The sequence below is a fragment of the Bidens hawaiensis genome, unplaced genomic scaffold (genome assembly GCF_021521415.1).
Source record: "Bidens hawaiensis isolate Kalapana, Puna unplaced genomic scaffold, B.hawaiensis_p1.1 tig00031772_1, whole genome shotgun sequence".
NCBI classification, from domain to species: Eukaryota; Viridiplantae; Streptophyta; class Magnoliopsida; order Asterales; family Asteraceae; genus Bidens; species Bidens hawaiensis.
The window spans coordinates 166,639-238,727 of NW_027495367.1; the positions used below are offsets into that span (position 1 = coordinate 166,639).

The following is a 72,089-nucleotide window of genomic DNA, read 5'->3' on the forward strand; positions in this document are numbered from 1 at the left end:
AACAATTTGAAACACGAATGTGCTCATTAGTGCAGTTAAATCTAACGAATGTGTTGTCATTCGTTAATCCAAAAGCTTATTTTTGATTATTTTAATACTAACGTGTTAGTTGTTTTTAACATTATTGCTGAGGAAAACGTTCCTAATCCTGTTCCTGAACAACAATCCGAAGTTGAAGCACAAGTAGAAGTTCAAGAGGCCGAACCCGAAGAAGCACCAGTTCTTTTACCGTGGGATAAGAAGCACAACATTTGTGCATCTTTACAAGACAACTTCTTCGGATCTCCTATGTTCGGTGACATTATTAGCTTCCTGAGATGGTCTAGGATTTACAAGGCGATATTTACTGACACGTTGATATACGAGAGCATCATAAGGGCATTTTGGGATACCGCTCGACATGCTGAGGGGGAGAACCAGATCGAGGCCATGATATAGGATAAGCGTGTTGTTGTTGATGTTGGGGTTATTAGAGATGTGTTGGGTTTTCGGGATACGATTGATGATTGTTGTGAGTTTGACCGTGGGTGATTAGAGGATTGTTTAGACGGATTAAGTATAAGGGGGATTTGGACCGTTCTATGTATAACAAGGCGAACTTGTGCGAGCAGTACAAGTACTTGTTACATGTTCTTATTCATTGTTTAGGAGGTCGTAAGGGTAGATACGATGAGTATCGGGTGATGCTATAGTCTGCCTTTGCTGCTTTAGTAACAAACCATATAACTTCTCAGAAATGGTTTTCTATCATCTAAAGGAGAATCGTGCAAGCCAGCACAGATTCATGATGTAACCTCATTTCCTCCAGCTGATTATTAATGATCTACAGCCAGAATTATTTAAAGATTCGATGAACCGTGAAGACTTGATGGTTCTTGAACATATGAACCTGGATACGATGAGATGTATCGACATATTATGTATTTAATTTCTTCAAATTTATTTATAGAACTATGTTTGAGTTCGATTATTTATTAATTTTTTTTATCTATTTTCTTTTGCGTTTATTCTTAAGCACACAACACAAATGCATACATCATTTTAGTACATAGTTGGATTGTTGAATTGGTTTACTATTGTTATCTCAATCCATGGTCTATGACCGGTTATCCAAAAACGTAATCGTTAGAGAAAACTAGAACCATGAACATGATTATGTACATGGTTATCTAATAGAAAGCGTATTCCTACATTTGTCTATCTATGACCGATTATCTTTGAATGGATTCGTTTACTTAAATCCGGGCTATGTTTATAGCTATCTAATATAAGTCACATATACATGTTGAGTTTATATTACACGAATTGTTTTGGTTTGTTAGGTTCTTTTTCCGCTCAATGTTTCATCGAATCATCTTGTTATTCTAGATCTCAGTGCATCATCAATTTAAGTCCAATGTTTTACTTTGTTATACTCATCTAGAAGTTTCAACTATCTACTTTGTTATTTCGTCACCAAAGTATCGTTTATTTACTTTGTTGTTTTTAAACCCGACACTTTATCAACTTACTTGGTTATCTTTTGTTAGCTCAACTCAACCCTGTTATTCTCGATCCCAATACTTCATTTATTTATTGTGATGTTCATGACGTTAACGTTTTCACTCTTCATTCTCATTATTTTGTGTTACTTCAGAATTTCATTTATATAATTTAAGCTCAATAACATCGTTTATTTCGTTTTTGCTTCAATAGTTTTGTTTATATTGTTTTACCAATAACATCGCTTATGCGGATTTAACTTCAATGTTTTGTTTAGTTTGTTTTAAACCTAATTAACATCGTGTATGTTTTTTAAACTTCAAAAGTGATATGCTAAAAGTAGTTATAAAATTATTAATTGAAATAATATTAATCTAGACATTAAATAATAATACTAGACTCCGGACTCTTTAAATTACATTAACTTGCTAATTAGATTAAACTACAGACACGACTATTTATTTGTTTATTTTAGGGTGTTTTCATTAAAATACTAAATTTAAACTATTATTAAAAGCTAATTAATAAAATAAGTAATTTAAACGAAAGACAATTTGGTTGATTTTAATCAGATGATAAAGGGAAACTACCTAGGCTAGAATCCCCTAAGTTTCAGTTGTCAATTAATCGGGAAAATATTTAGTTATGAAACTGGGATCGTAAAATAGACGCTTAAAAGAAAACCGAACTAGACCCCTGACCCTTCTCAAGAAGACACCTATGGGTTTCTAATGAGTTTTAACACACACCAGTTTTAGAAATCAAGTTTCCTTACGCTCACCTAATTAGTTATGAACAAGTTACTTTATACGAAATCCTACCATACAGAGCGGAAATCAAAGACGGTCTACTATGTTTAATTGACTCGATAGACAAAGTTAATCAATCAAACCTAGACGGACTCCTTATGAAGAACTAAATCTAGCAAAATCCTGATCAACAAAGACCTATCAATGACCTATCACCTTACAGCTATTTAGGTTAGCAACACACTTAGATTTATTTGATTTGTAAGGCCCCGTGCCCGGTAGCCTTACATTCGGTGTTGGATTTACTCATAAACGTAGTTTGTTACAGCGGAAGTCTATACAAATTGCAGCAGAAATTTAAAACTTTTACTTAACAACTTTCTTATCTATCTAATCTTTAATATGGATAGCCTTGTATGCGCCTCAAGCTTGCCACGTCATCAATAATACCTGCATGCATACTAAAAGTCAGCTACACGCTGAGTGAGTTCTAACGTTTCTTTCTTTTCATTAAATTTCGAATTATAATTAAATCACATTCTTTATTCATACGCAATATAACACTCGTCTATAAATAGTCATGTACGTACTTGCTCGTAATCGAGCCTTCTATTCTTACTCGTAATCGAACCCTATCACATTAAAGGGATTTGCCATCCTAACTTGTTACGCGTGCATGAGGCCCGAAGGCTCTACGCACGAACATGCAATCATTCATTCACATCAGTATACATATTATTATTCTACGCGGGTATTTGATAGGATTTGTCCCCTACCTTCTTTCTGTTCTATCCACTGACTTTTACCCATACAAATAGCATCCATAGCTAGACCATACATTCACACAACGTATATCTATGCATTTAAAATTATCATGCCATGCAATAGTACTACATATACACACATAATTAATAGCTACTGTATTTAGTATCCATAACTGGACCACCTATTTAGTGTATTCATAACTGGACCAGCCATTCATTGTATCCATAACTGGACCACCTATTCCTTGTATCCATAACTGGACCAGCTATTCGTTGTATCCATAACTGGACCACCTAATCATTGTATCCATAATTGGACCACCTTACCATAGTATCCATAACTGGACCATATTATACATATTATTCTAATCAATCAATTCGTTGTATCTATAACTAGACCACATTACTATCACAACACGTGCCCGAACACAATATAGGTTTTTAGTCATTTATTGTATTCATGCCTGTGCTTTCCAGTTTATAGAACTCTGTTGTTTCCTTAATTAGAGCATCTGTCTATCGCGTACATGTCTGCATATCGCTCACGAGTACTCACGATGTGGACAGGTATAAGGTATTACTACCCCCATGATGTCCCCATCATGACTTACTCACGTTCATAATACATTCTTAATATTTGTAGTTAAATAAATTTACTACTAATATACACGTTTACTTTCCATTTTAAACATATTTCGTTCGTCTTTATCTTCTTTCTTGAGTATGCATACAGCCCCAAAACGTTTAAGGAAAAAGGGGGCTAGAACTCACCTGTAGTCGATTCCTTTCCGATTTAATAGAAACGCCATCCTTCAACTGCGCCCAACTAACTTATAAATTGATTAGTTAGATCTTGAATATTTGGATGGATGAAATTGGGTTTGGAATGTTTGGTACAGGAGGTTTGTGTGTGTGTGTGGGTGTGTGACAATGATTGAAAGAATGGTGGTAAAATGATGAGGATAAGGATAAGATTAGGGTTTTAGGGATTTAAATAGGCAAAGCCCAAAGGCTTTTAGGCCCAAATCACTTTCATGTCCATTAATCTTGTTTCCTAATCCTTTTCTATAATTGTTATTTAATTAGTAATAATGACACAACGCGACACACGACTAAAACGAACTTATATTACTTATAATTGAAACGAGGACGTTACATGATTAAATAATATTATTCCTATGATCTTATTCTAAATCAATCATAAAATAGTCAAAAACACAAAGTAGATGACCTAATAGGAACCTATCATGTGATAAAAAATAATCAAGACAACTATGGAATCATAAAACTCAATTAAGCAATCCTAAGCACGCATATGCATCAATTAAACATAATCAAACCTTTTACTTAATTCATAAAACCATAATATAAACTAAATCCCAAATCAAAATCAAACGTCAACAAAGGTTCATCACGTGCCTAGACAGTCTATATGTTTAGCCTGTCATTATAAAATAAAACAAAACAAACTTAAAGGAAATCATGGTGAAAAATAATGTAAACGGAAGAAAATAGGTGATAAAACCTATAGTCTTCGTTCTTGATCGAGGAGCACTTCACCGGTTGATTCCTTGCTTTCAAACCCGCCAAAATATGCAATCCTAAGCTCCGATAAACTCCAAATTCGGCTCTGGTTCGCAGGGTATGCTTAAGGTTAAGTTTAGGGGTGTTTATATAAACTTTCAAGGCCCAAAACCCTAAATTTCGTGGAAAGTTCTGGAATATGAGCCCATAACACTGCGCGGCCAGAGTCCCTGGCCGCGCGGCGAGGCGTGCTAGGGGTGGGATTTGGTTAGGTCCGTTCCAGTTCAATCCTAGTCCAGTGATGGTTAGGTAAAAGTTAGGTATTATTATATATTAATTACTTAATTTTAGATAAATAAATGAATGAACATTGGTACTTCAAGCATCCTTACACGTTTCAGGACATTAGACGATATGGAGGCTTATAGGGTTGATTTACTAGCTTGAAATGGAGGCTTAGAAGTGCGGGAATCATAGTGCATGCATCACGAGGCAGAATAAAGAAAAGAAAATAAGTTAGTCTGCCACTTTTGTCCTTCACGTGACGTGAAGGACTAGAGGCTATTCTTCGCACGACTCGAACTTGCCTGACTATTTTGTGCTCACGTTACACGAAGGACAGGCCCATTTACCGTTCGCGCGACGCAAACCGCCTTAATTCGAAGAAAATTAGGGCTAATTACTATCTAAACCCATCTAAGCACCCATTCGTCATATCATTACTTCCAAAGGCAGAAGAGATGCCCGAGATAGATTTCCAACCATCCCGAAGCTTCTGGTTTGTCTTGTGATCACATGCTCCTCAAGTTACGTTATTTTAATGATATTTCGATGCTAGGCTAAACTGTTGTGTTCATTCTATGCTATGGTTTTGTGTATTTAGCTTAAAAACAGATTCATTGTGCTTAAAGATTAATAGTTTGATTAAGTTTTATGATTTGGTCTTCCTTAATTATTGCTTGTTTGTTTAAACAATCTATGTTCGTGATTATTGATTAGTACATCGTTTGTTTGGTTATGTTCATCAACATTTAGGGTTAGGCTCTTGTGTCATTGAACTAAGAATCATCAACAATTCTTACTTAATTGGTTTTCATAAACATAAAAAATTGTGTAGATCGAGTTCAATTGTGCAACAATCCGGTTAAATTTATCGTTTGTCATCACAATCAAACTAATAGGTCTAGTAATTACTGCGCAATCAAGTGAAGTGAATCTGGGATTAAGTTGAATATCACATTATCTGAACCTAGAGTAAATACCTTTTTATTAATATTGTTTACAAATCTTTTAAGTAATTGTTTTAATAATCAATCTTTTCAAAACCGCTTGGCATCGTCTGTCCGCTTAGGTTAATTAATTAGTTAAAAATAATAAACTACACTTTCCTTGACATTTGTCAATTTCGGGTTATTTTATACTTGTATTCTTAATGTAAACCCGACCCGTTTTGTATCCCGAACCTTTCGATATTATCAAAATGATGAATTGTATGTTAAATATTTGTTTTATAGTTGTTGGATAAAAAAAAACACTCTTTTCGGTTCTTAAAATTCCCCGAAAACGCTCAAAACGAACTCCAGGACTAAAACTACAAAAATGGAGACTTGAAGGACCCATTTGAAGTTTGTGCTTCTTGGGTCTATAACCAACCCATTTTCATGAAACACCCTTTATGAAAGACCCATTCAACTTACTCTATATATACACACTCTTCATTTGTGCTTGCTCATTTCTTCATTTCTCTCTCAAATTCTTGAATTCTAAGGTTGTTCTTCATAAGCTAATCTTTCATTTTAACTAACTTCTCAACACTTAAAGCTTGATGTTAGAACATATATATAATATACACTCCTTGTTTACCTTTGGTCTTTCATTTCTCCGGTCTCGGCCGGTTGAAATGTCGGGCTAGTAAGGCAAGGTTACATGGAGGACTTTGTAGTCCTTGTTTATATATTTAACAAATCTAACCATATAACTTGTTATACTTGCTTAACTTCTACATATTTTAGTTTATTGTTCATATTTGTCAAGTTCCATGGTATTGGGTATGTGGTGACTAGCCTCAGTTTCATCCCGAGTTGAGAACCGAACCAAAAACCGAACTTTTGTTTAAAAGCATTATTGTTAACTTTTTGAATGTAAAACTTGAGTATTATTATTTATAAGTTATTTTACAAGTTCCATGGTAATTGGGTATGTGGTAACCATCCTCGGTCTTATTCCGAGTCAAGGACCGAACCAAAAACCGAACTTTTGTTTAAAAGCTTTATTGTTAACTTTTTGAATGTAAAACTTGAGTATTATTATTTATAAGTTATTTTACAAGTTCCATGGTAATTGGGTATGTGGTAACCATCCTCGGTCTTATTCCGAGTCAAGGACCGAACCAAAAACCGAACTTTTGTTTAAAAGCTTTATTGTTAACTTTTTGAATGTAAAACTTGAGTATTATTATTTATAAGTTATTTTACAAGTTCCATGGTAATTGGGTATGTGGTAACCATCCTCGGTCTTATTCCGAGTCAAGGACCGAACCAAAAACCGAACTAAACCGAGTTCACTCGCTTAAGACACACAAGTGTGTTTTTAGCCACCAAAACTCATATTTTTTTTCAAGATTATATTTTAAATCAATTTTAGTTAGTTTCTAAACATACTTGGCATGTCGGTAACCAACTTGATCTTATAACAAGTTCGAACCGATAAGGTCGTATACTCGCTTAACGAACGTTAAGGTTCTTCACAATAGAACTACATACTTGGTTAAGTCTATTTTGATTTTATTGAGTTATCTCATAACATTTATTATTTTGGGAAGTTAACTGTGAGCTTGGTCAATTATCAAGTCTCGAACCGACAAACCCAAACACTCGTTTATACCTCGTTTTGGGTATTCTTATAACCAAGGGTTTTGCAATATCGCATTTTAACCCACATTATTACTTAACATAGGTTGAGTAAAAATAGAAAAAAAACTAATGAATAGAATACCGAGACCCGGTTTCGAGTAAACTTATTTTACAAAACTCGTTTCTTTAATTTCTCAAATATTTACATTTTAAATCCTAAACTTTATTTATTTACTTTATTTGTCGTGTATTTTATTTTAAACCCTTTCAAGACTACCTACTAGCACAAGACCCGTTTAATATAGGTCTTGCTCGTTAAACCGATCTCTCCGATTATTCACGACACTATCTTTCAAGTTACTTGTTAAAGTGAGTACTTTTTCATCCCCCGTTTTCCATCTTTCATTTTGGGGGTGGCATTGCATACTTACTCAAATTCAAATGATTTATACTTGAGTCTTAAACCACAACACGTATTGTATATGTTTACTTAGATAAATGCTCGATTTGGTGTTATATGCTTTGCATGATTATGTGCAAATTCTTGAATGCTAAGGCGGGTAGCCTCATCAAAGTATGATCATACGTTAATTCCGAGTATATATGGTATCCCCATATAGAAAGGTGTCGTCAATGTATTCTTATTGACGATTTCATTATTGTCGTTAATGTATTCTTATTGACGGTTTTATTATCTAAATTGTTGCTATTATTTATTGTTTTCATATACTAGTTGTGGATTTCATACTATATACTTATTGTCCAAAACTATGAAAATTGCTCACCAACCTTCGTGTTGACAAACTCTATTTTATGCAATGTTACAGGTTTGATGTCAGCTTGATTGGATTACTTGAAGAAACTTATTATCTTGGCTTTAGGATATTAGAAAATAAAAGAACAAGTTATTTGTTTATCTATCTATTTGGCATTTTGTATGAACAATTGTTGTGTTATTTATGATGATATGGATTTAAATGAGTTGTTTAAATATTCTAACTTTATAGTGTCATTGTGCAATGAGCAATCATGTCGCGCCTCGACGTTTCCGCCTTCATTGGTCGGGGTGTGACAATTATATCAAAAAGTTTCATTTATTTATTTTTACCTAATATTTTTGCGTTATCCTTGACCTCAAGGGTTCACTTATATATTTTTGTAAGTTTTGATCCTTATAGTTCATTCTTCTTAATTTCCAAACTTTCATATAAGATTTTGTTTTATTTATTAAAACCAAACAATGGGACGGATTATGTGGACCATCCGACGATAAAGGTAATTATGGGCCGACAGGTAATTATCAAAGTCCTCGCATGGAAATCATAGTAAGTACGGTTGCATGCAATAACTCGGAACCTAGAATGATTTGGGTAAACGAGACAAATGTAGTATGATAAGGGCATGGTTGATACGCCGCTGGTATATCCTATATATAAGTGTCCTTATCATATTTCCTATTTGTGAAGTTTTTCGAGACATTCAAGGACCAGTGTTATTATTTTATTTATACAGAGAAAATTTGTTAAAGCTTTTAACTTCTCTTTATAATAGTTGTTTTCTTTTCTAAATTTACTTAATTTTTAACTTCAGGACGAAATTTTTCAAAGTTGTGAATCCTGTAACATTAGTTAATTTTCAAACCCGAAACCCGACCCATTTAAAATGTTCGATGTAATTCAGGCATTCAATTATTATTAAAGACGGTTAATTTATTTAATATTTATGATATTATGTTGTTTATGATTATTATGATGTTTTATTAATATGGTTATCTCAAACATTAAATTGAGTCAAGATCAATTTAATTCATTTATGTTTTGATTAAATTTCAACTATTAATTTTTCACTAATTATGATTAATTGCATATTTTAAATAAATTTCAACTATATTTATTTATTTTGATCAATTCCATGACTTTTGCCATGAGATTCACCTTTTGACTTGGTTTTGAAATTCTTTAATTCACCCAGACTATATTCAAATGCATAACATCTTTGCCTTTTATCAATTTTTGGTCAAACCTTTTAATTTCATCATTACTTTTCCTTAAGACTTGGCTAAAGACTAGCGTGACCAATTAATCCGGTCAAACATTGTTATTAACGACTCTTGCACTATAAATTCATACTATACCTTTGCAAATCCTTTACCACAACCCAATTAACTCTTACTCATGCTCTAGCTCACTTTTGGTGTTCAAGTCCATGGTTTGATTATTAAAAGTCAAATTGTGCAAGTCTTGCTCTTTCGTTAATCAATCATCGGGTAATATTTGTTTTTATTTTTGAAACACAAATTGGTCATAATCTTCTTGTCAAACCCAATGTACATTCGTTATGATGTATCATCCTTTGTTAATCAGCTTGTCTAGTGTTCGGTTATAAAAACTTTATGTTAAAAAAAAACTAACTTTTGCAAACTAATAAGCAAGACTAAATTTTTCTATCTCATCTCAACTTACCATTTCAAGCATGTTAGACACAAACCCGACTCAAATTGAGTTTGTGTCCGACCAAAAATGAACATCTCGTTCAAACCGTTTTCCTGAATAATGTTTGGTTCGAAAACGAACCAAACCCATTTAAATTAACTAATAATTATTATAAACTACTCTTTTCCTAAGGTTAAAATAAATCAACGTAAAACCAAAGAACTAACTTTTTTTTTTCTTTCAACTAAAATAAAATAAAAAAATATATTTTTTACAAACTTTTCGTCTAAGAATTATAAACTGAACATGTCGGCCACCTTTTTCTTATTTTCTTCAACCTCATTTTGATCCTAGTTATTTATTTATCTAAGGTCACTCGTTGAACCGAACCTTTTCGGTTAACTCACTCAAAGCCATCTTCACTTATTTACTCATTCGTGCTTATTTAACATGTGAGTTTTCATAACCCCTTTTTACTTTTACATGTTTTGGGGTGTAGCACGTCACAAACTTCTATTTGTTATTTCATGTTTCATGTTGTAAACTAAAATTCGCACACGTGTCTTGTATGTATTTGTTTCGTATCATATTGCTTGTAAATTATGTGATTATGTACTAGTTGTTTATTGTTTTTGTTGGTGGAAGAGATGCATACACATACTCAAACGCAAAGTGAGAGGGTCCGACGGGACGTACTTGCGCCGCCTATTCTTCCACATTTGTTGGAACGTTTGACGGTATCATTATCATTATCTGTACTCCAAGTAGCTCGACGAACGAGGGTTCCTTAGTAGATTTGACTTATGTCAAGCGAACGGGAATATCATCTATTTAGTTTCTTTTATTCTATGATTGAGACGTTACATCTTGACTTGTGAATTTTACACTTTTCAAATTATATACTTATACAAAACTTTATGAATACTCAACAACATTATTGACAAAATATATTATTTTAAAGTTGTTGCAGGTTGAAGTTTAATTTGAGAATTGAAGACTAGATAGTTGGACCATTAGGTTATTAGAAACATCTTATAATGTAATTCATAGTTATTGTATTGTTATTTGATTAGTGCCAAATTGTGTACTTTTGATTTAATGAAATGAAGTAATTATATTTATCACATTAATAGTGTCATGAGCTTGTGAGTAATATGCACGTACCGCCCCTACATATTACGCCGAAGGTCGGGATGTTACAACGCCTCACAAAACCAACCCAAATACTCAAATTTTCACCCTAGCCTTTTGGGCTACTTTGTAGTATTAATCACTCATCTTCAAGTATAAAGGTCATAATGTAATTAGTTGAAAGTATGTTTAAGTTATACTTAAACAAGTCTATAAAGTCTAAGGGTTAGAGTGCCAGTATGTTAAATTTGTAACTGTAAAAGCACGTGTCTGTATCTAGGGGTGTGCAAATTTAGGTCCGGCCCGAAAAAAACCTGAAGAACCGGCATGAAAAAACCCAAACCCAGACCGACCGTAATTACAAGCTTATACATTCAGTCTTTAATATTTGGTCCAATCAATCTTGGGTCGGGTTCGGGTCGGTCCGGTGAAGAGCACCTAAAACCCGAAGATAGATTGTAGTAACCAAAAAAACAGGATATGTGAGTCATAACCCTAAAAAAAACGCATGCGACTTACTTGAACGTAAATAAAATTCCAATTCAGCCTTCTACCGTTCTGCTACGATCAACCGAGCAAGTGATAATGAACGTAACTTGAGTCAGATATTTCATCAAACAGTTGGAGTGCGCTTACGAAAAAATATTGTAGAAACATATAGTTTATTGAGTTGATTCCTTAATTAACAAGTTTAAACAACAATCACACCTTAATAACAAATTCATGCATCTGTGATGATGAATTTTATCAGTTTAAGTAAAAGGAATAAGAATTTTATAAATTCATTGTACCTGGAATAATGGTGAAGAACAACAAAAAACGCACCGAATAAGTTGAAGATTTGATGTAGAATTGTATAAGCAGATCATGTTTGTGTGTGAATTAGTTATCATCTGGAACACACAATTGCATTAGATTGGATGAAATTATTGCCTTTGAACTCACACCAAGATCGGAAAAAAATGAGCTTGAATTGCAACTAAAATCGGGTTCGGTCATGAGCATAAGACCGGAAAACCGAATCGGTGAAAGCCTGAAACCGACCCACCAGATAAGGTCCGGTCTTCGGTCACAATAATTTGTAACTATCGGTTATCGGGTCGGGTTTCCAACTTTGCACACCCCTATCTATATCTTGTTATTCTTGAAAGGTTGCAACCATAGAATCACCCGTTTTGGTGATCTATAAATAGGTGCTACATCAGAACGGTTATTTCATTCAATTTAAGTTATAGTTTGAATCAAAGTGTGTTCATATAATCTTGTTCATCTATTATCTTTTATCAATTCAATATCAAAGATCAAGTCTGGGCCAACATACTTTAAATCACAGTTAGTATATCACTTTCATTAAGCGAAGAGGTATCTTCATTTGGCTGTTAGGGTTCAATTTGTTCAATCCTAACAGAAGCATATTAACAGTTTGTATATATGTAATCATTCGATATTTACAGTATGTTTCTTGTTCTTGGCATTGCATTGTTTGCTGTCAGATTCAAGATTTTTATGCCTGCTGAATAGAAAAACTCTACATTTGCCTCCAATAATTTGTTTCAGTTTGACCCGAAACCATGAAACTAAATTGATCAAATACATTTCCGTGAAAAGAGTTGGCAGTATCCAAACATTAAAATACTAAGCTAGCATAATGAGAATGTTAACATAAAACTCAAGATTTGCAAACAAACCTAAATCAAAATAACCTGTTTCTGAGAGTATGTGCTGCCCTACACGGCATCATCATCATTATCATTATCATTATCATTATCATTATCATCATCAGGACCCCACCATGTAATGGGACCCAAACCACCTTCCGACACAAGTGATCCCTGCAAGAGTAAAATGATTTAACTTCTTTCAAAATTTAAAATAATTAATAGTTTTAATTTTTTCCCTCAAAGTTATGTCCATCAATACAAAGTTAAAAGAATCTTATACAACTTACAATTATCTCCATAGGTGCAAATGGTTTCAAATCTTTTTGCACTTTTGGGATTTCAGGAAACTTAACATTTTGAACCCGGAACCTAATCTGCACACAAATATAAAAATTCAACACATAACTTCGTTGTAATTAATAAAAAAGATAAATGTGAGCCTAATTAAAACTACTAACCTCATCTCGCCCGTCTATTAAATATTTCACATTAGTATGCATAGGTACCCAAAACCATTTGACTTGACCCCTGGACAGGTCAAACAAAATTAGCACACGCGTCAATCAGGGTTCAGGGTTACGTTTTACTCGAACGGATCAAACATGCAAAATAAATGTTAAAAGAAAACAGGTCATACTAGTAGAAAGTCAACCCAGCCTGTTGAAATGTATAACCCCTCCTAAAATAGTTGTTCAAGAAACAAAATTATTATTTAAATAATAAGACTATTGGAACCATTTTTGACACCGATATTGGTTGTCAAAGCTCGCGCAGAAACCGTTTTGGGCCAACCCAACTTGACAAGTACCAACATGTTTTAACATGTTACTCAATCCGTTTAGCCAGCCTACGCTTGTAAACGAACTGAACAAACCCCAATGGACCATGTTCGTGTTCGTATGTTAAACCATAGTTATCAAATGCGCTAGAGACACTCAAGACGCATAGGCCTCACCTGGGGCCTAGGCGCAAGGCACAAAAAAGCGAGGGCCTAAGGAAAAAAAAAGCGCACTTCAAAAAAAATTAAAAATATATTATGTGTATGAAAAACAATACTAATCTTCAAATAGAATAAACAAAAGCTATTGTATAACATTTAATATAATCTAATTAGTACCAAAAGTTCTAAAATAGTCAAGATTCAAATGTAAGTTGACCTCTCCTAGACCTTAGTTTCAATAGCACTCCTTGTGTTTGTTTTGCTCGGCTTTTATCTTCTCATGTTCTTGGCATAGACAATGCCGTAGCACTCACCTAGGAATTAGGAAAGCATATATTGAGCCTCGCCTGAAAAATGGGCCTAGGCGCAAGAAGTGAGGGCTTTTAATAACTACGCGTTAAACTTTAACAGAACAAGCGATCGAGCGCTAACAACGAAATGGGCATTGTTTTCTTTTTCTTGTCCGTTTATTTAGTTTGTTAATAATATAAACAAACGATTCACTAACGACCATAACTGAAGTGAGCATAGATGAACAAACACAATCGAGCAAACACCAATTAAAACTAAACATGGACAATTATTTTCGAAGCCTGAAAAACTAATAAAACTAAACTAAATTGAAGTGGATCTCAAGAATTAATTAAATATATAAACAAGCGTAAACTAACGAACATAAATGTATGATACGTGTGCTCATGTTCGTGCATTAACTAAATGAAGAAAATTTTTGTTCATGTCCGTTCATTTATTAATAAACAAGCTGCACGAACTTGCTACGAACAATTCACAAACGGTTCACTGAATATTCGGTTCATTTACAAGCCTACGCCAGCCCATTATGCCGCCTCTGGAATTAGAAAGAAAAAAGGGTTTAATTTTATCTCAAAAATTGCCACTGAAAACTCACTTGGTTTCTGAGTCGGGCTCAGAAATGGAAGGATCCGGCATAAGCAATTCCGGTATGTATATATCTTCAAAGAATCCAAGTGATACTGCAAATTAATTTAATCAATACAGTACATGTGTTAACAATTAACGTTAAAACAATAAACCATGAACCTTACTCAAAATCAGTTATATAAACAAACTTACACCGTAAACCATCAGCATTAGACTCTTTAAGTCTCGCAGATATAATTTCTCCTACGAAGGGCTTAAATATTATCAGCCTGAATTTCACCTGCCAAATTAGATCAAAATGATGTCATCGATAAACAAACTTAAACCCAAAAATAATAATAAAAATAATAATAATAAGAATAATAACATACTGTGTAAGTTGGAGCACCCTCATTGGCAAATATAAAACCACCATCAATAGATTGTATATCATATACAGATATGCATAGCCCCAAATTTGCAATTACCTGTATTATGAAGATATTTATATCATAATTAAGTTTGATGATACGAACACGCATATAATACCGAATTAAAAAACAAACCTTATCGACGAAGAGCCGCTCGAGCTCGCCTTTAATGGCTTTATCTAAAGAAATGGTTAAAAGATGAGGTTGCAGTCTAAATGTATGCTCCAATTTGGTTAATTGAAACATATTAACTTATTACACCTGAATAAATAAAAACAAACCCTAAATTAAACTAATTAACCAGTTTCAATTTCAATTAATTTAAGTATAAGCCATAACTAACCTATTTATATAATTAATAATCATCTTTCAGTGTGCAAATTTAAATGTAATGATATTATTGTTATTATTATTCAAAACAAAATAACTTACAAAGTGATGGTACTCGTTGAATTTGTCTGGAATCTGGATTAGGGTTTATGTGAATTGGGACTGTCATAGAAGTAAAATATATAATAATAAATATTATAATAGTGGTCAATTAGTCAAAATAGCTTCATTGGGCTGCATTGAATTTGGGCTTGAACTGACATAAGCTTTTAACAGTGGGCTTGGAAATTGGGCCTAGTTTAATTTGGTTTTTTGGGTTTGGACATGATATTAGTGGTCGGTAAATCGGGTTTTTTTAGGAACCGGTTCCGGGTATGATCAATAAAATTCAAGATTCGGGTCCGGGAATGTCGGGTTTTTGACCGGTTTTTCCCGAATTTATCGAGGTTTGGCCAGGCCAAGTCTGGTGTAGAGGTGGAACCGGTTCCGCCTGGTCCGGATCCAGGCACAACTTTTTAGAGGAACCGAAACTGGTCCATAACCGTGCGTCAGATACGACCGGGTTGGATCCAAAACCGGGTTTTTTCCCATCTCTAGATATTAGGTAAAGAAATTCAAGATTTTGAAAATTCCATAACCAATTCCGAATTTCGTGTTAGGTTACTTTTTCGGGTTACAATTTTGATTTTTGATTTGGTTTCAAACTAAGGGTGTGTTTGGGATTGCTTATTTAAGAGAAAAAGGACTTTTAACAAAAAGGACTTATTAACATATTAATATTTTAAAAGAAGTTTTGAAAAAAATGTTTGGATTAGCTTATGTGTTGGGAAAAGCCAAAATGACTAAAAACGACACTCTTTTTTAAAAGAAGTGTAATGTGTTTGAGGGTTAGAAGGGTGTAATAGGTAAATCAAACCCATTAAGTTAATAAGTTATAAATTCCTAACTTTTCAAACCCTTTTATTTTGCATTCTTCATAAGTTAAAATCCATAAGGCCTTATAGTTTGCCAAACACCTTATACACCTTATTAACTTTTTAAAAAGCTTATAAGTTATAAGTTGATGAAAATAAGGAATCCCAAACACACCCTAAGTGATGAACAATCTTAACGCAACACGCTATAGACGTCACCCCTTCTTAAATATAAATGTGAAAAGACGTAGATGTGAATATGTTTTTTTACTTGTACATGTAAACATCGAATTGATATGAATCGAGATAACATCAAACAGGACTAACTGAGGCCACCAAAAGGCATCTAGCAAATAAACAGAGAATGTTGAATTCTTACTACTAAGGTAGAGTCAAGTTATCGTTACAATAAATCAAAGCACACTTAATATACATCGTTTAGATAACATTTTATTTTTTTGACATGAAGGTGGGCACTGAGGTAGTCCTTGTTCTTACAGTGTGTGTTACCTTTTCTTATGTTTACTAATCGATCGTCTTAAGTTATGGTTTAGCATGCAACGACTTGAAAGCGTTGTGAATATCATTTTTAGTTTACTTTATATCATTGATTGTTATTTTTACCTTTGTCATCCACATTATATGTTTCCGCTCTCTTTTACATACTCAGATAGTGGCGGATCAATAAATTTTTTCCAAGGGTTTACTATTTATAGTTGCTCCAATTTCATAGGGTCGGACATAAAATATTTCTAGCCGATTCAACAGTTCGGGTAATGTAACATTCATCACATAATAAAAATACGACACCTATAAATCAAATTTAAGTTTCAACAATCGCACTAACAAAATCGTTAACTTTATTAAAAAAACAAATTTAATGATCATAAATTTATATGCTTCTTATATACATAGCAGCCTATTTGCATTAAAAAGACAAAGTGAAAAACGAAAAACAGAAAACAAAAAACAAAACAATATCTATGATATTCAAAGAACAAAGTGCTTGAATTAGGGGCGTGCATCAAAACAAAATAACCAAAACCGAAAAAATTGAAAACCAAACTGAAATAAAAACCGACAATTTGGTTTTAGGTTTTCGCAAAACCGATGGTTTCGGTTATGTGTACAATGAAAAACAAACAAACCGAAAAAATAAAAAGGCATAATAAGTTTAATAACCCGTTTCTAAACTCTATTACTTTGTTGTTGTCTATTGTTCTTCTTGTTAACAATAGGTGTTATCTATTATTTATTTTGTGTTACCTGTTAAACCAAAGAATAATCACTAGAGTTCGTTTTACTATGTTAAAGTCATAGTTTTCAAATGCGCTAGGCGCATTCAAGGCATAGGTCTCGCTTGGGGCCTAGGCGCAAGGCGCAAACAAAAACGAGGGTCTGAAAAAAAAACCGCACTTGAATAAAAATTAAAAATATATTATGTATATGAAAAATAATACTATTCTTCAAAATAAATAAACAAAAGTTATTATATAACATTTTATACCATCTAATTAGTATTGAAAGTTCTAAAATAGTCAAGTTCAATTGCAATTCCAAAACTTAAATAACAAAATGTATCAATGTCATGCCTTTAGCACTCCTTGCGTTTCTTTTGCTCGGGCTTTTATTTTCTCATGTTGCTGTATTAGACAAAGCCGAAGCGCTCGCCTAAGAACTAAAAGTGCATTTATTGAGCCTCGCCTGAAAAATGGGCCTGGGGCAAAAAATGAGCGTGTTTAATACATATGGTTAAACTGTTAAAGTAGGCTATGCAGTTAATGTGATAGAAAATTGAATATCGGTCAAGGGTCGATATTTGAGATATAGGTTATTGTGGTGGGATTTTGATAATTTTAATAACATGGAGAATTTATATATATAGCAATTTAACACTAACAATTCGTATACTATCATTAACAAAATAACCTTTTGCAACTTGTAAAACACTAACAATTGACAATTAAGACTTAAAACACTAATAGCAGCAAAAAGAAGAAAGACAAATGAAAGAACTAAGTAGAAAGGTATTGATATTGGGGAAATCGGTGATATATCAGTCAATATCGTCGATATTATTGGTACCGATATCCTGACCGATGCTTTGACCGATTTTTCACATTGGGACCGATAACCGATATGTCACCGATATAGCACTGATATTGACTACGTAGAAAGTAGGTATTATGTGTGTTGCATTATTTATACCCATCTATACCTTATAGGGAAAATACATGTATATAGGCTTGTAAACGAACCGAACGTCCTGTGAACTATTCATGAACCGTTCAGTGGGAAGTTCGTTTATGTTTGTTTATTTAATAAACGTAAATAAACGAACGAACACGAACAAAAATTTGTGTTCGTTTAATTAAATAAACGAACACGAACACATGCTCCATTTGTTCATTTATGTTTATGAACGTTCGTTTATTTATGATCATTTATGTTTGTTTATTTATGTTCGTTAATGTGTTAATAGAAAATAATTAAATATTATCATGATAAGTTATCTATTTAAATGTTTATATATGTTAATTTGTGTTCATTTATATTCGCTATGTTTGTTTGTGTTTCATTTACATTGTTCATATATGTTCATTTATATTCATTTATCTTTGTTCAATTCTGTTTGTTTAGATTTTAAACAACCGAACATAAACGAGCACAAGTGTTCATTTTTTTAAATAAACGAACATAAACTTAAATGTTTTCTTTTGTTTAGAGCTCATTTCCATCTCATTTTATTTTGCCACAACTCAAATCTACAAAACATTGTTATTATTCTCTCATTTTGATTATTTTTACTTTAACTTCATAAACTCAACCATCCAAGTTCAAGACCTTTTCTTTTGTTATCTTTATTCTTCTTCCGAGTATGTTAAGTTATCTTTTTCCTCACGTGTTCGAGTCGTTTAGAACTTGATTCTATATTAAAATTAATTTCACAATAGTGTGAGTTTATAAAAAACGAACTTGAATCGCTTATGCACTTATTCGGTTTGGTTTAGTTTTTTTTCGAACATCTAAAAACTGATCCTTTTCATCTTATCAACTTAATAATAATATTTTTAACAAGTTGGAAACGAACACAACATAAAAGTTGAGTTCGGGTCTGACCGAAAAACCCGCTTACACTCGTTTTGGGCCTGTTTGGGATTTTTCTTGAAACGAGCCCAACTTAGTAACATAATTAAGAAATATTATAGCACAACTTTTTTATAGATAACTAAAATTAGCCTACTTATAAACTTTGTAGTGCATGATTTGTTGTCAGCAGCTGATCGAATAGGCTAGAAGTAGTTTAGTCATTGGATTACAATGTAATATGGCTCATTCGCTAAGGATATTCAGCGAATGAGGTCCATTCATTATATAATAGACTCATTCGTTAGCCTATGAGCATATACTCTAACAATGTAGCGTATGTGGCTCATTTGTTAAGTTAGTGAGCTCATTCGTTACTACCTTGGTTTAAAAAAGCGGGCCTGAGGCGAGCCGAGGCAACCTATGGCAAGGGCATCTTTGTTTTAGGATAGTCAAGGCGAATAATGTTTAAGTGATGAGCCTGAGGCGGGAGTTTTAGGCAAAAAAAACGACCTAAGCGAAGTTGAGGCACTCGCCTTTTGTACACTAGTGGTTTTTAAGCTTCTAAATGTTGTACAGTATGCTTTTTAGGTTGTATGTATAGGTAGTTTATATATTAAGTCATAACTAATGGTTAAATATAGCTACATTATGGGTCGGGATGCTAAAAATCCATGATATATACATATAAAAAATTATATAAGTATGTTCGCCTCGTGTACAAAAAGCTCTTGCTTTTGCGCCTGGCGCTTCACGCTTCTGTTTTAAACCCCGTCGCTTTTCTTCACCTCTTGCTTTTTAAAACGAAGGTTATTACAATGTAAAGAATGAAAGCTCATTCGTTAAAGTAATGTTCATTCGCTGAGAATGTTTAGCGAATGGAGGACATTCTCTATGGGAAGCCTCATTCGATAGGTATATCTAACGAATGAGAGGCCTCATTTGTTAGATGTGTTTAACGATTGAGAGATGCATATATATAGGCCTTCCATGGCTAATGTAAGTAGAGATCCGAGTTTATTTATTCTTAATGTAACGTTACCATGTCGGATTCTCTCTAGGCCTAATGTATTCAGTATGTAATGTATTCAGTATAATGTATCAATAAAGTATTGATCAACCTTTAACGTATATCGTCTCATTTACGAATTGACGTATCCTGTTGTGACCAGATCTCGGGCTCGTGTAACGTATTTATAACTGGTATCATAGTAGACGGTTGCTCGTGATATGTCAATTCATGTTCTTCGAGTTAAGTTACCTTCAAAACGAAATTAACAAGGAATCCATGGATAATTATTGAAATTGGTTGATGATTTGTGTTCTTGGATGAAAACCGAACCTTCAGTGACAATCTGGTGGTTTAATTTAGTAATTTGAGTGCGTTTTGATGATTTCTGCCATTGATATTCATGTTAATGTTTGATCAATTTGTGGACGAATCAATGGATGTCAACTAAAATTGATAATGGATTCATCACCGTAATGTAATTTCGAACCTTCATGATGCTTCCGGATTGTTAATTTGAAGGTTTGAAGGTTAATTTATGAATTCGCCATGGATAGAGCTTGAATTTGCAGTTTCCAGCGAAGAAAACTGTTTTTCCAACGATGTAACAGTATTTTCCAATGATTTACGCTTTTTCGGGTGCTACAGTAACTGCTCCCAATGTCTCATTCGTTAAATTACTGATTTTCATTAATGAGTTTAACGAATGTGAACTCTTAACGAATGAGACCTCATTCGTTTACTGTTCTAACGAATGAGGGCGTTTAACGTATGAGACCCTATTCGCTCAATGGGTAGCGAATGAGGGTGAATTCTAACGAGTGTTGACTTTATTCGTGAATTGGTTTAACAAATAAGGATATTGTTAGCGTATGAGTTCCATTCGTTCAATTGTAACGAATGAGGACACAAATTTTTGGAAAATTTTCTTAATCAAAATTTTTCTAGGATATTTCGAATATGTGGGACATTCTTCTTGAAAATTTTACAATATTTTTTCCGGCCGACATTTCATGCGTATCTACTGACCGAGGGGGAGAACCTGATTAATTTAAAGAGAATTTTGTTGGAAATGTTTGATATTTGTTTCAAGACCTTGCCGAATTTGTCAAGAAAAGGGGGAGATAAAAATTTCAAGGATTGTATACTATTATCTACCTACGTTTGCAAGCGTTTCTTGAAAAAGTACTACAATTCGGGGAGGGGGGGTAATACATGTTTTGAAGCTACGTTTGACTGGGTTCAAGACTGCAATTGTTTTTCTATTGTTGATTGATTTGTTCGAGATGAAACCTAACTATATGGGATACGAGTTTTGTTCATTTACCTCTTTCTGAAGGACTTTGATCCAGGCAATGTTGGCTACGAGTAGTCGGCGGATTACTTCTGTTCAAGGGGAAAATTCTCGAATCGGTTGATCTTGTTGAAGAATGCAATACAAGTCTTGTCATCGGATTTAAGAATCAGATTGTTCAGGGTTGACTAATGGAGGTTGGATCTTTGTATCATATGCCCAAAACAGTAGTGCATCTAAGCGAATGGGATGTAGAAGAGCTTAGAAAGTTGATATTTTTGGAGGAACGTTATCAAGAGAGGAAAAACCGAAGAGAACGATTCTGAATAATAGGGTTGTTCATGAAGATGTGTGACGAGGTCAAATGTAAAGATATTTTTGCTTTACTAGGTGCTGATATGTAACATCCGTATTTTGAGAATAATAAATAACAGAAAGTTTTGTTATAAATTGTGTGTCGTTAGTTTGATTGTGTGTTAGTGATTAGATTATGTTGGGTTGGGCTTGGGAAAGGTTATGGGTCCTAGGGCCCATGGAACCTCTATATAAACCCCAAACTCCACTCCCTTTCTTTTCTTTCACAACACACACACTCAAGAACACACACACACATTTTCTCTCTAACACACGGATCCAAATCCGAGCTAAGGAAGAGTCTCGTGTGTAAACACCATCAAACAACAATAATCACCGCTAGATCTTCGGGTTGTCCAGATCCGAACCCAACCGAGACTAAGAGGTGAGTTTTGGCCAACAAGGTTACGTTTTATGGTTGGTCTCGGCATGCAAACTGGTAGAACTATAGATCGGGATGTAAAGATATAAGAAAAATATAAACTTGGTAAGTTATAACCTTACGAGTGCGTTATAGGACAAAGAGGTGATGTTCGAACCTCATAAAACACGGGTATACAAAGTTGGTACAACCCAAATCCCACAAAAAAAGTATAATCGGGTCCTAAGGAAGAGGCACGGAGTAAAATGGCTTTAAAATGGTAAAAATGAAGAAAAGGAAGTTTTGTTCACACATCCATGCGAATTTCTAGAAATTCGCATCACGCAAGCCATGCGAATCCAAGAATTCACATCGCACTTCCATGCGAAGTGAAACTTCTATGCGAAGCGAAATTCCCATGCGAATTGTTTTAAGTTGTTGCTAAAACGTGACCCGATCCATTTTCTGATGCATTTTTGATAAAGGACTTATTAACGAAAATAAAAATTTTCCAAGCTGACCTGGTAGCTCGACCCCAGCCAGGGGCTCTGCCCCTTAGACCCTGATAGGGGCTGCCGCCCCTAGACCCCGCTACCAGGGGCGCTGCCCCCGAACCCCCGTTAGTTGAGGGTTTCTTTAACTTAAATGTAAGAGGTAGTAGTAACAGATAATTGATACTCGTAACTTGTTACACAGTTAGCCGAGCTCAGTTAAAGAAGGGAATTACGATAAACTCAGAGAGGAATCGTCTTCAGGTGAGTTCTAGCCCCATTTCTCTTGAAATGTTTTCGGGGCTGTGTGCATACTTGTAAGACTAGTAATACATATGTGTGTATGATTAATGTGAATAATTGATGCTAGAATGAAAGAAAGTTGTAAGAACTTGTATGGGCCTAGTTTGTTAACTTAACATGATTGAAAGAGTCAAGTAAGAATGTAATGCAAGAGTTAGGGTAGCAGGCCCTTATAATATCTGGGCAAGAATAGAGTGGCCGACTCTATGATATCGGTGCAAAAGGTCGGCGGCAGACCCTTATAATATCTGTACAAGAGGTTGGGTGGCAGACCTTTATAATATCTGTGCAAGAATGTAAGAATAGTTGTATGCTATGTAAGAATAATGTGAGAATGGTGCCAAATAACATTTGTACGTAAATAATGGATGTGTAAGAATAATTCTAGAACTTACTCAGCGTAGCTGACTTTTAGTATGCACGCAGGTAAATAGATTGAAGGAGCTGGCTTGAGGATGGCGTGTGGCAGGGACTGGAAGACTGGCATCTTGGTAAGAAATGTTTTGAATTATTATGTTATGTTTTAAGACAAGTTAACTTTTGTTAAGACAAGATTCGATGTTTTGTAGTGTAATGCATGAAGTTTTAATTATTCCACGAAAGTTTTAATTAACTCTGATTTTAGAACTGTGTTTATGAGTAAATCCAACACCAAAGTAGAGTTACCAGGAACGGGGCCTTACATGATAAATAGCTGATGACTTGTTGCTGATTGTTGAAAGATTGAACCTTATCATATACTAGTTGGATGATCGGGATGATCACCTGGAGTTGCTTTCTTGAAGGGGAGATCTGATATGATAAGTAACGAGTTGTTGGTTTGCTTACAAGACTTAGAGTTTTGTCTGTCTGTACAAGCCCGAGAATCATCAGTCAAGGGGGAGTTAAAGTATGGCGACTGATGATTTGCATTTAAAGTATTCAACGTTAACGTATTCAATGTTAACATATTCAACGTTAATGTATTCAATGTTAACATATTCGAAGTTAACGTATTCAACGTTAAAGTATTCAATGTTAACGTATTCGAAGTTAATGTATTCAACGTTAAAGTATTCAATGTTAACGTATTCGACGTTAAAGTATTCGTCGTTAAACTATTCGATGTTAAAGTATTCGACAGCTACGGAAAAAGGGGGAGTTTAGTCATTGGATTACAATGTAATATGGCTCATCTCAAAGGATGTTGACTATACTATGATGTGGTGGAATACTACGGTGTAAATCCGGGGACAAGATGCAATCAACCGATGACTTGGGCAGAACTCAAAACTCTAATGTTGGATCATTTTTGTCCAAGGAATGAAATTCAAAAACTAGAACACGAACTCTGGAGTCTAGAGATGAAGGGAGCGGACCACTTGGAGTATACAAATTTTAACGAACTGGTTTGCCAGGTGCCATGTTTGATAACTCTAGAAGCTAAGCATATCGAATGCTATATTTGGGGTTTAGCACTAGAAGTAAGGAGTCTAGTTAATTTGGTTGGTCATATAACTTTTAAAAATGTTGTGTCTCAATTCAGCATGGTAACGTTTGATTTGGTGAGAAGTGGTGTGCTGAGAATGCCCGGGGAACCGTCTAGTATAAAACGAACTGAAATCAGACTAAACGTGCACACCCGATGACACAAACTTACGCCATGACCAATTCCGAGGTGAAACAAGATAGGTATAAAGAATCCTGGCCGAAATGTGACAAGTGTAATTATCATCATGTGGGTGAATGTAGATCGCCGGTGTGCCAGAAATGTGGAAGGATTGGGCATTATGCCCCTAATTTCTGAGCCGGTATGGAAATCGTAAACCGACCATCTCAAACAACCCAACCTCGTTATTCACAACCACTTAAACCTCAACCAACCCGCCAGCAGACCCCACCTGCAATGAATCGTCGTGCTTCCGTTGAATGTGGCAGCACAGAGCATTTAAGAAGAAACTACCCCAAGCTGAATCAAGGAGCAGTTATAAGACAAAATCAAGCATTAATTTCCAGTGCGCCTAGAGGACGTGCCTTCGTAATTGGGTCAAGAGAAGCACGACAAGACCCGAACGTAGTAACAGGTACATTCGTAGTCTCTGGTCAGTACGCTTCAGTATTATTTGATACGGGTGCCGATAGAAGTTTTGTTTCCACTACCTTTTTATCCCTGGAAAATATGTCATTTAGTGAACTAATAAATCCCTATGCTATAGAACTCGCTAACGGTATATCTATAACTTTTAACCAGTGGTGTATCTAGAAACTAATTTCAGGGGTAGCGTAAAAAAATTTTTAAACGTACATTAAGGAAAATTTTTTTTTACCAGTTTCGCGTTTATGGGGCCTGATTATCTTTCGCGCGTAGCGGAGGTTAGTAACGCGTTTTGCTTGTACGGGTGTCTGGTTACGCATTTGGCGCGTCCCGGGCTCGGCTTCGTGTTACAAGCGAACCGGCCCAGTTAACCCATTTGCAATGGCGGATCAAAACAAGTAGGTTTATAATGGGCGCATCAAAATAACCAAAACTTGTTTGCTTAATGATATTGAAAATTATTCAAACTTATTAACTTACTAATACAATGATTTTATTGATATCTTTCGATCAGATCAAACACATATTGTTAATGTGTAGTTTTAAAGTTTAATCAATAAAAATAAACACAATATTTAATTAAATAAGAAAATAAAAGAGTCGCACATGTTTGAACTTGAAGTTGGAATATTTAAACTTCGTTTTCTTTTCTTTGACGTTTAAAAAGGTTGATAATAAGAGGCTGTTTACTCATCTTCAAAGTTCCATAAACAAAATTTGAACCAAAAACCTAATATCAATTCCAATTTACACATAAAACTAAAGGCTAAATCCCTAATTAATTCTAATTTAAATATGACACTAAATACCTAATTAATCCCAATTAAAACATAAACCCTAAATCCCAAATTAACTCCAATTTAAACATAACCCTAAATCCCTAAATACAAGAAATCTTACCGGAAAGTAAAGACCGGAGGTGGAGTGGTCGAGTGAGGCCAGGAGTTGGCTGGTGGTGGATGGAGGTGGAGGTGGCAGCAGCCGTGGTGAACTAGTGGTGTGTGGTGAGCAGAGTTGATGTGCTAAAAGTAGTTATAAATTTATTAACTAAAATTACGCTAATATAGACACTAAGTAATAATTATAGACTCTTAACTTAACTAAAACTACTAACCGGCAAGTGAACCGGTCGACTTTAGTACAATTAAGTAAGTCCGGATATCGAACCCACGAGACTCTTTAAATTACGTAAACTAGCTAAATTAGACTCAACTACATACACGACTATTTATTTATATTATTGGGGGGTTTTACTAAAAACTAATATTTAATTAATATTAAATCAATCACTAAGACTTAAAGACGATTTAAATCTAGACTTAATTCAAATGATGACAAGCAACCACCTAGGCTAGAATCCCTAATGTATCAATTATCAAATAGTTGGAAAATGCTAAGTTATGGAACTAGGATATTAAAATAGTCACTTAAAGAAAACCCGAACAGGACCCCTGACCCTTATAAAAAAGACACCTATGGATCTCTATTAAGCTCTTAAAAACATCAGCTTAATTAGACTCGCTTACGGTCGCTAATTATTTTTTGACAAGTACCTCTAAAAGAAATCATACCTTACAGCGCGGAAATCAAAGGTAGTTTAAAGTATTCACTCGACTACATAAACAAGGCTGAAAAACAAACCTAGACGGACTCCTTACGAAGAACTAAATCTAGCAATCTTAAACAACCAAGACCTATCACATAATTTATCACCTTACAGTTATTTAGATTGGCAGCACACTTAAGTCTATTTGATTAATTAATATTGTTCCTATAGTTTTGTTGCAAATCAACCATAAACTAGTCAAAAACACATAGTAGATGACCTAACAGAATTCTATCATATGACAGACAATCACCAAGGAAACTGTGAAACAATAAAACTCGTCAAACAATCCTAGCACACATATGCATCGAATAAATAACAATAAACCTTTTACTTAATCATAAACCATAACAAAAACAAAGTCCAAACTAAAATCCAACGTCAACAAAAGTTCATCATAAACCTAGGTGGCTTAGGGGCTTAGCCAACAACCATACACAAGAACAAACCAAAATAAATAAGTTCAAATAATAAGTTCATAACAAAAACAATAAATTCAAACCGAATAATAATGATATTTGGATGAGTTGGTGTTGAACCCAAAGATCTCCGCTCAAACCAATGTGCTTTTCTCTCCTTGCGCCTGCCTCCTGGTCGAACTCCCCCAAAACTTCGTTCTTTTTCTTTTCTTTCGGCCGTAACTATTCTTGTAATAGGGTTCTCCCCTTTTTGACTTAATTCTGGTGGGCCCTCATGTATGTATAACTTTCCATCCTTGCTTCATAAATTCAACCTTGATTCAAATAATGAACCGACACGGGTCGGTTCAACTATAACCCAAGAATTATGCTTATGGTCCAATCTCAATTAATTTCATTTAATCAGATATGTAGCATACGTAATTTTAAGTTGGGGCCCACGGACAATATAATTTCCTTCCTGTAATTCAACACCAACCAAAAATATTAGTTATTTCTTTTTAGTTTCATTATATTTTTATTTTAATAATTGTTTTGGTTTGAATTAATTAACGTTATTACTAAATGGGTAAACATGGTTTGAAATTTCGTCTTATACCCATTAGTATCTCCTAGTCTTGTATTTTCTATGATTGTACTATTTTGATATCTATATTACAAATTATAAAATGGCCAATAGTATTTATTACTTAGTCGATTTACTCGTTTTAGCTCATTTTTTCTTTAAACCTTAAAAATCCACATATGAGACAGCCAAGAATAATATTCAATAAAAACCTAGCTCAAAGCACTTAAAAGTGTAAGAAATATTTATATAATAATATGTATATTTTTTACCACATCAAGAGTCTAGAGAGACAGAGAGCTGTCGGGTGTGTGCCTATGTTCACAATATCTGGTCTTTTTTTTTATTGTTAACTTTAAAAGGATTATTTGGGTTATTGGGTTTTTTGGTTTGGGTTTTATAATTTAAGTGGGCTTTTGTTGGGTTTAAGTATTTAATTGGTTGGGCTTAAAATACATAGGGGTAACGTTATCTTTTTTTCAGGGGTAACGAAACACGAAAACCGACTAAAAAATATTTTTTTACACTACCGGCGAAACGTTGAGGGGTAGCCTCATTAGCTAGGTTCACCCCTACTGTTAACCAAATAGTCTGAAACTGTCCTCTTATTCTAAACGACCAACCATTCCTTATTGACCTACTCATGGTAGAGCTAAGAAGTTTCGATGTAAGTGTCGGTATGGATTGGTTAGCTAAGTATAAAGCGGAAATCATTTGTAATGACAAGGTAGTTAAACTTCCTCTTTTGGGTGATGAAGTGATCACGGTGTAGGGAGAGAAGTCTGGTACTATATTCCCCCTCGTCTCCCATCTCAAAGTCTTAAAATGTTTACGCCAAGGGTGTATGATATATTTAGCAAATGTAACCATTAAGAACCCTGATGAAAAACATATGGAAGATATCCACATAGTACGTGAATACTCATATGTCTTTTCCGATGATTTACCCCGATTACCAACAACCCGATAAGTTGAACGCCTTGAAATAAACATCTGACACATTCAGAGCATACCTGGCACATGCTAACCTCAAGGCTTATCTTAATCCTCCAATTTAATTATAATAAAAAATGGTACACGCATAATGTAACATCCGTATTTTGAGAATTAATAAATAACGAAAAGTTTTATTCTTATCAGTGTGTCGTTAGTTTGGTTGTGTGCGTGTTTGTATTTGAATAAGATTGGAATGGAGGTGGATGGTGGGGCCCATGGCTCCCTATATAAGGCCATTTCCCATCCTTTCACCATTTCTTTACACAACACACACACTAGAAAACATACACTTTCTCTCTAGCAATTTGGATTCGGATCCAAGCAAAAGAAAGGAAGAATCTTGGGTGTAAACACCATAAAATAACAAGAAACACCACCAAGCTCCACGGATCTGTCCAGATCCGAACCCGAAACCAACAAAAGGTGAGTTTTGGTTTTAAAGGTTAAGTTTTAGGTCAGATTCGACATACAAACCGATAGAAGGATAGATCGGGGTATATGATGGAAGAAAAACATGAACTTGATAAGTTATAACCCCACAAGAATGTTATATGGTAAAAATGTGATGTTCGGGCCTTATAAAACGCAAGTATACAAAGTTGGTACAACCCAAAACCCTTAAAAATGGTAAAATCGGGTCCTAAGGAAGAGTCACGAAGTAAAAAAGCCATTAAATGGTAAAAACGAAGAAAAAGAAGAATTTCATGCGAAGCGAAACAGTTTCGTGCGAAGCGAAACACTTTCATGCGAAGTGAAAAAGCATGCGAAGCGAAATTTCATGCATGCGAAGCAAAATTCTTCCATGCGAAATTTTATAAAATTCATTTTATGATGCATTTTGTTAAAGGACTGTTATTGAAAATAAAATTTTTCAATAGGGTTCTCCCCTTTTTGACTATTCTTGTAATAAGGTTCTCCCCTATTACAATTCCATCACCATGAGGTATTCATTCACAATTCCCATATTACATCAATCATTTAGTACTTCTTCTCTCTAAAAGATTAGTACTTATTCTCACGCCGGAGGGTGGTTACGGGAAGACCCCCTCCCATCTTGTCATTCCCGTAACGAGGCTCACGGTGATTTGTTTTGTAGGCATGAATACGGATTTAGCTTGATTATTGGCTCATATTGACCTTGATTCATTCCTTAACCCCTACCTGGTGGAAATATTGATCCGACCTTAATACGGTTGTGGATTCGTGTTTCTTCAAAATGGTATATTTTTATGCTTTTGCAACTTAAAATGAAAGTTGACTTTGATATTTGGTTTATAAATGGAGAACTCACTAATCTTTGTGTTGATGCATTTTTAAACGTGTTTTCAGGTAACCAAGATGGAAGCTTCGTGAAGGAATGTGGGAAAAACGGGTGTCATGTTCGAACCCAAAAATGTTGGACAAAAATGTATTTTAATAAATGGGTATTTGAAAACTCATATATGAAAATTTTATATTATAAATAAATGTCTAACTTGTATAAATTTTGTGTTTGAATATCATTGGCTAAACAACATTTGTCACCGCTCAAATTAGCATAATTAAGACTTACGCTGTTTAAATTAAAGATTTTTGGTTTTGTTTAAAACGCTTAAAAATTTAAGATTCTTTTAAATGACAACTCACGCATTCTATAATTCTACTCCTAAATCACACATTAACAACCATAAGATAGCGCAACACCCCTTAAAAATACAAAATCTTATATATAACTTCTTAGCCAAACACTCCCTTAATACTGCTAGATACATAGGCCAAAGGCCCTTAGTAAAAGAGAGAGAAAAAATAGGCTTACATATTCGATGTCAATCTCTTATAGTATTGTAACGTCTTTGATACGTACAACAAAGCTAATCCCTAATACAAGACACACATGAGAGGAGTTCATCATTACTTAGTGTAACGGTTTAACAAATAATTAAAGACTATCATATCTTATGCATAACTTTTAAGAGCATCCTCACCCATAAATCAATTCAAACATCCACCTCATCGTCTCATCATATTCTAAACTTTTCACCAAAAAACCCCACTTTTCCTCCACCCATAAACAATCTAAACCTCATTAAAATATAATATATATGTATATATATATATTTGTGTGTGTGTGTGCATATATATAGAGGAGATTTCAAATGAGAACCCCTTTGAGTTTTAAGAACTTGAAAGAACTCAGTGTAACGATTTTTTTTTCAAAATTTTTTACACATACATAATATGTGTAGGTTACATACACGTAAAAAAATTACATAATTATTTACGCACCGAGTTGACTTTTTACACATGTGTAACGGACATAAAAGTTAGTGTAATCAGTTACATCTTTATTCTCTCTCCTACTTTGACTTTTTTGCCAGATTTAATCTCAACCACATATTTCAATCTATTTAATTAAATGTGTGGCCTAAAATTGAGTTCATAAGTTCTTAAAACTCAACATGGTTCTCAAAATATATATATATATATATATATATATATATCTCTCTATATATATATATATGATTTGTGTGTAGTGGTTGTGGTGGGGCCACTACAAACCCACCTTCCAAACGTTTGAGAATGTAAACGAAACCTAACACAAACGTTTGTCTTCACCCGACTCCTTTCGTTTCATGTCTCAACAAAAACCAATATTTCCCTAATGGTGAAGATGCTCTAAAAAGTTAGAGCATTCCCGGTCCATTCTCCATCTCTATAATTACACTAAAAACACTACATTTTTTTCTCTCATTTTCAATTAAATAATATATTTTTATACTTTTATCATTATCTTTTCTCTCTCCTTCACTCACAACCACTTTAAAAAACATTATAAAATTATAGAGGTGAACAATGTGTTTCTCCTTTAGTCATAAACAATAACATTTTCTTTCCTTCTCTCACAATCATTTTTAACCATCTTTAAAATATGAAGAACTCCCTCACATAGTTTAGAGAAATCCCGAGGAATGCTCTTAATTCAGTGAAATCTCGACGTAATACAATCCAATCTACTCTGCTTATTAGTTATTATTATAATAAAATTATACTGACTTAATACTAATTACCATTTAATGCACTAGAAAACAAAAAAGGTTGAAAATGTATTGCCAGTTTTAACGAGTGGGACCCACCTTGAAATCTGGGCAGAAACTATAGCCTTTTCTTCTGACCTCATCCTCTCTCTATTCTCATTTTTAATTAAAAAAAACAGCATCATGTTCTTGGTGTTTTCTTTTGAATTCTATCCATGAATCAACCAACAAGGAGTCACCATCTCTTTCAATCATCACAACTCCATACCAAGATTTATCATCTTTTTCTTGAAAAAGGTCTGTTTCTGCTTGATTCATCATCTTTTTCTTCAATCAAGCTGATAAAAGCATGAAATCCCATCTGGGTATCAATCTTTTTTGACTTATATCATGATAAAGTTGTGAAATTTTTTTGGGTTTTTGAATAATTTAGATCGTCCTTAGGAATTAGGGTTTATTTAAAGATTTGATTTTGGGGATTTATGGAGGAGGTGGAATCAGCTAATAAAGCTGCTGTTGAAAGTTGCCATAGAATTCTTAGCTTATTATTAACTCAGCCCTTAGATTATGTACAATCAAGAAACCTAAAGGTACAAACAGATGAAGCTGTTATTAGATTCAAGAAAGTTGCATCTCTTCTTGATGGTAATTTAAGCCACCCCAGGGTTAGAAAAGTCAACAAAAGTCAAACCTTGATCCCTCAAAACATACTTCTTGACACCATCACAGTTCAAGAACAACCAAAGCCCATTCAGTTTCTATCAAAGTCTCAAACTCAGACACACCCATTTCAAGAAAGTGTTCCGAATGGTATCAAGAACACTGCTTTGCTATCGAATCACGACCCGTCACTCGAATTGAGCTTAATTGGAAAGAACCCCGTTCGAATTGAGCCTAATTCCAATTACCAGTTTCAGCAAGCACAGTTGCAGCAGCAGCAGCAGCTTAAACAGCAGGCGGAGATGATGTATCGACAGAACAATAATGGGATTCATTTGAATTTTGATAATGCGGTTTGCACGCCTACAATTTCATCAAATTGGTCGTTTATGTCTTCGCTAAGTATGGAAGGGAGTGTGAGTGTGACCGCTTTATCTGGGAGTTCTTTTCATTTGCTTGGGTCGACTGATCAAACTACACACCAACATAAACCGAGGTGTCCTGGTCGGGGAGATGATGGGAGCGTGAAATGTGGGAGCTCGGGTCGATGTCACTGCAAGAAGAGGTTAAAACTTAATATCATTGATTTATTACTCATTATTGATCTTGATATATTTTTAGCTGTAAACGATGTTTTGGTGGGGTTTGGTCACAAAAATTAGTTGTTATTTGTTAATCAGGTTTTAGTGTTTGCATAAACAAATTATGCATATGCTATGTATCATTCATTATATACGTCAAATGCCCTAATTTGGTTAGCCTTTTCTTTGTAATCTTTATGCTCGGTTTTATCTATTAGGGTTGTGCATCGGTCGGATTTGGGCTCAAATCGATCCAAGAACTGAAAATTCAGTTTTTGAGTTTTCTTTTTAAACCGTCATCTTTTTTTCAGTTTTGCCATTTGGCTTTGAAATTTTTAGGCTCAAAATAATGAATATGGGCCTGAAATTTCGGGTCTAAATTCCTTTGGTGATTAATGGTTAAATACTTAAATGATTATTACACATACGGGCCTAAGTTTTTGAGCTAAGCATTTAGTAATCTCTTATAACTTGCTTATATTTAAATTAAAAATTATAATCCATAAATTCGGTTTTTTTTGTTAGTTCACGATTAAATAATTATTGCGCATTTGGGCCTAAAGTTTTTGAGTTAAATCATTTATTAATCTTTTGTAAAATTACTGAACGTTCATTTAAATTTATAATCCATAAATTCAATTAAAAGTTTGGTTTGTTTAATGGGTTCTGTCTGTTTTTTATTTTATTTTCGGTGCATATAAAACCGAAACTGAACCGGAAATCTGGATTTTGTAAAAACATAAAACCAAACCGTTGGATTTGAGTTGGGTTTAGTTATTTCGGTTCGTTTATGTCAGTTATTTAGGTTACGAGTCGGTTATTTTAGTTTCATGCGCGCCCTTACTTCTTTCTGTAAGAAACCGATTTTGATATTACATGAACAGAGGTTGATATCACAGATTAACTCATTAACATATGATGATGAGCACAGAACTGAGATTGATGGGATGAAAGAGCCCCAGAAATATAAGACTACATCTTTAATAACTCTTCTTTCTTTTCTTTACACTTTTGATAATTAAAATTTGCCTAAAAATTGATTTTTACAGTCTTCCGCAATCCGTATTATTGCAACTGATTAGCTGGCTTTGCTGATTCAGTATCCGGTTTAAAGCATGCATCCAAACACCCTCCTATGTTACCAAATTATAATAATTTTTTTTTTGTAATTAGGAAGCACAGGATAAAGAGGACAGTTAAAGTGCCAGCTGTCAGCAGCAAACTTGCTGATATCCCGCCCGATGAATATTCTTGGAGAAAATATGGCCAAAAGCCTATCAAAGGTTCTCCTCATCCCAGGTACCTTTAAATGACTTGGCTCGTTACAATTAAAATATTAAAAAGCTTTTAAAACATGTTATGTTGCCAACTGAGAAATATTAGTTATCTTACGTCTTTTTATCCAATCTTGACTTGTTTAAGGGGTAAAAAGTTATTTTATACAAAAAAAATACAAATACATGTATTTTAAACAAGTTAAGGGACTAAAATGTATTAAAATCGGGTTGAGGGGCTTTTTCTTTAAAAATTAGTATGTAATGTTGGTCCCCAGCTTTCTGGTTTTAAAGCATTGAGAATTGTGTTCACATTCGTTTATGGATTTATCAGTCGTTTGTAATATAAAAGGGATCGGCGAATTAGGGGTAAATGAGAAGCGCCCAAGCCTATCGAGCTCGGCTTGTTTAACTCACGAGAGCTCGAACTTTGTTTGTTTCGAGCTCCATTTCTATAGTCCGAGCTTCTCTCGTGAGTAGTTTTTCAAGCTCGAGTTCAGCTTGTTTATTACTTATATAGTTTATTTATATAGATGCATCTATATAAAACAACAACAAACGTACCCAATAAATCCCACAAATAGCAAAAGCTATTGGTAGGGTCTGGGGAGGGTGTGATGTAGGCATACCTTGCCTCTATCTATGAGGATAGAGAGGCTGCTTCCCAAAAAAACCCTCGGCTCCAAAGCATGTAATATATAAGCACACACGTACCAATAACAAAACTTACAGTGATAAAGTGTCAAATAAATACCAGCGCATGTGAGATCATAGAATCCCAATAGATATACCAACAAAAAACAAATACAGGCAAAATCTGCCTAAAATGTATAAGAGTCTAAAGCTAAACTAAGATACAAATATGATATTCTTTAAAAGTCCTTAACCTTAATCCTACGTCTCCATGAACACCTATGATGGACCATGTCCTCAGAGAGGTGTAACTCTAGTAAATCCTGCCTAATCCGCTCCTCCCAAGTCAATTTGGGTCTGCCTTTACTCCTCCTTCCTTCTACATTAATGGTTTCCACTGCCCTAACCGGTGATGTTACTTGTCTTCTCTTCACATGGATACCATCTCAATCTCCCCTCCTTTATTTTTTCACATATACTAGCAATTCCCAGTCGTTCCCTAAAAACCTCATTTCTTATTCTGTCCAACCTTGTGTGCCCACACATCCACCTCAGCATCCTCATCTCCGCCACCTCCATCTTACGTGCTTGTGTTTTCTTGATGGCCCAGCAATCTGTTCCATATAACAAAGCCGGTCTAACAGCAATCCTATAAAATTTCCCTTTTAGTTTAGTTGGGAACCTCCTGTCGCACAAAACCCCCGTAGTTGCTCTCCACCTACACCAACCCGCTTGAATGCGGTGTGTTACATCACTATCCATCTCCCCATTACTTTGTACAAAGGATCCTAGATATTTGAACTTAGTAGCTTGGGAACCACTTCACCTTCGATGGTGATCTGAGAGTCCCAGTACCACTAAAATCACAATGTAGATACTCGGTCTTCGAGCGGCTAATCCTTGGTCCTTTGTCCTCTAGCGCTGCACGCCATTCTTCTAACCTTGCATTGAGGCTATGTTTCGTTTCAGCAACTAACACAATGTCATCTGCAAAAAGCATACACCACGGGACCGTCTCTTGAATCGACTTTGACAACTCATCCATGACGATCGTAAATAGAAAAGGGCTCAACGCTGACCCCTGGTGGAGTCCTACTTCCACGGGGAAGAAATCAGTATCCCCTACCGGCGCCCTCACAGTAGTTTTTGTCTGATCATACATATCTCTGATTATGTCTATGTACCTCCCAGGGACCCCTCTACTTTCTAAACTATCCCAGATCAGTCTACGAGGCACATTATCATATGCCTTTTCAAGATCAATGAAGATCATATGTAGATCCCGCTTCTTCTCCCTATACTTTTCCATCAATCTCCTTAAGATGTGGATTGCTTCCGTAGTTGATCTCCCGGGCATGAAGCCAAATTGGTTTACCCTAACTTGGGTTTTTCTTCTAATTCTTGTCTCGATTACTCTTTCCCATAATTTCATAGTATGACTTAGCAACTTAATCCCTCTATAGTTCCCACAACATTGCGCGCCTCCTTTGTTCTTGTATATTGGCACTATGAAACTACTTCTCCACTGATCTGGCATTTTTCTTGATTTGAAGATAAGGTTAGCTTGTCATTTTCCTTCAATGAGCAAACAAAGATTGGATTTACCATGTAACAGTAATACTAACTTGAGCAGAGCCCAGCCTGTTAAGCCCGTTAAGCCCATTAGGCCCGTTAGCAGCCTTTCGATCGACACCAACCCGATAGAAGCCCGTACCTGTTCACTTAAGCACAATGTGGCCCGGCCCGGCCCGGTAGCAAGAGGCCGAAAAGACTTTATGAAGACGAGCAGGACGGGTCTTTTCGGGCTAAACGGAAAAGGGTTTGTGGTAAAGTCAACGAATTTGGTGATCAGTTTTGGCATCCAAGTGAAGTGATTTCACCCAATTTAACAACTAGCCCATGGAGCTTTGTAAACGAGTTAGCCGATATAGGTGAGCCCGATCAACAACGGGCCACGAACAAATCATCATCCGGGTCGGGCTCCGGTTCACAAGAAAGTCATCAAAGTTTGAATCTTGATCAACAAGAAGGCGACCCGAATGTTGGCCCGCCCCGAATCAAAGTTTGGATCTTTCGCCAATTGGGACCGAAACCCATGATGAAGAAGTTGGATTTGAGCTCATAAGCCTTCTTTTAGCCTGTTTGGAAGCCATTTCCATGAGAACATAGCTGCAATCAACTATTTCATTTCAAAGTTAGGTGAACTAGCAAACCCGAGAGGCGATTCTTCGATAACCCGACTCGGTTCGTATTACACTGAAGCTTTAGCCTTAAGGGTTTCAAGAATGTGGCCCAATATTTTCCAAATTTCAACTCCTAGAGAACTTATAGAAGAAGATAATGGAACTGCTTTACAAATCTTGAATCAAGCAACACCAATTCCCAAATTCATACACTTCACATCCAATGAGATTCTTTTAAGATCATTTGAAGGTAAAGATATATATGCATCTATATATTTTTTAATAATATTTTTATATATAACATAATATGTTTATTTTATTTAGTTATTTTTTTATAATGTTATGTATAATGATAATTATTACTGTTAATATATTTAGTATATTAAATAAAAATTATATAAATAATAGTCTCGCTAGCTCGAGCTCAATAAGTGAAGCTGTGGCTCAAGCAAATTTGCTCCCTTGTCGGAATATTAATCTAATTCTTTGAATAAAAATTGATTTAGAAGATTGCAATAACAATGGTCGTTGACCAGCTTTTGACCCGTTTGACTTGTTTGATCCGCACCCTTTTAGCTTTTTTTTTTCTTTGGCCGATTTTGAGATAAACCCACTACTCAAGTCGACAGTCGACACATATACAACTAAACAGGTCGCAATTGTGACATTTAACTAGTATTCTTGCGACTCAATGTTTGACTTTTACATTGACTGAGCGTCAAAACCGAAACGCGTTCATTTTTATCCAACTAAAGAATGTGTGTTTGGTTAATGATGTAACAGGGGTTACTATAAATGTAGCAGCATGAGGGGTTGTCCTGCAAGGAAGCATGTGGAGAGATGTTTGGATGACTCAACCATGCTTATTGTCACTTATGAAGGGAACCACAACCATACTAGAGGGTTGCTACCTTCTCAATCAGCAAACACATGAAAACATTAGTTAATACTCTTTCGATACAAGAAAGTTGTTAAGTTGTTAAAACTCTTTTCTTGATCGCGTTCGGTGGGGGCCGACATGTTGTTAGGAGGTATATGGAGGGTTGGGTTAGTTTTTCTTACGGGATGGTTGGTTTTTGGTAAAATCATGAAAAGTTGACTTTTTTTTATTATTATTGTTGTTATGGCGGTGTGCATTGTTGTCTTTGATTAGCGAAAATGAGCCCTTTTGTTGGGTTGAATTAGAGGCGTTAAACGGATCGTGTTTGTTGGTTTGTGGGTCCAGTTTGACACGAATTCGAAAATTGTGTTAGAGATGTGAACTTAAACAAGGCATGGATATTTGCTGTTGATAAGAACAAAACCCTTTTACTAGATTTTATTATTATTATTATTATTATTATTATTATTATTATTATTATTATTATTATTTTCCCATATTGGTACTATAATTTTCCCATATAGATGGCTTTATATTATAAATATGTACGTTAATTTTATTTTCTAAGTTTTAATTTTGGCTTAAGACAAACTACCAAATTATATTTACGAAATAAAACTCATTCTGAAAAATAAGTAAAAATATAGATGAGTCACATGTGATCTGTTTGCGGGTTTGATTGAAACTTGTGTGAATTTTGTGCTAGATTCAAGTCACCCTAGACTAGTCTTTGAAAAGAACCAACCTTTTTAAGACATGAGTAGTGTGTTACTGCATCTGCATCTAGAGATGTTCAAAACGGTTTGGGACTAGGAACCGGAACCGGTTCCTATATTTAAAACCCCCTTTTAAACCGGTTCCAGGCTCGAACCGGTTAGGGAACCGAACCGGTTCTCCCACCCTCGGACCCCTAACCTATCTAACCGGTTCTTACCGGTTCCTAAACCGGTTCCTACACTGTAACCGGTTCCAACCGGTTACAGTGTAATTTTTTTTTTTTTCGTTTTTCGTTTGCGATTTGGATTCTAAACTACGATTCGTGTTTGTATAGCATGAAAAATAAACAAAACAATTAACATAAAATTCATTTTATTTACTTTAAGAAGTTCAAAAAAAAAGGTTACATGTTTTAAAATCTTCAAAAACAAACTAACAAAACATTAAACTTATAAATATAAAGTTGTGACATATTATTTCTAGAAAAGCCTTCTTGTTCGTCGTAATTATTGAGCGGCGACTTCTTCCTCGGAATTACTTGTAGAAATGCCTTCTTGTTCGTCGCGCACTCGAACATCAAGTGGTGTTTCATCTTCGAGAGTGGTTACGTGTTGAATACGATCGATTGAGTCCAAGTGATCCTTTAAGCAAATGCACATCTCCACCGACTCCGAATTTAGTCTTGTTCTTCTCACCGATATTACCCTGCCACTAAGAGAAAAAGCGGATTCCGAAGCTACCGTAGAAGCTTGGACGGTTAGTAAATCACGGGCCATGGTGGCAAAAATCGGAAACTCGGTTTCCTTTACCTTCCACCAAGCCAAAACATCAAAAGTGCCATATTCCTCTTCGGATAAACCGGTAGAGTAATCATTTGCACTATACCTTCCTAGTTCGCTTGAAGGGGTGTTACCCCTTTGTTTTTAGCCGTTACGTTGCGAACGGTGTTCATAAGGCTAATCATTGGATCTCGTACTCTAGTAGCACTTGAACTTGATGAAGACCCCCCCGGCATAGGCATGTGTATGATTGACCCATATTTATTTAAATAAAAGTCATACATAAATTTAAAATTCAAGTTAAAATAATTTTTTGCCTCTGTTGAAAAGTTTGGGTCAATTTCATGCATATCTAAGGCTGAAAAAATTTCGTCTATCACACATTCAACCCCCGTAACATTTAACATTGGGTTTAAAGCGGCGGCGCAAGTAAAAACCGGTGGCAATTCAAGAAAGTATTTTTTTTAATTTAAACTTCATTGGTAATATGATGTTTGAAAACATTGGACTTTTATTTTCAAATTCTTTAAGATTGTTAACCATTAAAAATAACTCCGAAAGAACCAAGGGACTTGTCGGATAATACGTTCCCGATAGTTTCGTAGTTGATGTTTTAAAAACTTCAAGAAAAGTCGATAAGTCATTGATAATTTCCCATTTCTCATTTGAAAAGGGGATTGCCAAATCATTCTCGGCAAGACTAGAATGAAACATTTGTAAAGTTTCTCTTTGTTCCAAAGTACTTTGAAACATTGTGCAAGTGGAATTCCATCGATGAGGTACATCCCAATTAGCTCCCAAAGCTTTTCTTCCCGTATCTTTACAAAATTTTCTATAATCCATTTGTCTTTTTTTATTTTTCTTAAAAACTTCATGTAGCATTAGTCTAAAATCGTTTATAACCGATGTAACCTCATCCGAAGCAAGTCCGTCTTGCACGATTAAATTAATGATATGTGCAACACACCTTGAGTGAAAAAATACACCATTGCAAATCGGCGTATATTTTAATTTTAATTTATCAACCGCCGATGTATTATTCGACGCGTTATCAAATGCCATTGAAAATATTTTATTTTCTAGTTTATAAGTTTTTATAACATAATCTAAAATTTCAAACAAATTATCTCCCGTATGTGGATAGTCAAAGAGTTCGAAAGCAATGGTGCGTTTCATCATTTCCCACGATGACGGGTCTACCCAATGAGCGGTGACACAAAGATAAGATTCGGGTAGACCATGTGGAGCCAACCAAACATCACTAGTTAAGTTTATTCCCGTATTTATATTTTCAAAATATGCAATTAGTACCTCTTTGGCCTTCTTCCACAATTTTAAACAATAACGTTTAAGAGTATGACGACTTACGTGAGTGTATTGTGGTTGAAGCGTATCTCGAATCATGGCGGTTAAGCGAGGGTTGACGAAGTGGCTAAACGGCAAAGCTTCTTGAATCACAAACTTCGCCATACGATCTTGAACTCGATCAATTTGGTATGTAAATATTCCGCCTTCACTATCCATTTGCGTTTGTTGCGAATCGACGTTCTTTTTCAATGCCTTGCAATACGGTTTTTCGATGTGTTTCTTCAAATTTGAATTCGAAAGTGGGTTTAAATAAACCCCACAAAACTTGCACCGAGCCTTCAATGAATGGTCACTCAATTCAACCAAATCCCAATTGCACCAAATCTCTTGATTGCGATTATGAGGTACAATACGAACGAAACTTGGTTCGGCGTTGGAACCTTGACCAACCGATGATTGTGAGGCAGCCATAACAACAAATATGAATATAGAAGAAGAGAAAACAAGAGATTAGAGAACTCAAAACGTTGTAATAGCGTTTTTTGTATTTCTTTGCGTTCGGGTTTGCGTTTTGAGTGTTGTGATGAACCCATGACACCAAATACCTATTTATACTAGTAGTGGGGTGCTTGGGGGAGCCAAAAAACGGCTATTTTTGACCCCAACAGTCAAAAAACGGCCAAAAAAACGATTTCCAACGGTTTAATCGATCCAACGGCTAGAACCGGTTCCTACCCGCCCCCACTCAGAAACGCAAGAACCGGTCACGGATCATCGGGTTGAATCAGATAGGGTCCGGTTCCTACCAAAAACGGGTAGGAACCGGTTCGGTTCTGGTTCGGGTCCACCGGTTCGGTTCCAGGAACCGGTTTTTTTGATCAACTCTATCTGCATCTAAGCAAATATCTAACGGGCTTCGGTCTCTATTGTTATCAAGCTTTCATGAGACAAAATGGGCCAACTTAGTTTATTGCGCTACGCGGACTTCTTTCTGCATTTCTCTACTTTGGTTAGGCCAATGTGTCGAAGCGTACTTGTTAGTTGTTAATGTACTTGAAGTGAACAGTTATTTCACAACTAGAATTAGTAAATCAAACTTCTCTATTGCCTTGACTGAATGATTACAAGATAAAGAACTAGGAGTAATGAGAGAATAGATTCAGAGTATGAGATGGGAAGACGCCAAACATTCTAGTAATATTCATTTCCTACTCCAGCTCTCAATATCTCCGACGTATATCTTCCCCAACTTCCTTCACGCTTCTGTGGACTCGTTCTCTTAGTGGGCTACTAGGCCGGGCCCATGGTCATCAAGTTGGTTCATAACATTACTCCACTCCCCCTTTTCAAATACGCCTTGTCCTCAAGGTGTAGGTTAGGAATTCGGTGTATGCAACGGGTTTTGGTTAGTGGTCTATGTCCATATAGGGCCTCAAATGATGTTATTTCCGGTTCCATAAAAGAATCAGTATTCGGGCTCAGGCAAGTAAATAAGGTATGTGCATTACCACCTGGGTTCCACTAGTGTTGGTACTACCACCCTCTCAAAAAACTCATTGCACGCGCGTCCAAATGAAGAACATCCTTTAATTAGATGCCGTTCTCGACAATTTAGACCCATATTGAACTTGTTAAAAGTTGCTTTTTTAAAAGCCTTATGATCATTTGCCAATCCACTAAAGTCAATCTGTATAGTTTTGTTGACTACATTGTGCATTGTTTCCATCTTCTAAAGTCTTTCTAGATTAATTTCCACTACTTGATAGTCAACAGTAAGCTTCCCATGAACCACAAGAATACATTGATTTGCAATTTCTTTTGTATTTCCATAACTAACAGAGGACAACAAGTTACGTTTTCTTGCATCGGATGTACAATCAGTCAAGGCCTTGGAAAGCAACAAGCCATGCTTGTCCATGTTCTGCATTCTATGAACCCAATTTCCTTTCTTAAAAACTCGATTATGCGCCTAGTCGGACTGCTTTAGAATTGAAATATGTCATATCTTTAGGGTAGTAACTCTTGGCAATGTGAGTTCCAAGTGCACGACAAAATTGAATCACCAATAATTTGGCATAATTCTCTTGAATTAAAACCACAAGAAGTTGCTTAGATAAATTGTAGAAGCTCCCCGTCAAATGCCCAGTGTCGGCTGTTAACACGAGATCAATTTGTAATCTTGAACCGAAGAGGCTGGTCACATTGTACTGGTAACTAATATTAAATGCCACTTTTGGTTGCGAGGTAATGTTTTTGTGTGATGTCATATCTTGAGTAGGGATTAGGGGCTGAATTGATGTAATATCATTTGCGAGTAGAAAACGTGGGGGTACTTGGTGAACTGGAAGGATGAAGCCAAGATATGTGTCTATGGACGGCGAAAGTTTCAAGCCCGGTTCACCATTAGAAAAGAGCAAAGTTGTTATTCCACCTTCCCAAGTATATAATATACTTTGCTATGAGCAACAAGAGATGGGTTATTTCTAGTTTATCATAAACTAATTTTATTAATTTAATTATTCTAGTTAATTTACTACACTTCAACTTTTTTAAATTGACATTTGTAGTATGTAGTGCAACAACCTTTATCAAGTAATAATGCTACAATCTATGTCACCACTTTTGCAAGTGATGATGTTACAAAATGACCATAAAAGCAAGTTGTTTGAAACTTTAGCAACCAATTGAAATGAAAGAAATTTGATGTAGTATAAAATATACATATTATTATATAATTATTTCCTATACTTTAAATCCGTTTTAGCTAGTTTTCTTTTAAAATGATATCTAATTAATGACTATTTTGCTAATCTGTTATAGTAATGTGAAAAATAAATATGTGTTCAAATTTTGTTAACAAGTTTTATGATTGACAAAGTGGAGTTATTGAATATATTAAATGGCATTAATTGATTTTTTTTACGTAGGTATGTAATGTGAGTGTGAAATCCTATTTACAAAATAAGAGTTATGGGCCATGAATTAATTTCTTCTATACTTAATAAGTGGATGGTGGCCCGCATGTTGAATTGGTGTAGAACGTGGCTGGGTTTTATTTAAAACGAAACAAGGCTTAGCAGCCCAATAAGAGAGAGAGCAATTTGGAGGTCAAACGAAGAATATTATATATTCCTTTGGAGGGTGTATACTGGCAGAAGGCAGCCGCAAGAAGGTTTTGAGGGCAACCAAAATCAATTATTTGGAGCTTGAGGATTTATTATATATTTGGTTTGAACTCTTTTATTTATCTTTCTTTAAAATTATTGTCATAAACTTAAATAATTTTGCTTTGTTTATTATTATTATGAGTAGCTAAATTATTAGAACTACCTAGGTTTGGTTGAATGACGATGTTTTAGCGATTGTGTCGGGTTGATTAACGAACATATAAGTGATTTAATATTGTCAAGTTCATATTATTATGATTTTATTCTATGATTGCTATTGAGTTTGTTCATTATTATATTAATTAGACCCCATGTGATTTTATCTTTACATGAATAAGTTTCGTGTTTTGTTTAGGATTGCATGCTAGACTAATTATTTGGTGTTTTTGGTCATTTATGGTAGACGTCACCATAAGGTTTAATTGGTTAGAGTTGTTCATCTCAGTGGTTCATCTCCTTTTAGTCGGACCAAGACATTAGGAGTCGGTTTATCTCCTTGGTCTAGTCGATTTAGTTAGCCGTTGCGAGACCATGTTCGGTTTTCTAGCTGTTGATTAGGTTATTTTGTAAGCCGAATTATTTAATCTTTAATATTGAATTACCCCTTATTCCCTAGGTTTGTTAGGATTACGAGCCTTAGAGGAATTTGTGATTTTGATACGGACCAAGTAATAAATCATTAGGGTACTTAGAAAATCAACCGTGCTTTACCTATCTTTCTAGACGTTTTTAGGGGTCTTTAGTAAAACTGACCATGGGGACCTATTTTCCCTTATTATTGTCTAGTTGGATTATCTTTAGAACCTGGTTTCTGTGTTCGTTGTCACCCGAGCGTCGTTGATAGTCGTTAAGATTCCTTACCTAGGTGGTTCCCCTTCATCATATTTGAGAGCTCCGTTAGTGCCGTTAGTGTCGTTAAGTTTTCCCGTTAGTTTCGTTAAGTCAAGTAAGTTAGTTAAATTAGTTTAAATTAATTAAATAAAATAATAAAAAAAGATAATTAATTAAATATTGTTATTAGGCAGTACTTAGTTAGGGTTTAGTATCCGAACCACCTCACGTGTCCTTGAGTTCGATATCCGGACTTCCTTAGCTCTTTGCTACACGCGACCGGTACACTTGTCGATTGTGTGAACTAGGTTAGGTTGTTTGGTTTTAAAGCTTAGTTGAGAATCGCATTCTATTTATATATATATTTTCGCACATCAAGTTTTTGGCGCCGTTGTCGGGGACACGGTTTGAGGCGATTAGAGAACAAACCGAGTTGGGAACTTGCCTGTTTATTTTTGTTTTCTAGTTTAGATTAGTTTAGCTTAATTAAATTAATTTTGCTTATTTTCGTGTAGTTTGGGGCTCTACGTGCTACTTAAAAAAAATTATTTGCCCTTTATTTGAGCTTACACCTATTTATCTCACTAGTGCATGCCACACACACGTTCGCAGGGACCATCCGAGTTAAAACCTTTTTCTGAACCCGAATGTGAGTTTCATAGGCGATCTAAGGCACTTTCAGCAACAGAAGAGATGGGTGAGGCAGTACCACCACCGAGGAGAACCGTTGCAGACCGGGCCCGTCCGGCCAATGCTGGTGCGAGATCCAGCATCATTCCACCAGCTATCGCAGTAAACACGAATTGGCAGATTCTATCTAATATTCTGAACACTATTTCACATTCTGCACAATTTCACGGGTTGATCCATGAAAATCCGCATTCTCATCTCACTCGCATTGCTCGTATTTGCGACACATTCAATCTTACCGGCGTTTCTGAAGATGCTATCAAGATTCGCGTCTTTCCATTCTCACTCGTTGATCAGGCTAGCCTGTGGCTTGAATCCCTCCCATAGGGGTCCATAGCTACTTGGGCCGCTATGCAAGCTCAATTTCTCGAAAAATACTATCCTCCGGCTAAAGCCGCTCGTTTTGCGAAATCAAATTCATTCTTTCCAAAGAAGGACACCGAGACATTCTATGAGGCATGAGAGCGATTCAAAAATCCGCTAGCATTATGTCCGAACCATGGCCTACAAGACTGGGCAGTTGTCGAGAAGTTCTGTAACGGAGTGACGTACGCAAAGCAGAGTATGCTTGACACGGCTGCGGGAGGCAACTTGCTAAATGGGTTAGCCATGAGTGGATACCAGCGACCACCGGCTAGGAGTACCAAGAGCGTCGACTCTCTATCACGTGGCGTACATCCGGTCGACACGAACACCGCACTTATGGCACAGGTGGAGGCATTAACGAAGATGGTGAAGGACCTGCAGGTAAAGAGTCAGCTATGTGAGATTTGTAGAGGGGGCCATGATACGAATAAGTGCCCCGTAGGTTTTCAGGAAGAGGCTGTTGACTTCATAAGCTATCCAAACCGAAACCAAAATTCCTATAATTCGGGATGGAGAAGTAATCAAAACTCAAACTGGAGGAACAGAAATCAATCCGACTCCCAGCAACGTCAAAGCCTATTCAAGGATTCCGTCGAGGGGCCGAGCAGTGAAGAGAAGAAGCCCACCTTAGAGGAGATGATGGCACATCAGACACAGATGCTATCCCAGCTCATGACATGAGAAGATTCCCGTCATAAGGAAACCCAAGAGAAATTCCGTGAGCACAAAACCTTCATGAAAAATCAGGGAGCATCGATTCAGAATCTAGAGAGGCAGATAGGAGAGATAGCTAGTCGTTTAAATGAGAGGCCGCCGGTTACACTTCCGAGCAATACCGAGCAAAACCCGAGAGGATTCGCGAAAGCTGTGATTACTAGGAGTGGTGCAGGGGCACGTGACGAGCCCGTGATTCAGGAGGTGACTACAGAAGGAGTTGTCGACCAGCCTGCGGTCGATGTAGAGGAGCAGGTAGACGAGGAGATTCAGATGGAGTCTCTGCCGGCCAAGGTGCACCAGAGGCGCAGCCCATCAAGTACAGCACAGGCCGAGAAGCAAGCCAAATCACCACTAAGAGTTTTTAAGCCCAAATTGCCATATCTAGGGAGACTTCAGATGGACAGAGACGAGGAGCAGAACGCCAAATTCTTAGAACTCCTTAAGCAACTTCATCTAAACGTTCCATTCCTTGAGGCATTGACTCAGATGCCTAAATATGCCAAGTTCCACAAGGACATTCTCACTAATAAGCAGAAGTTAGTTAAAGTCTCTTCCGTTCCTCTTAGTGCTGGATGCTCTGCTGTTCTGCAGAGCAAGTTGCCTAAAAAGATGGCCGATCCTGGGAGTTTCACGATTCCTTGCATCTTAGGCGATGATACGGTTAGTCATGCATTGGCCGACCTTGGGGCCAGCATTAACCTTATGTCGTATTCTGTTTTCAGTAGATTAGGTCTGGGAGAGCCGAGGCCTACGAGGATGAGCATTCAACTGGCGGATCGATCCGTAAAATATCTGCGTGGGATTGTTGAGAATATGCTCGTTCGTATCGGCAAGTTCATCTTCCCGGTGGACTTCGTCATTCTTGATATGAACGAAGACGATAGTGTTCCGCTCATTCTAGGCAGACCTTTTCTTGCTACCGTGCAAGCGTTGATCGACGTTTGCGACGGTAAATTGATTCTTCGAGTTGGGGATGAGAACGTCACGTTTGACGTTCGACAGTCACTCAAGCATCCCAATCGACTGATGACTCCCTATACTTCATTGATACGATCATGACTTATGTGGGGGAGTTTTTCAGTGACATCTGTGAAGGCTCCGCCTTAGACACACAGATTCTAGATAGGGAGATTCCAGAAGTTGAGATGGTCGCCATGACCGAACGGCCATCTGATGTTGACGCTGAGTCGTCCTCCCTTGATTCCGACATATCGACTGAGATTGTGCGAGTCGATTCAAAGGACCAACCTTCCGTCGAGAGTCCTCCTTCTTCATTAGAACTTAAAGATCTACCCACTCACTTGGAGTACGCGTTTTTGGACGAGGAGAGAAAGTTTCTAGTGATTATTGCTTCTTCACTGAGGAGGGCGAGAAGATGAAGCTGTTGAAGCTGCTCAGGGCGCACAAGGAGGCTATTGCTTGGAAGATTATCGACATCAAAGGTATATGTAACACCCACAAAGTTTAGGTCCAAATTTGACAAGTTTATAAAAGATAAAGGACCAAAAATAATCATGAGAAAGGTAATAGGAAAAGGTATGATAAAGAAAAGGAAGCATACTATGTTAAGGGAATAAGTAAGAAAACTCCATCCCACATTGAAGGTGGGAAAGAAATAAAAGCACTTTATAAGAAAAGAGTTTTCCATGGTAATGTTCTTATGGGGCTAACCACTCTCACTAGTCCTAGCGGAGGGCGCGAAGCACCCGACGCGCACGCGCACGGACTCGGGCGATGGGCGTAATGTGTCGTTTTGATGGCGCACTTAGCACTTCACACGCTTGCATCGCCGCGAGCCGCATAAGGGCCGCTTTAGTATTTTTGAACTATGGAAGATCGACCAAGAATTGACAATATGCTAAAGTTCAAGGACTAAAAATAAAAATTCTGATTTCCAGACCCGTCGCGCTACGCGACGGGTATACTGATTAGATCATCACGCTACGCGATGAAGTTTCCCATGAGTTTAGAAAAAGGGGCGTCGCGCTACGCGATGGTCCAGAAGGAAGGGGGTATCGCGCTACGCGATGACCCGGTTAAGTAACCGGATCAACCACGTGTCAACACGTGGCAATCTCTGGTGGATTGCGGCGTCGCGCTACGCGATGACCCGGGGGAAAACCCCATCGCGCTACGCGATGGTGGTCAAAACTTTGCCTATAAAAGGGGGCTACGGGTTTGAAGCATTTTCATCTCATTTTCACACTCACTTTCACACACAAAACCTTGGGAGACGTGCCAATCATTGTGAGGTTCCGTGATCCCGATTTCTCGTAAAACGTGCATGAATTGAAGTTTAGACGCTCCGTCGAGTGGTTAAACGAGTTCGAAACAAGGTTCTGACGGTTTAAATAGAAGTGCTACTTGTACAAGGCTTAGGCAAATCAAAATACCCGCGTAAGGTAGGGATTCTGCTTAAGTTATTATTTTATTATTATTTAATGGCTTAGACCCCAGTTAAGGGTATAGTCTATACCTCGATCAGGTAAGTAAGTGAAATATAAGCTTTCATAAGATAAGATTATTGATGAAATGTTACTCTTTATTTTTATAAAGATGTTAGTTATGAAAGAAGAAACTTGATACATACGTTTCTTCATGATGAAGAAACGTAGCATATCAATGTTTTACAAAATGAAATGAATATCAAGGTAAATGTTAGGCAAATTGACTTAAGGTCTATAGCTAGATTGTAGATCTAGTTATTTATAGAATGTTATTCTCGTACTATAGGTCCGAGATAAAGATCAGACATCTGTTGTTGAGAAATCTTGAAATCAACAAAAGGTGAATACGTCCAAACCTTTTTATAGTGTGAAATGTTTTATGACGTGAATACGTCTATGTACTGTATATTTTGAAAATATATTTACTCTTTGAAACTATGGACTGTTATCCATATGCAAAAGAGTTATGGAAATATTTACATGAGGGTTGGTTCAAATCCTCTAACACGTTTTGATACAAGGTAGTACTAAACACTCAGGCTAAAATACACATGTGTCTGGATCCTTACATATATGTACTGTAGTGGGCACACTACAGACATACTGACCATGAGGCAAGTGACTGTCTCTAGGGCGAGTGAAGTCCGATTATTTGGCTTGTGCGTATGTTTAGTTCCGATGAGATGGGATTGAGACCCACTGAGTCGTTGAACACTATTGGTGTTGTATCATTACGAATTGTGAAAATGTTTTATTGAGTCAGCGTATTCACCCGCATATAGCTGACGTATTTTGAAACTGTTTTCAGGTAATCAGGAGTAAGGAATAGTGATGGATATGACAATGAAGATAGAAGAACACTAGGCATAGTTTACAGCTGGTGGCTCACCAAATTTTGTATTGAGGCATATATATATTAAACTTGTTCTTAAACAAGTAATTTTTGTAAAACAATCAAGGGTGTTTAAATCCCTTTTGTTATGAAATTAAATATTTTAAATTAACATTTTCCGCTGCAAACTTTGATAAATTGACAAAAGTGGTACCAACTGTGGGTCACACGCCTAGGCCCGAAGGCGGGGTGTGACAGGTTGGTATCAGAACCATCGGTTTTAGCAAATTAAGTATTTGATAAACTACTTAGGCTTTGACTAATTTAAGTACATGAACGTACGGATAAGATATATGCCTTTGGTAAAATCTTAGAATTAGTAACTAATAGTTATCTCCTATTTTCTCGTCTATAGAATGTCAAAAAGAGGAAATTCGTACGTGGAAGTCAATAGTGGACCCTCAAGGAACACGAGAGGGAGACTAAAGAAAAATGTCGAGAACCAAGTTGTTGAAAATCAGGAAGTGAATGTTACCCCTCCTGCTGTTGATCAATTCGTGAGAAAAAAGGATATGCAAGAACTGATTGCAAGAGGAATTGTCGAAGCTTTTCCCGCTATGCTCGAGACTATGAGAAAGAAGGAAACATCGAGCAATGAGAAATCTAATAAGTTTAAGCAAGAAGAAGAAGAAGAAAATGAAGAAGAAGAACATGTCAGCTCTAATGCTGATAGCGATTATGAGGAGAAGAAAGCCAAGAAACAAAAGACTAAGAAAGGTTGTAGTTACAAGACATACCAAATGTTTAAGCCCAAGAATTTTGATGGAAGCGATGGTGTTATTGTTGCACTGGGATGGCTTGAAGAAATGGAAGTCATTAATGTCATTAATATGTGCTCTGAGGAAGAAGCAATTCATTATTCCTCCCAATCGTTCAAAGGCGAAGCTCTACAATGGTGGAATACCCTTATTCAAGCCAAGGGTAGATTAAATATGTACAAGCTGAGTTGGGAAGAATTCAAGGATCTTGTAACCAGGAAGTTTTGCCCAATGAACGAAAAGATGAAATTCAAATCAAGTTTTTAAATCATAGAGTTGTTGGAACAAATCTTAAGGACTACAATACTAAGTTCTTGGAGTATTGTAGGATAGTACCACACTTGGTAACGCCAGAAAATAACAAGGTCACTCGTTATATCTAGGGTTTGCCAAAAGCGATTAGAGATATAGTCAGATCATCTCTGCCTCAAACCATTGATTCAGCCATGAAGTTGGCTGGATATATGATGAATGGATTAATCAGAACCCGTGAAGAAGAAAAGAAAGAGAATGTATTCAAAAAGGAAGTTGTGTTTAAGAAGAATGAAAGGGACAACAAGAAACCATATCATGGGGAGAAGAAGAATTCTCAATCACCAATCTCGTTATGTAAGATATGTAACCGAAGACACTTTGGAAGGTGCAGGTTCAATCAGTCACTTACCTGTACCAATTGTAAGCAAGTGGGTCATGCAACCACCGATTGTTGGAAGAATAAGATTTCTTGTTATGGTTGTGGAGAAACGGGACATTTTCAAAATGACTGTCCGAAGAAGAAAGCTGGAGGAGAAGGTGCAAGTGGTAGTGGCACCAAGAATGAAGGTAGGAAAGGAAATGCACGTGTTTTATGCTCAACACCGAGAAGGCAGCTGAAATGCCGGAAGTCATAACCGGTACGTTTCTCGTTAATAATGTTTATGCTAGAGTTTTGTTTGAATCGGGTGCAAACCAAAGTTTTATAGATAAGAAATTTTGTAGCCTATTAAACGAACCCTTAGTTAAGTTAGACAAATCCCTCATGGTAGAAACGGCCGACGGTAATCAAGTTAGAATATCTGAAGTTTTGAATAGAGGTAAAATTCTATTAGCAGGACATGTCATACCTGTCCAGCTGTTACCCATGACATTGGCAGGCTTTGATATTGTCTTAGGTATGGACTGGTTATCTAATAATAAAGCCCGTATCTTATGTGATAAGAAAGCAATTGAAATTCGTACAAACGGGAAGACAATTCAAATAGCCGGAGACAAATATGGAGGTCATGTTAGCTTAATCTCGATGATTAAAGCTAATAAATGTCTACGTAAAGGATGTTTAGCATTCATAGTGTATGTAACGGAAGAACCTAAAGAGAAGAAATTAGAAGACGTATCAATTGTCTTAGAATTTTCTGATTTATTTCCAGAAGAATTACCGGGAATACCACCGGAGCGTGATGTTGAATTTAGAATAGACTTAATACATGGAACCGCTCCAATAGCTAAGTCCCCGAATAGACTAGCTCCAACGGAAATGAAAGAATTAAAGAAACAGTTAGATGAACTGTTAGAGAAAGGATTTATAAGACCGAGTTCTTCACCTTGGGGAGCTCCGATCTTATTGGTGAAAAAGAAGGACGGTTCGTGTCACACCCCGTTAAGCAAATTGCGGAAGCGTAAAACAGAAATGCAACAGATACAACTGGTATCAAATACACTGTTCATAAAGAAACATTACTAACTAATTTACAATATATTATATCGTTATAACATCTTTTACAAACTAGGTGATACAATCAAACCGGTTCTTCAATTACTTTACTTCTAACTCAAATGCCCATGACATCAATCACCAATCAGACACGTAACGCACAGGAAATTACTTCTCATACCTGATTACCTGAAAAGCATGTTAAAACAGGTCAACTACGAATAGTTGGTGAGTTTCATAAGTTTAACGAAATTAATTCTGCGTACCACACAGTCATAGTTTGTATGTACGCGCGTATGTAAAAATATGTATTTACGTTTGTATAAATATGTACAGCCATATCCTTGTGTGTGCATATGCACACATGTAAGTTTATAATATAAATTCAAAATTTCGGTAAAATCGTGATTGTTTGTTCGTACTACCTGTTTCCAATTTCCGTGTTTAACCAACCACTGTGGACCCCCTTCCTCCCACAACGGTTCCACATAAACTCAACCACTGTGGCCCCCCTTCCGCCCACAACAGTTCCGCGTTAACATCAACCACTGTGGTCCCCCTTCCACCCACAATGATTCCACGTAAACTCAAACATTATATAGTGTACACGCAAATAATTAGTATATTCTACACATAGTATTTCCTACGGCTAATCACATAGCATGTATATAGACACATATACACATATAGTATTTATCACGTATCACCAAATACCGTGGCTCCCCATCCGCCCACAATACGCATAATCACATTATTTTCTTAACATTCATGTCATAATCAAGTTAGTTCGTTTAATAAGTTGCAGCAGAACTTGGCTCATAGGCCATACTCAACTTTAGTTTATAAGTTGCAGCAGAACTTGGCTCATAAGCCGTACTCAACTTTAGTTTATAAGTTGCAGCAGAACTTGGCTCATAGGCCATACTCAACTTTAGTTTATAAGTTGCAGCAGAACTTGGCTCATAGGCCATACTCAACTTTAGTTTAGTAAGTTGCAGCAGAACTTGGCTCATAGGCCATACTCAACTTTAGTTTGTTACTATTGTGGCCCTCCTTCCGCCCACAATAGCCCCATAATCATCACAGACCACATTATCCCCATGGCCATTACAGACCACGTTGTCTCCCAAATTAGTTATGTTTAACATTACATAACGTGTTTGTATAAACATGCTGTCACGTGTAATTTCATTATGTTTTGCAATTCGTATTATCTCCACTCAATATATCAATCAACGATAATAATCATCTTTCATCAGCACGTAGTCAATCATTATGTTTGTAGGGACTTTTCATATATAAATGTTCAGATATTTTATATCCTGAACCGTTTTCAGATAGATAACGTTTATAAACATGCTTTCCACCCCAAAAGTTCGTAAAATAGTTTAAAGAGTGGGGTCATGAAACTCACAGTCTTGTAGGCACTCAGTGCGAGGTCAGCTCGGGGTTCGTTTCCCTTGCTATCACTTAGTCCCTATAGTCATTATTATAATAATATTAATATTTTAATATTATTATAATCTCAGTACTAAACTAGGCTGTATAACTAATCTGGGTATAGCTGGAACGCCCAGAAAGTGGCAATAGGCTTAGGTTGTGATGTTGTTCAATGTCTAATACTTAAAACCGAACTTGGCTCAGATTCCCGTTTTCCCAGCTGGGCCAAATTGTTTGTTTACGCGTACAGAAATCAGTTATGGGAAAATAAGCTTGGGTAAATGTATTGGTTAATAAAATGATTAAATTATAAAGAAGGATCACATACTTGGGTACCGGATTAGCCTCGGGGCTCGTTTCCGTTTATTTAATTTGATTTAAGAAGAACGCGCACAATCTATCCGGATTGTCCAGGTTTCTCATAGAAAAATTCGTTTTTTACTTAATTAATCCAAAAATATGATTTTTGTCACTCTTGGTGTTTTGATATTCCCGCGGGTTCGTTAATCGCGAACTTGCCGGTTTTTATAAAAATTAAATTTGCTTAATCTTCAAATTATCATAATTAATTAACCATTAATCATTAAATTATAAAAATTTAGCCACTTATCAATTAAAATATTTAGACTTTCATAAAAATATTTTTGGAATTATTTACTGAATTATTAATTTATAAAAATTCATTTCATCAGCTATATTTCGCCTGAAAATCGTCCGTTTATCCCAAAAAATTTCCAAAAATTCCACAAAAATTCCTAAATACTCAAATCATGTCCCAAAACAACCTGTATTAATTCCAGAATGTAAAAAGCTTGTTCAATATTCTTTCCGGCCCAAATTCGGCTATAAAAATTCGCACGAACGCATATGTACAAAACACCTTTAGACTTCTCCAAATGATCTCAAAATTCATATGTGATTAAAATACATCAAATATGAGTTCCCAAAAACATTTCATAATTTTTGGAGCATTTTAACTATTTTTCCCCATTAAACGTCCCAATTCGGTAATAAATTCGCCAAATATTCTCGAATGGTCGAAAAATTACCAAATTTGAACAGGGACTCAATGACATGGTCCCTGATGTCCTAGAAAAATTTCAAGGCCTAATAATATGCAAATCACAACCTTAACCTAAACAGCCCGTAAGCGAGTGTTTCTGCATTACCTTAGCGGTTTTGGTTCATTTCCGCCTTTCTAATCAACTTTTCAAGCTCTTGTTCTCCTATGTAGGCTAGATAAAAGTCCTATATCACAAATCAAGCAATTTTTCATCAACATAACAGCCCTTAACTTAGGGTTTCGGCTAGTGCACAAAAACGAACTTTTGAACCGTAAAAACGCCATTTCAACCCTTTAATCCGTGTTTATGGCCAAAAAAACTATCAAACCAGGTTCCTCACCATGTGTATGATCAATACATGTTTATGGACCATTTTTAGGGTTTTTACATGGTTAGGAATGATTTTTGGCAATCAAGCTATGTTTATATGGTATTAATCGAGTTTAAACGAGCCGAAAATCGATTATTTATGACATTTTTACCTAGTTTCTTGATGGTTTTTGATGGAGAGCAGCTTGTGTCCAGAATTCTCATGAAAAAGATGTCACAAAATATCTTAGAACTTGTTTAAATATGAAAAGGGTTTAAGGGGGGAAAAGTCTTCTTTGGCGGGCTGGGCTTGTTGGGCCCCCTTTTGGGCCCATTTGGCCCACTTTTCTCGATTTATGTGCCCGAACGTGAAATACCGAGTCCAAATTTATTTCGGGTTCTGTTTTTGGTACGAAAAATATATCGGGTACGATAAACAGTGCGAAAACGAGTGGTTTTCGGCTAGTTTTGTGTAAAATTATAAACACATACTATATGTTTGTAAAAATCAAAAATATTTTCACGGATCGCTTAAAACATTTCAAATAAGTGTTTGGTAAGTCTTTTTCGGCTTAACGGATAATACAATGCTTGGTTTGTAACTATCTTTCGCGTTTAAATCTATAGCGGGTAGTTAAACGAGCATGTTTTCGTTTAACTTGTTTGCTATCGAACTAAGGCCATATTACTAATATTTTAGCTTGCATAGATCGTATATCACTTCTAGATGGCACCCCGAGATATCCGAACCATAACCAGACCCGTTTGGTTATTCGTTTGTTCGTTACGCAATAAGTGGTTAAACGCTTATTCGAGTTTGTAAGTACTAAGGTGTACTCGGTTTTGCCACGGATGTCACAGTTCGATGAGAATGTGCATCGATTATCGTGAGTTGAATAAAGTAACAATCAAGAACAAATACCCGCTCCCAAGAATCGATGATTTGTTTGATCAACTACAAGGAGCAAGTTGTTTTTCAAAAATCGATTTACGTTCAGGTTATCATCAATTAAAAGTCCAAGAAGAAGATATTCCAAAGACTGCATTTAGAACCAGATATGGACATTTTGAATTCATGGTTATGCCATTTGGACTTACCAATGCTCCTGCAGCCTTCATGGATATGATGAACAGAATTTGTAAGCCATATTTAGATAAATTTGTAATCGTATTCATCGACGATATACTTATTTATTCTAAATCGGAAGAGGATCATAAGGTTCATCTCAAGATTTTGCTTGAACTACTTCGAAATGAGAAATTGTATGCTAAGTTTTCTAAGTGTGAATTTTGGTTACATGAGGTACAATTTCTTGGTCATGTTGTTAATGCAAATGGAATCCAAGTAGATCCTGCCAAGATTGAAGCGATAGCTAAATGGGATATTCCTAGATCGCCAACTGAAGTTCGAAGTTTTCTAGGTTTGGCTGGATACTATAGCAGATTTATCGAAAATTTCTCCCGTATAGCAGTTCCCTTAACTTCTTTAACTCGGAAGAATGTTAAGTATGAATGGGGAACCAAACAACAAAAAGCATTTGACTTACTTAAACAAAAGCTTACTAATGCACCTATACTGGCCTTGCCAGAAGGTACAAAAGATTTTGTTGTATTTAGTGATGCATCTCATTCAGGTATGGGTTGTGTACTAATGTAACGAAACAAAGTAATAGCTTATGCTTCGCGAAAATTAAAAGTATACGAAAAGAATTATACAACTCATGATTTGGAGTTAGGTGCCATAATATTTGCCTTGAAGTTATGGAGACACTATCTATACGGACTAAAGTTTATCGTGTACACTGATCATAAAAGTTTAAAACACATCTTTGACCAAAGGAACTTAATATGCGTCAAAGAAGATGGATGGAAACCCTAAACGATTATGACTGTGAAATCATCTATCATGAAGGAAAGGCAAATGTAGTAGCTGACGCATTGAGTCGCAAAGAACATGAAAAATCCAAGAGAGTTAGAGCCTTAAGACTGGAACTACAAATAGATTTAATTGCACAAATCAGGAAGGCTCAAAAGAAAGCAATAGAAGAAAATCAAATCTCCGAAGAAAAACGGAATGTTACAATCGACTCTTTAGTTAAAGGAGATGATGACATACTCAGACTTGGAAACAGAATCTGGGTACCGAAGATTGAATATTTAAGCTCAACGATCAAAGTATATGATGCATCCCGGTAGTGATAAAATGTATCAAAACCTTAAACTTAACTACTAGTGGAACGAGATGAAAAAGGATATTGCTCTGTTCGTAGCCAAATGTTTAACATGTTTGCAAGTTAAGGCTGAGCATCAAAAACCTTCAGGTTTGCTACAACAACCTGAATTACCTGTATGGAAATGGGAGATGATAACAATGGATTTTATTACGAAACTCCCTAAGACTACCCAACAACATAATGCTATTTGGGTCATAATTGATAGGTTAACCAAGTCTACTCATTTCATACATATCAATGAATCTTACTCTATGGATAGATTGGCACGAATATACGTGAACAAAACATAGTATCATTACATGATGTGCCATTATCTATCATATCTGATCGGGATAGTAGATTTACTTCACATTTCTGGAAAAGTTTCCAACAAGCGTTAGGAACTCAACTGAATCTTTGCACAGCTTATCATCCTCAAACTGATGGGCAGAGTGAGAGAACAATTCAAACGCTTGAAGATATGCTTTGAGCTTGTGTGATTGATTTAGGAGGAAGTTGGGATGATCACCTTCCTTTGATGGAATTCTCGTATAATAATAGCTATCACACGAGTATTCAAGCCGCACCTTTTGAAGCATTATATGGACGGAAATGTAGAACTCCGGTGTGTTGGTCTGAAACTGGAGATAATCAAATGTCTGGACTTGAGATAGTTCAAGAAACAACAGATAAGATATTACAAATCCGTGAACGACTTAAGACGGCAAGAGATCGACAAAAGAATTATGCTGATGTTCGCCGTAAGCCGTTAGAATTTCAAGTAGGTGATAAAGTTTTATTAAAAGTTTCACCATGGAAAGGTGTTGTACGATTCGGCAAGAAAGGAAAACTAAGTCCGCGTTTTGTTGGACCATTTGAAGTGTTAGAACAAATCGGTACTGTTGCTTATCGCTTGCGACTGCCAGAAAGGATGAAAGGAATACATGATGTATTTCATGTTTCTAACTTACGAAAATGTCTAGCTGACGAAACTTTAGCTATGCCTTTAAAGGATGTTGAAATCAATGAGAATCTAAAATTTGTAAAACAACCTCTACAAGTTGAAGATTTCCAAGTAAAGATACTTAAACGACGAAAGCTAAAATTAGTCAAGATAAGATGGAACACCCGAAGAGGACCAAAATTTACTTGGGAGTTAGAATCGGAAATGAGAAAGAAGTATCCACGTCTGTTCTAAGCGAATCTCGAGGACGAGATTCATTCCAAGGTGAGGAGGATGTAACACCGACAAAGTTTAGGTCCAAATTTGACAAGTTTATAAAAGATAAAGGACCAAAAATAATCATGAGAAAGGTAATAGGAAAAGGTATGATAAAGAAAAGGAAGCATATTATGTTAAGGGAATAAGAAAGAAAACTCCATCCCACATGGAAGGTGGGAAAGAAATAAAAGCACTTTATAAGGAAAGAGTTTTCCATGGTAATGTTCTTATGGGGCTAACCACTCTCACTAGTCCTTGTGGAGGGTGCGAAGCACCCGACGCGCACGGACTCAGACTCGGACATGGACACGGACTCGGACTCGGGCAATGGGCGTAATGTGGCGTTTTGATGGCGCACTTGGCACTTCGCACGCTCGCATCGCCGCGAGCCGCATAAGGGCCGCTTTAGTATTTTTGAACTATGGAAGATCGACCAAGAAGTGACAAGATGCTAAAGTTCAAGGACTAAAAATAAAAATTCTGATTTCCAGACCCGTCGCGCTACGCGACGGGTATACTGATTAGATCATCACGCTATGCGATGAAGTTTCCCATGAGTTTAGAAAAAGGGGCGTCGCGCTACGCGATGGTCCAGAAGGAAGGGGGTATCGCGCAACGCGATGACCCGGTTAAGTAACCAGATCAATCACGTGTCAACACGTGGCAATCTCTGGTGGATTGCGGCGTGGCGCTACGCGATGACCCGGGGGAAAACCCCATCGCGCTACGCGATGGTGGTCAAAACTTTGCCTATAAAAGGGGGCTACGGGTTTGAAGCATTTTCATCTCATTTTCACACTCACAACCTTGGGAGACGTGCCGATCATTGTGAGGTTCCGTGGTCCCGATTTCTCGTAAAACGTGCATGAATTGAAGTTTAGACGCTCCGTCGAGTGGTTAAACGAGTTCGAAACAAGGTTCTGACGGTTTAAATAGAAGTGCTACTTGTACAAGGCTTAGGCAAATCAAAATAACCCGCATAAGGCAGGGATTCTGCTTAAGTTATTATTTTATTATTATTTAATGGCTTAGACCCTAGTCAAGGGTATAGTCTATACCTTGATCAAGTAAGTAAGTGAAATATAAGCTTTCATAAGATAAGATTATTGATGAAATGTTACTCTTTATTTTTATAAAGATGTTACTTATGAAAGAAGAAACTTGATACATACGTTTCTTCATGATTAAGAAACGTAGCATATAAATGTTTTACAAAATGAGATGAATATCAAGGTAAAGGTTATGCAAATAGACTTAAGGTCTATAGCTAGATTGTAGATCTAGTTATTTATAGAATGTTATTCTCGTACTATAGGTCCGAGATAAAGATCAGACATCTGTTGGTGAGAAATCTTGAAATCAACAAAAGGTGAATACGTCCAAACCTTTTTATAGTGTGAAATGTTTTATGACGTGAATACGTCTATGTACTGTATATTTTGAAAAGATATTTACTCTTTGAAACTATGGATTGTTATCCATATGCAAAAGAGTTATGGAAATATTTACATGAGGGTTGGTTCAAATCCTTTAACACGTTTTGATACAAGGTAGTACTAAACACTCAGGCTAAAATACACATGTGTCTGGATCCTTACATATATGTACTGTAGTGGGCACACTACAGACATACTGACCATGAGGCAAGTGACTGTCTCTAGGGCGAGTGAAGTCCGATTATGTGGTTTGTGTGTATGTTTAGTTCCGATGAGATGGGATTGAGACCCACTGAGTCGTTGAACACTATTGGTGTTGTATCATTACGAATTGTGAAAATGTTTTATTGAGTCAGCGTATTCACCCGCATATAGCTGACGTATTTTGAAACTGTTTTCAGGTAATCAGGAGTAAGGAATAGTGATGGATATGACAGTGAAGATAGAAGAACACTAGGCATAGTTTACAGCTGGTGGTTCAGCAAATTTTGTATTGAGGCATATATATATTAAACTTGTTCTTAAACAAGTAATTTTTGTAAAACAATCAAGGGTGTTTAAATCCCTTTTGTTATGAAATTAAATATTTTAAATTAACATTTTCCGCTGCAAACTTTGATAAATTGACAAAAATGGTACCAACTGTGGGTCACACGCCTAGGCCCGAAGGCGGGGTGTGACAGTATAAACCCCTCATTTTGCACTCATAAAATCTTCATGGAGGATGATTTCAAAACCGTTGTTCAGCCTCAGAGAAGGCTAATCTGAAGATGCAAGAGGTGGTGAAGAAAGAGATTATCAAACTCCTTGATGCAGGGATCATCTTTCCCATTTCTGATAGCCCCTGGGTTAGTCCAGTTCAAGTGGTTCCAAAAAAAGGTGGCACGACTGTCGTCACCAATGAGAGGAACGAGCTCATTCCCACTAGAACTGTGACTGGTTGGAGAGTCTGCATCGACTATCGCAGACTAAACGATGCCACTAAGAAAGACCACTTTCCTTTACCCTTCATTGACCAGATGCTGGAGCGTTTGGCAGGTCAGCAGTACTACTGCTTCCTTGATGGGTTCTCCGGGTATTTTCGGATCCCGATAGCTCCAGATGACCAGGAGAAAACCACATTCACTTGTCCTTATGGCACGTTTGCCTATAAACGTATGCCTTTCGGACTTTGCAACGCTCCAACCACGTTTCAGAGATGCATGGTGGCTATCTTTCACGACATGATTGAGGACTCCATAGAGGTTTTCATGGATGACTTTTCGGTATTCGGGAGCTCCTTTGATCATTGTCTCTCTAATCTTGAAATGATGATGTCTCGTTGCATTGACACCAACCTAGTCCTTAACTGGGAGAAGTGTCATTTCATGGTGCGTGAGGTCATTGTCTTGGGGCATTGAATCTCGAGTGCGGGGATTGAGGTAGATCGAGCCAAAATTGAAACAATCTCTAAACTCCCCCCGCCCACTTCCGTGAGATCTATTCGAAGCTTTCTGGGTCACGCCGGCTTCTATCGTCGTTTCATGAGATTTTTCTAAAATCGCGAGACCCATGACCAAGCTTCTGGAGAAAGATGCTCCATTTGTCTTTTTTGAGCAGTGTCTCGAGGCGTTTGATCTTTTAAAAGACAAACTCGTTAACGCCCTGATCATGGTTTCTCCCGACTGGACGTTACCATTTGAGTTGTTGTGTGACGCGAGCGATTATGCAGTCGGTGCCGTTCTTGGACAGCGGAAGGAGAGACACTTCCATCCGATCTACTATGCCAGCCAGACCTTAAACGACGCTCAGGAGAACTACACCACCACCGAGAAAGAGTTGCTAGCAGTGGTGTTTGCATTTGATAAGTTTAGGTCCTATTTTGTTCTGTCCAAGACCATTGTTTACACGGATCATGCTGCTATCCGATATCTCTTCAGCAAGAAGGATGCTAAGCCTCGTCTTATCCGCTGGATTCTGTTGTTGCAAGAGTTTGATATAGAGATCCGTGATAAAAAGGGGGCCGAGAATGTGGCGGTCGATCATTTGTCACGCCTGGAGAGAGCCGAAGTTGAAGATGAAGTTGTTGAGCTCGATGATCGTTTTCCTAACGAGCGTTTGATGTTTGTTAAGGCACAGGATGCCGGTTACCCTTGGTTCGCCGATATTGCGAACTTTCTTGTTGACGGGTCTATCACCAAAAAAATGTCTCACCAGCAAAAAAAGAAATTCTTTGCTGATGTTAAGTTCTACATCTGGGATGATCCGTATTTGTTTCGTATCGGTGCTGATCAGCTTGTTAGAAGATGCGTGGATGCTAAGGAGGGATGGCAGAGTTTGAGCCATTGTCACGAGGGACCGACAGGAGGGCATCACGGTGCGAGCCTCACTGCATAGAAGGTATTCGATGATGGATTTTATTGGCCGTCAGTGTTTAAGGACGCGCATACATTCGTTAGAGGTTGTGATACGTTGTCAGCGTATAGGTAATATCTCATCCCGTAATGAGATGCCCCAAAATTTTATTAAGGTTTGCGAGGTCTTCGATATCTAGGGTACTGATTTCATGGGCCCGTTCTCGTCATCACGTGGGAACAAGTACATACTCATGGTTGTTGATTATGTCTCAAAGTGGGTCGAGGCCAAAGCCTTGCCCACTAATGATGCCAGAGTTGTAGTGAGATTTCTTAAGGCTCTTTTCTTTTGGTTTGGTGTTCCGAAAGCCTTGATCAGTGATCGAGGTACTCACTTCTGCAACGCGCAGATGGAGAAGGCATTGCAATGCTATGGGGTCACCCATCGGCTTGCGACCGGCTACCACCCACAGACTAGTGGGCAAGTGGAAGTGAGTAACCGGGGCATTAAACGCATTCTTGAGAAGACGATTGGGCTAAACCGAAAGGATTGGTCCGACAAGCTAGATGACGCTCTGTGGGCTTTCCGTACAGCGTATAAAACTCCGACTGGTTCTACACCATTTCGGATGATTTATGGGAAAGCTTGTCATCTACCCGTCGAGTTGGAGCATCGTGCCTCGTGGGCACTTCAGACGGTTAACCTCGATCTTTCGACTACTGGAGATCATCATTTTCATCAGCTGCATGAGTTGGAGGAGCTTCGTGATCATACATATGCGCATTCATATAATTATAAGCAGAGGACTAAGGAGTTGCATGATCGAAAGTTACGAGGTAACAAAAAATTCAAGTGTGGGGACACCGTACTTCTTTTTAATTCTCGGTTGAAATTATTCCCAGGAAAGCTTAAGTCCTGATGGTATGGACCGTACACGGTCAAGGAAGTCTTCCCGTATGGAGCAGTTGAGATTGAAGATAAAAACGGGAGCTTCAAGGTTAATGGTCACCGTCTCAAGCATTATATCGGCGAGAAGGCGGAAGAAAGGGAAGGCGTGGTCTTGCGCCTCACAGCATTTGACGCATAGGCGTGATGGAGGGGTCAGGCTGAGGACCCGCTAAACTAAGCGCTCTCCGGAGGTAGCCCGAGTTGCAGAGTTTTGTAGTTATTTTGTTTCTTTTATTTTCTGTTCAGGATATCTCTCTCTTAACAACCGCTCGTACTCAATCTCCATTCGAGTCGGTCGATTTTAGAAGTATTCTATATATATATATAAAACTTACATAAAAAAATCATAAAATGCAAAAATACAAAAATATGTTTATTTCTTATATTTTCTTTTTGTTTTTTACGCCGCTATATGCGAGCGAGTGTGGTTTAGTACAGATGGTATTTATTCGCATGATAGCTCTGATGACGTTGTGGAACTTGCTCCTGAGGATCTCGCAAGATTAGAGGTCACGGCTATTACCAGGGGAGTATTAGTTCTTTTCCTTTGTATTTTTAATTTTTAGAATAGTTTTATTTTTATTTCTTTTTCTTGTTCTCATCGAGGACGATGTTTTCATTCAAGTTTGGGGATGGGAGTTTATTTTACTTAGTTGTAGGATAAAAATAAAAATTAAAAAAAAAGAAAAAAATTAAATATTGAAAAAAAATCAGAGAACTTTTTGAATGTCCCGTGTTTTTGAATTTCTGCAGCAAACAGGAAATGATATTATTACCGAATGTTTTGACAATCTCTTGGTGTTTTATAAATATATATATATAATATATATATATATAATAAATAAGAGCAGTTTCGAAAGGCCCACACGTAAGGTACAGTAGCTGAATGGTTTAGACTCAGTGTCCGATGTGTTGGTAGGCTCAGCCTTTAAGAATGAACGGGCGGTTTGGTTGTTGACTTAATTGAACCCTTTAAAATGCTTGATTTTTAGTGGGATACATATTAGACTATAGAAAATGGGATGAAAGGTCGGGTCATACTCAAGCCTTATGTTTAGTTTGATCGTAAAAATTAAAAATTTTATAGAAATATGAATAAAGTAATCATACGATGCTTGGGTAGGTTTAACATTAAGGTATGCCAAAGTAGCCTGCGATATAAACATAAATTTCATGCTTCTAGTTTTAGTAGTTAACACTTCATAGGCGTATGGTTTTATAACCTTAAACCCTGTATTGATGAGATGCTCCGGGGGACGGATACCATGGGGTCTTTATGCGATATATCATCTGGGTATTCATATCTCCTAAGTGGATTTATGAATATTAAAAGAGCTCAAAGAGCAAACCTGTAGTTTATTTGCCAAACATAAGTCATTAAACATGATCACCTCATACTTCAAAGTACAAATACACTACTGACTTGATCATCCACGCTGTTAGTCATATGGGGCCCCCTTGCTCGCGCCCTATTACCATTAAGAAACGGGCCACAAGGAACACGTCATATGTAAGCCCTACAGATGAATTTGTGCATACTCACCCTTGGAGATGGACTTTGAGGTATTGCTTGCTAATGGGGGTATGTCATGTAGTGGGGAACACTTACTAGTTAGTTACTAAATACATATCTTAATCATATCTAATGGCTGCTAGGTAGACCTTAATGCTTAAGCTTAGGTGGATAAACAATATCCTTGATCGTCTTTAGCTATTCTTATAAATGGTGCAACACGTTTTGATCAACTAGATATAAGGTTTAAGTCAAATTGGGGTGGCTCGGGTCCGGTAAAACCATAAGAAATTGTTCTCAATTGTGGGTCCCACTTAGTCACACAAACTAATATATTTGTCACACCTTATCTGTCTCGGTAAGTATTAGGGGCATGGGTTTAAGTGGGTTGCAATACCGACAATCGGCCTGATCTAGCTTATTAGGTGAAAGCTGATAAGTGGACAAAAGTGTCTTGATTCATTGTTATTTGTTCTGCTACTATTAATAATAATAATAAATAATAATCCGGGAGATTTCGCTTTTACTTGGTTATGATCCTGTGCAGATTTCTTTTCAGGGACGAAAAAGGTTTAAGGGTGGGGATATTTGATGTAGTATAAAATATACATATTATTATATAATTATTTCCTATACTTTAAATCCGTTTTAGCTAGTTTTCTTTTAAAATGATATCTAATTAATGACTATTTTGCTAATCTGTTAATAGTGATGTGAAAAATAAATATGAGTTCAAATTTTGTTAACAAGTTTTATGATTGACAAAGTGGAGTTATTGAATATATTAAATGGCATTAATTGATTTATTTTTTTTACGTAGGTATGTAATGTGAGTGTGAAATCCTATTTACATTAATTTCTTCTATACTTAGTAAGTGGATGGTGGCCCGCATGTTGAATTGATGTAGAACATGGCTGGGTTTTATTTAAAACGAAACAAGGCTTAGCAGCCCAATAAGAGAGAAAGCAATTTGGAGGTCAAACGAAGAATATTATATATTCCTTTGGAGGGTGTATACTGGCAGAAGGTAGCCGCAAGAAGGTTTCGAGGGCAACCAAGATCAATTATTTGGAGCTTGAGGATTTATTATATATTTGGTTTGAACTCTTTTATTTATCTTTCTTTAAAATTATTGTCATGAACTTAAATAATTTTGCTTTGTTTATTATTATTATGAGTAGCTAAATTATTAGAACTACCTAGGTTTGGTTGAATGACGATGTTTTAGCGATTGTGTCGGGTTGATTAGCGAACATATAAGTGATTTACTATTGTCAAGTTCATATTATTATGATTTTATTCTATGATTGCTATTGAGTTTGTTCATTATTATATTAATTAGACCCTATGTGATTTTATCTTTACATGAATAAGTTTCGTGTTTTGTTTAGGATTGCATGATAGACTAATTACTTGGTGTTTTTGGTCGTTTATGGTAGACGTCACCATAGGGTTTAATTGGTTAGAGTTGTTCATCTCAGTGGTTCATCTCCTTTTAGTCGGACCAAGACATTAGGAGTCGGTTTATCTCCTTGGTCTAGTCGATTTAGTTAGCCGTTGCGAGACCATGTTCGGTTTTCTAGCCGTTGATTAGGTTATTTTGTAAGCCGAATTATTTAATCTTTAATATTGAATTACCTCTTATTCTCTAGGTTTGTTAGGATTACGAGCCTTAGAGGAATTTGTGATTTTGATACGGACCAAGTAATAGATCATTAGGGTACTTAGAATATCAACCGTGCTTTACCTATCTTTTTAGACGTTTTTAGGGGTTTTTAGTAAAACTGATCGTGGGGACCTATTTTCCCTTATTATTGTCTAGTTAGATTATCTTTAGAACCCGGTTTCTGTGTTCGTTGTCACTCGAGCGTTGTTGATAGTCGTTAAGATTCCTTACCTAGGTGGTTCCCCTTCATCATATTTGAGAGCTCCGTTAGTGTCGTTAAGTTTTCCCGTTAGTTTCGTTAAGTCAAGTAAGTTAGTTAAATTAGTTTAAATTAATTAAATAAAATTAAAAAAAAGATAATTAATTAATTATTGTTATTAGGCAGTACTTAGTTAGGGTTTTGTATCCAAACCACCTCACGTGTTCTTGAGTTCGATATCCGGACTTCCTTAGCTCTTTGCTACACGTGACCGGTACACTTGCCGATTGTGTGAACTAGGTTAGGTTGTTTGGTTTTAAAGCTTAGTTGCGAATCGCATTCTATTTATATATATATTTTCGCACATCAAAATGTGAGTACCATTTTGAGACAAGAATGAAAATAAAAAAGGCAAGTTACCGATTTGTAACATCTATTTCGACGAGAACTTATTTGTCATCTACTCATTGTTTTTCTCATTATGCACATATGTTACATATTTTCATATGAGTCATGAACAATTTCTTTTGTTGTAATGGGGTAAATTACTACATTGTTATTTTTGATTGACTAAAATGAACCCTTTCTCTTGGGCTGAATTAGAGGTGTTAAACAGGTCATGTTCATGGGTTGTTAGGTCTAATTAGCCATGAATCGGAACATTTGGCATGAACCCTAAAATCGTGTAAGATATATGAACCCAAGCACGACACGAATACTTGTGTGTTGACAAAAATTAGACCTGCGTAACCTAAAACAAAATATTTTTCCGCATATTAGTACTTTAAATTTGTATTTTACAATAAAAGAATGCATATATGTATATAAAACAATTACATTTTAATTATAAATTTGTATATAATTTCCCTTTAAAGTTTGAAATTTTGGGCTAAGATACTATACCAATTAAATTTATGACATAAAACACATTAATAAAAACATAAATAAATGAGTCAAATAGGTTATCTCATGAACTTGTTAGATGGATACGAAGACAACCTACACTAAACCGAAATTAGTAAATTTTGTGTAAGGTTCGTCTTCTGTTTTTATGTATTCCATAAATTCACACTCATAGGCTAAATGTCTAAAAACGGGCTAATACCTAAGGAGTCTTGGTTATAAACTTATAATCAGGCTATCATTTGGACAAACTGGGCCGAATCGTTTTACTTGGTTGCATAAGCATGCTTTAAATACCACATATTTTTAAGAAGCTCTTACATCCCATTATCGTATTTATCTATATTCAATTAATTAATATTTTTTTTAATAAATTTTCTATTTCTTCTACCGACAAAAAATAATACAAATTAATGACTTTTTATGAACGACCAACGTTGACAAAAAAATAATAATAATAATGTTGCTGCTTCTCTTGAGGATAAAAGATGGCCTGGAGAAAATGTTTTTAGGATACTGGTCCCCGTGCAAAAAGTCGGTGGCATAATCGGTCGCAAGGGAGAGTACATCAAGAAAACCTGCGAGGAAACAAAAGCCCGCATCAAGATTCTTGATGGTCCTCCTGGTATTATGGAAAGAAGTGTACGTTTCTTTAACTATTATTACCTTGTTAAAGTTATTATGTGATATGTCTATTGAATTGATAGTTGCCGTGCTTTTTGCAACTGTAAATTTCTTTTCTAAAGTAAGCTGCATAGATGTGCAATTATGTGTATGGAACAGAAAAGCATGCATCTTTGTGACAATCGGTGTCTTGTTGCCTTAATTGTTTTTAACGTCGTGATCATATAAGAACAAGAACTTGAAAAGACCTTTTGAGTTAATGTGCATATAGTCTATAAAAAGCTTTGGTCATGCAAAAACCAAAATCTTTAGATAGAATTACACTGATATGAGAGATTCATCAATAGGATATTGATCTAAGACTCGAGTATTATTCATTAGGGGGATTCAAGCTTCTTTCTTTGCCACTTAAAGCAAATCATATGGTTTGAATAGCACAATTAGGTATTTAGAACGGAAGTAAACATGCATTTAGATTCACATGATATGTTAATGTCGTTAGGGTTAAAAGGAATGTCGTTTGAATTATAGATCAGTCCATCACTTTTAGATGCTTAGGTTATCACTCTAGTTCAATGAATTACAAGGAGTGATTTAAGTTTCCAACATATTTGAAGGATGTGTAACTTATAAGAGCCACAAGGGTTAAAGAGTGCATCAAAACAAATTGTTGACAACATATTGGTTATAAAGACTTAATGTTAACATAAAGGTTTCAACATAATTCATACAAAGTATATGAAACAAGTGAAATTACAAACATACATCAGCCTACCATAAGGTTAAACGTCTAAACAAGTTTATTTTATTACAGTAACTTAGATGAATATGTGCAGGTTCTCTCAAATATAAGGCAGTTCCGTTAGAAGGGTCAAAGATTCAGATTGCAGTGTTGACCATGGGTGGATGTGAGTACCAACAACCTCATACTTTATCTGGTAACTTCGAACTGGTTGGTTGATGCCTTGCCACACGTTATACAAATAAGTAAAAACCTTAAAAGAAATGATGTCTACAGTCTGCACTATATGAGATCAAAGAATCAAACATGTTTCACATAGTTAAGGAGACGAGAACATCTTTAAGCTATCGCTGTTAGTTACAGTAATAATGTAATATATCCAACTAGTAAAAAAAGCTATTGATTATGCTGTAACTTCAGAAACGGGCTTTAAGCGTGCACACGTAATTTTTAAGTGTGTTATAAAACAATGAGGCTTATGGATGATAGAACTACGAAAGAGAATTAAAGGAAATAACCATATGGATTATAAGCTTGTATTTAAATATATCTTATTTAAGCTTTTAAGAGTCGCATATCCGATAACCATGTAATTGTTATTGTATAGAAATATAGAATGAAGTTCTATAATAATATATTATTTTATAGTTATCTCTAGTTAACATTATGATGTTTCTAGAAAGTTGAACTTTTTATTGAAGCTTTGTTGTCATTTGCTCATTCTTAGATGCTCGCTTAAATTTTGTTATACGTGTCTTTATTACATTCTGGTCTCATGGTTTGATGATATTATTCAATCAAAAACTTATTAGTCAATAATTGTTAATTTGTTATGCAAACCTTAGTAATTAGATATATGATATATCTATAGGTTTTGATATCTGCAAAGGAAGAACCTGATCTTGCTATTCCTCCTGCAATGGACGGTTTATTGAAAGTTCACCAAAGAATAATCGATGCCGATACCGAATCCAACCGTGCCGGCGGCACATTTTGCACACGGCTGCTATTGGCGGCAACGCAAGCGGGAAACTTGATCGGGAAACAGGGTGCCACCATTAAAACAGTTCAAGATTCTTCTGGTTGTGTAATTCGAGTACTCGGAGATGGTTTGTTTGAAAATATTATTCGTCATGATTTTAAATTGTTTTATTTTAATATTTAATATTCTTGTTTGCTTTTAATGTGTTTTTGCAGATAATTTGCCTATTTTTGCCTTACCTGATGATAGTGTGGTGGAGGTACAAGGGGAACCTTCAGGTGTACACAAGGCGGTTGAATTGATTGCTACACATTTAAGAAAGTTTTTGGTTGATCGTAGTGTTATTGGGATATTTGAGAAACAAGTAAGTTTAGCATATTTTTTTAGTTTTTCTATCATTTTGCTTAGGCTTGTAAACGAATGGGACATGTTTGTGTTCGATTTGACTGAAAAAATGACCTCACACGAACAATTAAATGAACAGGGTTTTTTTTTGTTCGTGTTTGTTCATTAAGAAAACAAATGTGTTCATGTTTGTTAGGAGTTTAAACTAATGGTACACGAACATAAAATGACGAATTACATAGATGAACGAACATAATCGAGTGAACATCAATCACTCGGGATTGAAAACAAATAAAACTATACTAAGTTGTAGTGGGTCTAATAATGTTAAATAAATATATAAATGAACCAACTTAAATAAACGCGAACTAATGAATGTAAATTAAACTTAAACGGACGAACACCAATGAGCATACATGGACGAACATGAACATTCACGAATATAAATGAACAATGATGCATGTGCTCGTGTTCATTCGTTTAACTAAATGAACAAAACAATTTGCTCGTTATAAACGAACGGCTGACTGAACGTTTGGTTTGTTTAGAGGCCTAATTTTGGTTTTTTAGATGTTAGTTAAAGAACAGGTAGTTTTTAATTCGGGCCAAATTAGGCCAAGTTAGGTTGACCGTTGACTCAGCTACATTTTACTTATTTTTTTCATGGACTTTTATTATTAGTTACTGTATTTAATATGATATAAGATCTAACTCGTTAACCCATTGTTTGGTCAACTGGTCAACATTAGCACATCTGGTCAACTGGTCAACATTAACACATCAACCGTTATGTGACAGATGCAAATGACAAACGTGAGGCCAAAGCAGGAGATGGCTGCTCCCCAATCATGGGCCCCACCGCCTTTGGTATGAATGCGGGTAGCTTTCGACCCAATCAGTTTATGCCACCTCAGCATCAGTATGACAGTTATTATCCACCTCCACAAATGGATAAACCACCTCGACAAGCTCCACCTTCATTTGCAAGAGACCCGCCTGTTGGACCACCTCTCACCACTACCATACCACCACAACCGTCAATAGTCACCAAGGTATTGCTTCTTTTTTCATTTTAATTTTCTTAAGTTAATTACACAAATGGTTCTTGTGGTTTGTTCCAAGTAACAATTTTGGGTACAAAACTTCTGTTAGGTTTAACTTTAGGTAAAATGACCATTCTACCCATTTATAACTAGAGGGATTATCTTTTAGACCCCAAACTTGTTACTTTTAAACCTTGGTGCCGAAGGCGTTACTTGGGCCAAACCACAAGGACCATTTGTGTAAAATCATAGTTTGGTAACAAAGTAATTAATTGTGATTATTGATTAATAACAGGTGTCACAGAACATGCAAGTTCCTCTTACATATGCAGATGCTGTTATTGGGACACAGGGAGCCAATATTAGTTATATCAGACGCGCGAGTGGTGCTACTATTGCCATTCAGGAATCCAGGGGGATTCCTGATGAAATGACAGTTGAGATAAATGGATCAGCTTCACAAGTTCAGACTGCTCAACAGTTGATACAGGTATGAAATCAGGTCAGGTCAAAACAGATTGAGTCGAGCTGACGAGGGGTGTAAACGAGCCGAGCTGTGCTCGAGTTTGACTCGTTTAGCTTAACAGACCTTGAGCTCGAGCTTGGCTTGTTTTGAGCTCTATATCCAAAGCTTGAGCTTAGGGCTTTATCTCCAAAGCTTGAGCTCAGGGCTCTATATCCAAAGCTTGAGCTCAGCCCGTGAGAAAGTTTTCAAGGTTGAGTGTATAAAAACAGTAGTGTGTGTGTGTCAGTGTGTAAATACATGTGTGTTTGTGTGTGTGGACAAATGCATGTATTAAAGGAAAAATTTGTTACGAGGTTTCTAGTTTTTAAATATATTTTTATTTATATACATTTTTAAACTTA

The 72,089-nt window shown here is 36.2% G+C and overlaps 3 protein-coding genes and 1 pseudogene across 4 annotated transcripts in view; 3 read left to right on the top strand and 1 right to left on the bottom strand.

The window, feature by feature from the left end:
- Positions 1–12,661: 12,661 nt before the first annotated feature.
- LOC143582518 (uncharacterized) lies at positions 12,662–15,109 on the bottom strand. Its single transcript, XM_077065059.1, has 7 exons — positions 14,984–15,109; positions 14,810–14,905; positions 14,631–14,718; positions 14,446–14,530; positions 13,054–13,123; positions 12,883–12,969; positions 12,662–12,766 (listed from the first exon to the last, which is right to left on the bottom strand). The coding sequence occupies exons 1-7, from the start codon at positions 15,092–15,094 to the stop codon at positions 12,662–12,664; spliced, it is 642 nt and encodes a 213-aa protein (XP_076921174.1). The 5' UTR covers positions 15,095–15,109.
- A 16,847-nt stretch (positions 15,110–31,956) lies between these two features.
- On the top strand, positions 31,957–37,963 carry LOC143582522 (putative WRKY transcription factor 21). The gene is made up of 3 exons (XM_077065062.1): positions 31,957–32,890; positions 34,080–34,205; positions 37,780–37,963. Exons 1-3 carry the CDS (start codon positions 32,148–32,150, stop codon positions 37,928–37,930), a joined length of 1,020 nt encoding a protein of 339 aa, XP_076921177.1. The 5' UTR covers positions 31,957–32,147; the 3' UTR covers positions 37,931–37,963.
- An 8,506-nt stretch (positions 37,964–46,469) lies between these two features.
- On the top strand, positions 46,470–47,510 carry LOC143582519 (uncharacterized). The gene has a single exon (XM_077065060.1). The coding sequence runs from the start codon at positions 46,470–46,472 to the stop codon at positions 47,508–47,510; it is 1,041 nt and encodes a 346-aa protein (XP_076921175.1).
- A 15,374-nt stretch (positions 47,511–62,884) lies between these two features.
- Positions 62,885–72,089, top strand: part of LOC143582520 (flowering locus K homology domain-like) — a 10,226-nt pseudogene continuing 1,021 nt past the window's right edge. Inside the window, exons 1-6 of the transcript XR_013143986.1 lie at positions 62,885–63,092; positions 67,932–68,128; positions 69,724–69,961; positions 70,050–70,198; positions 70,978–71,231; positions 71,518–71,712. The product of XR_013143986.1 is annotated as a flowering locus K homology domain-like (transcript). The remainder of the gene's footprint in view (positions 63,093–67,931; positions 68,129–69,723; positions 69,962–70,049; positions 70,199–70,977; positions 71,232–71,517; positions 71,713–72,089) is intronic.

Coding starts and splice junctions, on each gene's coding strand:
- LOC143582518 (XM_077065059.1), bottom strand. CDS start 15,094: ATGTTTCAATTAACCAAATTGGAGCATACATTTAGACTGCAACCTCAT. Junction 14,719..14,809: donor AGGGTGCTCCAACTTACACA/GTATGTTATTAT, acceptor CTAATTTGGCAG/GTGAAATTCAGGCTGATAAT. Junction 13,124..14,445: donor GAGCCCGACTCAGAAACCAA/GTGAGTTTTCAG, acceptor TGACCTGTCCAG/GGGTCAAGTCAAATGGTTTT.
- LOC143582522 (XM_077065062.1), top strand. CDS start 32,148: ATGGAGGAGGTGGAATCAGCTAATAAAGCTGCTGTTGAAAGTTGCCAT. Junction 32,891..34,079: donor CGATGTCACTGCAAGAAGAG/GTTAAAACTTAA, acceptor TTTTGTAATTAG/GAAGCACAGGATAAAGAGGA. Junction 34,206..37,779: donor AAAGGTTCTCCTCATCCCAG/GTACCTTTAAAT, acceptor ATGATGTAACAG/GGGTTACTATAAATGTAGCA.
- LOC143582519 (XM_077065060.1), top strand. CDS start 46,470: ATGAAAAATCAGGGAGCATCGATTCAGAATCTAGAGAGGCAGATAGGA.